The 66,548-nt window shown below is 39.8% G+C and overlaps 2 protein-coding genes and 1 long non-coding RNA gene across 12 annotated transcripts; all 3 read left to right on the plus strand.

Annotated features, from left to right (window-relative positions):
- The first annotated feature begins 1,275 nt into the window (after positions 1 to 1,275).
- Positions 1,276 to 23,802, plus strand: LOC131236389 (GBF-interacting protein 1-like). 3 transcript variants are annotated; one of them, XM_058233506.1, is made up of 7 exons: positions 1,276 to 1,537; positions 4,684 to 4,727; positions 6,077 to 6,185; positions 20,965 to 21,095; positions 22,645 to 22,688; positions 22,850 to 22,929; positions 23,692 to 23,802. In XM_058233506.1, the coding sequence occupies exons 1-7, from the start codon at positions 1,378 to 1,380 to the stop codon at positions 23,712 to 23,714; spliced, it is 591 nt and encodes a 196-aa protein (XP_058089489.1). In that variant the 5' UTR covers positions 1,276 to 1,377; the 3' UTR covers positions 23,715 to 23,802. The 3 variants fall into 3 exon arrangements, 1 of the variants encoding a protein (XP_058089489.1); XR_009166717.1 differs by lacking the exons at positions 1,276 to 1,537; positions 4,684 to 4,727; positions 6,077 to 6,185; positions 23,692 to 23,802 and adding exons at positions 15,345 to 16,373; positions 17,952 to 18,230; positions 19,488 to 19,590; positions 21,326 to 21,565 and having other exon boundaries at positions 22,591 to 22,688; positions 22,813 to 22,918; XR_009166718.1 differs by lacking the exons at positions 1,276 to 1,537; positions 4,684 to 4,727; positions 6,077 to 6,185; positions 23,692 to 23,802 and adding exons at positions 15,345 to 16,373; positions 17,952 to 18,230; positions 19,488 to 19,590; positions 21,326 to 21,565 and having other exon boundaries at positions 22,850 to 22,864.
- On the plus strand, positions 6,490 to 10,201 carry LOC131236392 (uncharacterized). 2 transcript variants are annotated; one of them, XR_009166720.1, is made up of 4 exons: positions 6,490 to 7,652; positions 8,837 to 8,934; positions 9,059 to 9,177; positions 9,932 to 10,201. It is a non-coding gene; the product is annotated as an uncharacterized LOC131236392 (long non-coding RNA). The 2 variants fall into 2 exon arrangements; XR_009166719.1 differs by lacking the exon at positions 6,490 to 7,652 and adding an exon at positions 7,659 to 8,122.
- Positions 23,803 to 37,976: 14,174 nt separating the features above from the next.
- LOC131236390 (GBF-interacting protein 1-like) lies at positions 37,977 to 60,613 on the plus strand. 7 transcript variants are annotated; one of them, XM_058233507.1, is made up of 8 exons: positions 37,977 to 38,266; positions 41,423 to 41,466; positions 42,816 to 42,924; positions 57,769 to 57,899; positions 58,130 to 58,369; positions 59,395 to 59,492; positions 59,617 to 59,733; positions 60,503 to 60,613. In XM_058233507.1, the coding sequence occupies exons 1-5, from the start codon at positions 38,107 to 38,109 to the stop codon at positions 58,256 to 58,258; spliced, it is 573 nt and encodes a 190-aa protein (XP_058089490.1). In that variant the 5' UTR covers positions 37,977 to 38,106; the 3' UTR covers positions 58,259 to 58,369; positions 59,395 to 59,492; positions 59,617 to 59,733; positions 60,503 to 60,613. The 7 variants fall into 7 exon arrangements, with proteins under 7 accessions (XP_058089490.1, XP_058089493.1, XP_058089491.1 ...); XM_058233509.1 differs by having other exon boundaries at positions 37,978 to 38,266; positions 58,136 to 58,369; XM_058233510.1 differs by lacking the exon at positions 58,130 to 58,369 and having other exon boundaries at positions 59,449 to 59,492; positions 59,654 to 59,733.
- Positions 60,614 to 66,548: the final 5,935 nt, after the last annotated feature.

Genomic DNA, 66,548 nt, shown 5'->3' on the forward strand with positions numbered 1-66,548 from the left:
ATGTTGGACTCGGTCTTGAGTTGGATCGAGTTGGGATCAAGCCTTTTCAAAACCGGATCGAGTTGAGTCGGCCCTAACTTGGTTCGACCAGCTCTAATCCTGCTGTTCCGATCCCGGGTCTGGATCCTTGGCGAGTGGTCTAGACTATGCTTGGTTCGGGTATTTAGTTATGGGCTGGGCCTAAACAAACTGCCTATGGCCCACTTAGCTTCCCAGCCTGGTCTAAGTATATACCTTCAGTCTCTCTTTCCAAAGGTCGCACGTGTCACAAACCCGTATGACTCACAAGCCCATTCATCAGGCACGCCCATCCTTGCCTACCTGGGCCTAGAATCAGGCCCATTGGCATATAATGCAGGCCACACAATAAAATAGTTTTGGAAGTTTGATTAATAACTGCCGTTCAATACACTTATGGCCCACTTAATGAGCTAATTGGCCTGATTTTCTGATGCCAGGGCCCGTACAGCGGACCATGAACGGCTGTGATCTAGCGGGAGTAAGATTGTGGTTCATCCAGTGTTTTGCACACTGGAGGAATTATATGATACCCGTGGCCAGAGTCTTTCAACTGTACACACGCGTTTTAAATTCAGACAAGTGGGGCTCTTGATTAAGTAATCCAGACCATTCGTTTGTTGTCACTGAAGTGGGTGGACGATACCTCAAAGATCTCTTCAACATAGTGATCTTAGCCGCTAGATTTTCCCCACACAGATGGACAGCTTAGAAGAAAAATAACAACGGTCCACGTTCAAGTGAAAAGGGTACTAATGTTGGTCGATAGAATCGTCCAGTTAGGATATGGTTGCGGATATTCCCCATCCAAAGTGGGAATCAACAGAAGAACGGTCCAGATTACTGAATCACAGCTCCACTTGTCATAATATATAAGTCACTCCATTGAAGGTCCATTGGATCAACGGACTAGATCACCCAACCATGGGCCACACTACAGATGCTCAACCCAGGAGATTTTTGGGATATTTTCCATCCACGGTGGGAGTCAAAGGATAGACGTTCCGGATTAGTTAACCATGGGCCCCACATGTCAGAAATTGGAAGATATCCATTGCATGCCATCCAAAAATGCAGGCCACCTATCGAATTAGTCCTCCTTTGATAGATAGCCCATCCTACTAGGGCCCAGCAGATCAACGGCCGTGATCAATGAAATGTGGGCCCCACGACACACACTCAAAGGATCCATTACACAAAAAAAAGCCCTACTCTCATTGCATTTTCATGTCTTAAAAAGACTTTTTGCTCTCTCTCTCTCCTCCTCCTTCTCTTCCCCCTTAAGAAACATCAATTCAAGCCCCTAGAAATCTCTCTCTCTTTCTCTTTTCTCTCTATCTATCAGTCTATTCTGCGAAGATGAGCGGCGGTGTTAGGGTTTCAATTCCCAACAACGTACGGAAGATGGTCCAGGACATCAAAGAGATTGCTGGAAATCACACGGACGAAGAGATTTATGCAATGCTCAAGGAATGTTCCATGGATCCCAACGAAACCGCTCAAAACCTCCTCTTACAAGGTAACTACTCTCTCTTCATTCCCTTATTCTATCTATTATTCGTTATTTATTTATTTATTTATTATTTTTATAAACAGTTTGTCTTGAATTTTTTTGGGTATTTTTCTCGTTTTTCTCCTTTTTTTCGGTATTTTTATTTGTTTTTCTGTTTGCAGATTTTTGGTGTCTGTTGGATCTTTGATTCTTGTTATTGGGTTTGATTGAGAGAGGGATTTTTTTAGGTGGGATATGATGATTTTGTTGTGCAATTTGAGCTGGGTTTTCTGCATCCGTTTGTAGTTCGATGGGTTTGGGCTTGTTTGAGTGGACCTAAATGGCAACCGGAAACCATGTCCGCAGAAATCATGAGTGGGGTTGTTTGTAGCTCTTGACTCGTGTTGGAATTGTGCCATTTCTTTTTCTGTGTCCAAATTTGAATAACCCGTGGCAGTCAAATGGTCCTTTTTTTTTGTTTCTGAAATCCTGCTGGATCGGTTAAAACTGGATTTCAGGCAGATGTCCAAAGTCATTACGTCTTTCGAAGGGCAAAATGGGCTTTTGGGTGCATGAGTCTCAATGATTTTGCTGGTCTAGCAGCTTTGATATAAGTTCGTCAATCTACACAATCATGATTGATTGGTTAAACTACTTTGGTACAGATTTGCAGCTTAATTTTCGTAGATTTGCTCCAATCTTATTTAGTTACCGTTTCTTTGCTTCTACTAGACACACACACACACACACACACACACACACTACATACATACATGTATGCACCTATATATGTTAAAGATAAGTTAGTTTGTATGCACATTCATATACATACATACATACATATGTATTTTACATACATATATAATCATCTTTACTAGTGTACACACACACACACACAAAAACATACATATGTATGTATGTGTGCATTCACAAAATCATGCATGCATCATGTGCACGTGGTTTTTTATGTGCTCATGTTGATGGATTTCCATATGTTTTTATTAAAGCATGTTCACTTCACATATATCAGAAGGAAAATGTTAGTTTAGCAACAAAAATCCAGTTGGGTTTCCCCGATCATTGTGTGTATGCACTCACCTATATATACATTATTTCTATATTTCTATAATCAGCCATGTAATAGACTATTATATAGCACTTGATTGCAATCAACCTATGTAATAGTGTATTATGTTGCCCTTGTGGGAGTGTGCTCTCCTTGCTGGTCCTTAGCATGGATGGAGGGTTATAGGATACCAAGATCAACAGTGCTTTATGGACAAAATTTCGGGAAATTAAGGAACAAAGATGTAGGACAGCTAACCACTTGCTCTAAAAGCTCTAACTGATAGAGCATTGCGAATTAATCCCTTTATCTCATAGCCTAGGCCCCACATCCATTGGTTAGGTCTTTGGCCGAACACTCATCGTGGGCCCCAAATCACATGGGTCCCACCTCACGCGAGCCACCCACCCCGAGTGTGCCCCCGCATTCCATAGGCCACCTCACTCGAGCCCGGTGTGAAAATGCCTCTGCATTAATCACCCCTGGTGATGAGTCTTGAACACGAGACCTCCCGCTCTGATACCAATTTGATGCAGGACAACTAACCATTTGCTCTAAAAGCTTGAACTGATAGAGCATGACGAATTAACCCCTTCATCTCATAGCCCAAGCCTCACATCCATGGGTTAGGTCTTCGGCCAAACCCTCCTCGTAGGCTCCAAATTATATGAGTTCCGCCCCCTCGTAGGCTCCAAATCACATGGGTTCCGCCTCACATGGGTAATAAGCTGGAGAAAGTAGACTTTGATGGTCTAGTTGTGTGCAAACAAAGACCAAGAACTGTGCCAATTAGAAGTGAACTGGGACAAGTTGAAGGCATTAAAAGGCCAAGGGGAAGGCCCAAAAGGATGTGGATGGGGGTAGTAAGAAAAGACTTGAAGGCCTATGGTCTAGTTGAGGGTCTAGCTCTGGACCCAGTGGAATGGCGGAACATGATTCATGTAGCCGACCCCAATCAATTGGGATAAGGCTTAGATGATGTATATTAGTTACTACAATGGGTTTATTTACAACAATAAAATTTATAATCCCTGCATGTTTCTTGACCTTGACCGGGTTAATATTGCTTCAGTGGTTTTCAGGATGTTGTTGACTGCAGCTATTTATGCAGCATCAAAATCTTAGTTTTTACTTGATTAGGTTCTATTTGCTGGATTGCATTCATTGGGTTGAATGCCTTTTACTGCTTCTAGAATTTGGAGATCATGAATCAGCAGTTCGATCAGTTCTCAAGCGATTTGTAACCCTCAGTGCCGTCAGCATGGTATTTCGTAAAGGTAACGGTGGATGTAATGGCCCCACCACCATTACTGTTTCGATATGGGCCATAATGGGGGGTGTAACGGCGGTTACGGCCTTTCATTTTTAGAAATAAATAGAAAACCCATATCGGCCCCGTAAGATACGGGCTGTAATGGGGTTGTTTCGGCCATTTTAGGTTTTTTTTTTTTAATGGCCTTGTAATGGCTATTAAGGTACACCTTGGCCACGAGAATTGTATATATGATTCTATTGTGTTTTGTATCGTGGATCTGATGGGAAACCAGTGGAATTTTGGCAATTATGGTAGTTAACACATGTTTTATAGGCATCAAAATGGTTGATAAAAGTGCTACTATGTACCAATATGCGGTCGGAGAAAATATCACTTTGCAATTGAATACTTTTTCCTTGCAGTTTCTAGATTTTTGATACGATGATCCTTTGTAAGGACTCTGTGGTGTAGCTCCATGTGAGTTTAACAATCCTTAAAATGAATCAGATCCAGTCAACGGAATGATGGCTAATATTCAAATGACCCAACTTTGTGCAGTTCTAAAAGTTTTGTTACTCAGTAGTCTAATTTATAAGTCCGGCTTGGGGATAGTACAGAAGAGTTACATGACAAGTGTTCTCCTTGGTAGATATATTTCCATCTTGTTCATATGGTAGAGTTCACCTCTGCTGACTCTCTTGTGCTATGGAAGTTGTCTCTATGCTGTTATGGGTTGAAGCTCTGTTTTCTTCCTTTTAATCTTGTGTTTATGCTTGTGGCTATGCACCTTCTCTATTACTCGTAAAACTGTCACAACCTCCACATTTGATTAACTGCTAAATGATTTTGCAGATCCCTTTCATGAAGTTAAAAGGAAGCGTGATAGGAGAAAAGAGGTAGATGTTTTCATTTCAATTATTTTCATTACCATTTTAAGCATCACATGCTATTCCATTTGTTGCTTGCTCATACCTTATGTTGTTGGCAAGGGTGTCGAGGATGTCTTTATCACCGGTCTGTTCTTGTTTAGTTTCTCCTGTTCTCCATTTCAGACCATTTAGTGCTTGTTAGTTTCTTGGTTCTTGCTTAGTTGTATGGTCCCTCTGCTGCTCCTGCTTCAAATCCCCACTTTGGACTTCTGCTTCTGCTCCCGCTTCTGCTTCCTACCCATCTATGCTTGTTAGTCTTGTTTACATTTTGAAAGAGATGTTTCTCCGCTCCCATGCCCAAATTTGTTGCAGCTTCGCTTCATGCTTCATGCAACTCTAGTTTCCTGTAGACTTTCTTACTCCATATTTCCTTCTTTGATTCTTTGCATCGTATGTTTAAGATAGTCACACTTGTTATATGGTTTGATGTCAAAAGGGTGGTTATTCTGCCTTTTTTTCCTTCTTCTGTCGTTCAAATGTCTCATAATGTAGGCTTTAGCTCCTCAAATCTGGTGAAAATTCATTATGTTTACAGTTTACTAGGGGTGGCAGCGAGCCAGTTCTAGGTCAGCCCAAGCCTAGTCTGTTTACCCACCCTCACTGAAATTGAGGTCAGGGCGCAGCCCATTTAATTATCTGATCCATGATTCAGGCCAGGCCTGCCTGGGCCTGAATCCCGTCTTGGGCTAGACCTCAATTCAAAAGTTGTCAAAATTGGACTGGGCCTGTCCTGTTCATTTGGTGGACATAAAAATAGGCCTGTGTTTGACCTGCAGGCCTAAAATCAGATCAAGTTGGGACCATGGGGGTCAGGTCTGTACAGGACTTGTTTCTATGGAAACTGCACCAAAATGTACGAATTTAGTCTTCCTTTAAAATAAAAAATAAAAAAAATAAAATTTCTCGGTGATTTTTATTTTCTTAGTTCTCATTTATTGGATATGTTCATTTGAATCCTTTCCTTACTTATATAAGTGTATATAAGTAAGAAAATATTTATGTTGAACATTCATCCTTTCTTCAGGACTGCCCTTGACATCTGCCAAAAGCTTGAGTTCTTTGTGTCCAAAAGCTAGAGCTTTGTATAATGCAGAAAATATTGCTGTTGCCTAGACATATTTGATGATGGCCCTTTTAAACATTTGAGCTCATTGTTTTTAAGATGGAAATACCTTGTTTAATGTTTTATTGTGTCCGTCTGTCAACACACGGCATTAAGTCCTTCAGTTGATAATGCAAAAGCAGCGTAGTAGCTTGGCTATTTTTTGACCTTTTCAGCGACTGACATTATTAACAAATATCTTCTTCTTTGGCAGAATCCTAGCAACAGGGAGCCTGTTGAGACTACTAGGTGGAGACCTGGCGTGCAGGGTCGTGGGGGTAGGGGCGCTAGAGGGAGCTATTGTTCTCGTTACATCTCCTATGGTATACATATTCCTCATTTTAATATGAAAAAACTGCATCTTTGAAACACTTGGTTATGGTTGAAGACTGCTTTAGCACTTAGATGGTCCCAAATTCATGTCATCACATTTGCTGGTCTTAAATTCCATGTATGCTAGTGATGCTATTTTTTGTTTTTGTGTTACGATTTTAAAAATGAATCGTGACCATATGCAATCTGGTGTGGAGAGAATTGTGAGCCTCATTGGAGATGTTCCTCACTTGTCTCTAGCATCTCCGCCCCACACATGGAACACTTCTAGGGAAATCAGAACCATTAAAAATCACAGCATTGAACTATATTTGCGAAGGCATTGGCAGCCTGTAAATGGATGGTAAAAAGAAGTTGACCAAAAGACTGAGTGGTTCACATTCAGTGGGCCTGGCACACATGGAAGGTATTGTGGTCTGTTCCTCAGCTGGGAGGGTGGAGATTAAGTGGGTTGCTGTTCTGATATGCCAGAGCTCTTTGGTATTTGTGGTACTGCTAATTACCATGTGTTCACCTGAATGCTTCCTATCCTGCACCTATTAGTGGCTGTGGAGCTGATTGTGGCAGAAGCCATGGCCCTAAAAGAGGTTATTCATCTTCTTCCAGATTCATTCTCAGGGTCCCTCCAGTTTAAGGAAGTACCAAGCATTTCCGCCCTTGGCTAGAAGTCCCCATTCAACGACTGAAATTGTAACCGATATAATAGTTGGATTCTTGGAGTATTGTGTTTTTTTTTTTTTGGGGCTATTGTCTCGCCCACATGATGGCACACTAGATGAGTGGTTGAATTACAGGTTCCTTGTTTATGGTGAAGATGTCGGAGACTAGCAAGCCTTGATCTCCAAGGAGACTTGTGAACTTTCTAACCTTTTCCTAATGCAGGAGCATTTTCACACCGGCTCGAGTGGGGTAGCCTATCGGATGTGGGGACACACTCGGGGTGGGTGGCCCATGTGAAGCGGAACCCATGTGAAGTGAGGCCCACGAGGAGATTCGGCCAAGGTCCTAACCCATGCGATGTGGGACCTGAGCTATGAAATAAAGGGATTGATTCGCCACTCTCTATTAGTTCGAGCTTTTAGAGCAAGTGGCTAATTGTCCTGCATCATTTCCTCATGTAGATTTCATGCTTCTCGGTTAGAGCTGAAGACATTCCTTACCTTTTATGTGATTGATGATTGCATCATGTTGCATTTGCACCATCAGGTTTGTTCATTTAGAACTTGCTACATGCTGATCAGCTGCTGGATTGATCTCTTTTTGAGGATTTTTAGCATTGTTATATTTCCAAGTTTAAGTCATCTTGTCTTAATTTCATATGATTAGATGCTGGTAGTGGGAGGATGCTAATACTGGAAAGGATAATGAAGTCAATCAAAGCACAGACAGAGACCTTACATCCACATCTTCACCAGTCTTGCAGGACACAGAAAATAATGCAACCATTACAACTTGAGGTAAACTTCATTTATAGATTTTTCTGCTGTATTGACTTTCCATTCCCCAGTATGTTGAATCCTCTTGTAAATTGATTAAAACTAGGTGATGCAAAGAAAATACAATTCAGCTACTTTTTAAGCATTTTACTTTGGATCAAGCTGATATTTGTGTTGTTCCTTTATCCATGTCTTTGTGACCTTATGAATAGTTTAGATGACAAAAAAATCAATGTGAGCCTTGGACGGAAACAGCTTTCAATGGTGAACGTCTTTAGGACCACCATTTCCTGTGGTGTTGTCCACTTGAGCTTTGGATCTGCCTCATTTTTAGACTCCTGCACTAAAATGAGCTGGCTAAAGGGATGGATGGCATGGATAAGCCACATACATCACGGTTGGCCCCACAGTTTTTTCCTTTTTCGCCCGGGTTTGGAGTTCAAAAGGCGTGCCTGTCAATGTTGTATGAGGATGCTTCTGCAATTATGGATGTAAGTAATCATAGTCTATTTACAAGTATTTACACCAGTAAAAAAGAGGCGGTCCTATCAGGCCTGATAATTGTCAGGCAGAATCTGGGCATCCTATTGAACAATTTTGCAAATGAACCTACCAGATTTACAGGAGGAGCACCTTCCTGCTTGATGAGGAGCCATCATCAGCAAGAACAGATCTTTTATCTATAAGAGGCTTATGATCATGGTGTGTCGTAAATGGTGGCAACCGTTACATGTCATGTGGTCGTAAAGATCGTAACGCCCGTTATGGATAAAATGACCCGTAACAGCTCATTACGCCCCCTTTAATGGCCTGTTATGGAGCTGACACAGATTTTTCAGATTTTTTCAATAGAAAAAAAAAAAAAGTCCATAACAGTCGTTATGGGGTCCGTAATGGCCGTTACAACCGGCATGGTAAAGGTAATGATGGTGGCTGTTATGGCCACCGTCACTATTACGGAATACCTTGCTTATGATACAAGTTATTTTTCATTAAAACATTGAATAAATTGTTTGTATGGTTCTCATACGTAGGCTGATTATGATTGAGTAACAGGTTCTCAACCCAATTTCTTGGGATCATTTTAGGTGGTGGAGAAACTCATTGAACCGTTCTAATGATTTTCTACTACATTTTTTTTTTATTCCATTGAAGAGCATGTTTTCTAATTGTCTTGCTTCTTCTCTTTATATCCTTTATCACAGTAAGGAAAAGCACAAGATGTGATCTTTTACTCATATCAAAGATATTATCAACAGTTTTGCTGCCAATCACGAAGAGGAAGAAGCAATGGGAATCTCAAGTAAGATAAATAGTCTCTGCATTTAATTTCTCTGCTTTTCTCTTTTTCTTCTCTTCATGTTTATATATTTTTGCAGTTTTTTATTCTTTATTTTCAACTTTTTATTTTATTTTGCTTAATTCAGATCATCTGGATGTTATATCGGTTTTCTTAAATATCAGTTGTGGTAGAGTTCCGGCTGAATTGATTTGGCAAAGAACGAGATTCGGGGGGAATACACGTCACTCAGCAAACTCAACACTGGTAATTCTTTTGTTGCCATTTTAATTTTGTTTTCTCTTTTCTTCTATTTGTTTAGAAAAAATAAATGTGGGAGCACAAAATATATTGATGAGGAATGATATGGTTATCTACAATGTTCATATGATGGCCCCCACCTTAGAGATTCCATTGATGTGATGGAATCTCTAAGGCGACTTGGAAACATCCAGAAAAGCAGGTTTTTCTCGCCTTCGCATGAGTAATCTGTTGAACTATAATTTGCGGAATTGAAAGGACCATACTGCATCGGACATGAGGATCGATAAATCCAAACTAAAATTCGTACCTGATTGGGATGCCATCTCTGGATTTCGAGTTGCTAGGATCTTTCACACCTTGCACTCATCAGAGAAGCACCGGGATGGGAATAGAGGCTTCAACGTGTCTAGGCTTGGTACCCAGCTATGTTTTTATATTTATTGAAATTCCTCTCTTTTAGGCTCCACACGAATTTAGGATTAGCGCACCAACCGTACACAATTTTAGATCAATCACAACTTTAGTGAGGTACACCAGTATGCCCGATCACATCATCCAACCCTTAGGAAGATCTAGACCGTTAATCAATAAGACTCACCGTACAGAATTTTTACATAATGATCATCTCTTGTCAGCAAGATTCTTTTCATGTTGACCATATAGTGATGGAGATTCTAGATGAGGTCTTCAGCAGAGTTTGTTTTCACTCTTGGCAAGTGTTTGATTGTTTATTTTTTGTTTTTTTTTCTGTTTCCAGGTGCAGCACGCGGTGGTTTCTGAGCATCCTCAACTCTACAAAGGAATGAAATTATCCACATCATCCATGGTCACCTGAGAAAGAATCAATCTCCTGACTAGAGAGGAAGTGATCTACATATAGTAAAATAAAAGACTATGTACTAAGAACATCTATTGTGCCGGTTCATATTAGGATATTTTGGATGGGTGACACCGAAGAAATCTCGCTCGATAGTAGATTGCACCCTTTGATCATTGAATTATTTTCCTATAAATAATGATTAGACTCTTCAGCTGTCTTCTTTTCTCAAGCCATTTATCAAATGATTAGGATCCTCCAATCTTGAAAATTTCCGAGGCACCAAACAGCTCTCTATCTCACCAGTTCAACTCTTTGGATCTTCTTAGTGGCCCCACATGTACGGAATCATGTGCCTAACGAGCACTATTAGGGGGAAGCCATTTGGATAGGGAATCGATTTAAAAGACCATAGATCAGATGATCCTATCCATCTAAAACATAAGACTGCAAATCAACAACGAGAATGAAAACAGAAGCTCTAGACAGTAAACATGAGTTGTGGCTATGGTCTTGTGATAAGTATGATTATCCAAATCGTCATCTGCCTATAACATGGGCCACGCCTCTCCCACAAACTACATTAAAGTACACTATTCATAATCAAAGGAAAGGAGTAACTGATCCAAGAGTAAAAATATTCTAGTATTAAAAAAAAAAAAAAAAAAAAAAAAAAGGTTCCCCAAAATCAACAGCTACAGTATCAAAGTAAAATTAGCTTTGGTTTGTGAAAGTGCATCCAAACACACTAAAAAAACTAGGATTTGCCTCAAAACACAGTTTAGGCATCAAAGACCCCTTTTGAGGGTGTGTCCAAATCAGCCCAAAGTGCATATTTGGAAACACTTCCTCAAAGGGGAGTTTCTAAAAAGGAGGGTTTTAGGCCTTCTCAATAGAGAAAAACCAATATGATTAGTTTTTGCTGACGGCAGTGTTTTAGTGCCTATATTGTTATGCTGAAGATGAGATGGAGGTTTGCAAAGTTCATCCAAATGCTTGATGATCGTTTGCATCAAACCTCAAATGCCTGTATGGAAGTTGCGTCCAAATGAAGCCCTAAGTGTATTGGAACCAAGGATCATAGCCTATCGTCACTTCCAAAACTGTTACATATCGCCGGTATCAGCCGATATAGAAATCCGATCTTATAGAAACTATTTAGAACTCGCATACCAGCATGTCATGCCAGTAATACAAATTTAACTGTCCAATTTAGTGGTGCCAGTTTAAATGTGTCATGCACAACAAGTCGTGTATCTTGTTATCTGGTTATTGGATTTGTGGGCATTTGTCTTGTTATCTGATTATTGGATTTGTGGGCATTTGTTGGACGCTTAAAGTGAAAAAAAATCCTGCAATCCTATTTCAACAAACGAGTGACCGTGAATCAAAGGCTAGGATTGTTTAACCAATCTGATTTTGCAACTGAATTTGGGACAGCAGGTTCAACAATTTGGTCAGTTTGATTTGAGTCCTTCGGGCCAAATGTATATTATGTATATGTGATATTTCCGGCTTCGAGCCTAACTCAGAAACAATGATGTGTTTTAAATGGCCTCAAATGTTGTTTTCGTGTGTGGAATAATGATTGTGTAGTATCCAAGCCATGCATCCCATGTGGCCCCAGAGAAGTTTTTAATGGTGAGGGTTCAATCACCATTGTTTCCTGTGTAGTCCGCCCTAGATAATGGCTCTGCCTAATGTTTTAGTCTCATGCCCTAAAATAAGTTGGAAAATGTATGGATAGTGTAGATAAAACACATATTATGGTGGGCCCATGGAGCCCCATCAGAGGGATGCAGAATGGGTCTTGCCCCACCTATCTTGAGCTCCGCACAGGCAGGGCTCTCAAGAGCACTCTTTTGTGATATATGGGTTATATCAATACCTACTGTCCATTTTTTAATATCATTTTAGCATATAATCCTGAAAATGAGGTAGATCAAAAGCTTAAGTGGACTACACGACAAAAAGCAGCTATTATTATGACATCCACTGTTGAAACTTTCTTAGTGCCAACTGTGATGTTTATTTGCCACCTCACCTATTCATAAGGTCATAGATGAAGGGAAAATAGAATTATCAGCTTGATCCAATGCTTCCCTAGCCCTTGAAGAAGTTTTCAACAGTGGGTGTTTAATCCCCACTACGTAGGCCACTTGAGCCATCCTCTTCTCTGGTCTTATACTATAAAATAATATTTAAAAAATTAATAATAAATAAATAAATAGCATGGATGCGGAGTAGCTGCCGACTAGTTCAGCAGGGAATCAGTCACCAAGCACTGTAGGGTTCCACCATGATGTATGTTCATCCATTTGGAGAGATTAATTTAAGGCATGAGCCAATTGATGAAGCAGATCCAAAGCTCAAGTGAACCCCACCATTGAAAACAGTGGGAACAGTGATACCCACCGCTGATACCTTTTTAGGGCCCATCGTGATGTTTAACCGAGGTCCAATCTATCTATAAGTCAAAACAGTTATAGACTAAGATAAAACAAAAATATCACAATCAATTCCGTCATGAATGCATGTATAAAGGTGGCCAGGTCTCTCACCTAATCCGCACAATCAATACAGTCATGAATGCATTTATAAAGGTGGCCCCGTCTCTCACCTAATCCGCGACCGCCCCACATTGTCGTTTTTACCCTGAAACTGGGGACATATCATGGTAATTGTTCCATGCCATTAGATTTGGCACGATCCCGTTGCTGCGAACAGGAAATTCATGTCCGTGCATGCGTACGGTACGCGGATTGCTATCTACCCCGCCGGTCTCTAGCCACGAACGCATATTTCTATGGGTGGACCCACCGTGATCTATATGCTTATCTATGCCGTTCATCTCTTTTTAATGATCATTTTAAGATTTGAGCACAAAACTGAGTTAGATCCAACGCTCAAGTGGACTACATCAGATGAGTCTTGCATTTAATACAAATTGCATTTAATGATTTGCCCGTTTAATGCAAACCAGCTTATTATTTGGTGTGGTTGGGTCTTTGATTTGCCTCATTTTTATGCACATAACTTAAAATTATCTGAGAGAAGTGATGGACGGCGTGGATATACAGATAAATCGTAATACAGCCACCCACAGAACTGCTCATTCGTGGCTAGAGACGGGCGGAGTAGGACGAAATAGGCGTACCGTGTGATCCGACAGCTTAGATGAAACATCGCTGACAGTTCACTACGTTTATTTGCCACCATTGCTTCTAAGAAAGTGATCCGACGACCCTTGGAATCATCAAATGCGTATTTATTTTTAAAAATCTAACCGGAAATAGATGGACGGCCGTGATTAATATATCACCTGCTGGACGTGGACGGTAGCATCTTCTCTTCTTAGAATGAGAAAGAAAAGCTGCCAAGCGAGTAAAAGAAAAAGAAAGAGAATAGTGGAGTTTTGAAAAAACAGATTGCATATAGTTGTGAGAAGAAGAGAGAGGCTAAGATGATTGCTGAGGCTGTTGTTTCCTCTGTCATAGAAAAACTTGGAGATCTCCTTATCCATGAAGGAGTCTTTCTCCGGGAAGTATGTGATGAGGTCGAGTGGGTTGAAAAAGAACTGACGTGGATGCAGGCTTTTTTAAAAGATGCAGAGACGAAACAAAATGATGCAAGGGTGAAGAAATGGGTAGAAGATGTTAGAGACATTGCTTACAAAGCAGAGGACGTCATCGACGAATTCACCTTTAAAATAGAACAAAAGAGAAGAGGTTTACTTGGTCCTATCAAGAAGACGTTTGCTCGGCATCAGCTACGCAGGGAGATCGAAAAGATAAAGAACGAACTCGATGAAATCTCTAAGAAAAGATCGAATTATGGCATTAAAGATATCTGTCAAGGTGGAGAAGGAAGTAGTTCCATTAGTGAAAGTTTGCGAGAGCAGAGACGAACCTCTCATCTATATGAACAAACGGAATTCGTCGGTTTTCAAGAAGATGTAAGGACCTTGGTGGCAAGGTTGACCGAGGGCGAGCAACGCCGATGCGTGATTTCTATAGTCGGAATGGGTGGTCTTGGCAAGACTACTCTTGCAAGGAAAGTTTATAATCATGACGCTGTTAAGAAGCATTTCAATTGTTGCGCATGGATATATGTATCTCAAGAATATAATGTGAAGGATCTTTTGCTGGGTATTATGAGTTGCTTTATGATTCCCACTGTAGATTATCACCTGAACGTCGATCAGTTGAGGGTGAAGCTTTTTGAGCATTTGAAGGTGAGGAGATATTTTGTAGTGGTAGATGATATCTGGAAGACGGAAGCATGGGATGCTTTAGCAGTTACTTTTCCAGACATGCAAAACGGAAGTCGAATCCTGTTTACTACTCGCAACAAAGACATAGCTACAGATGCAGATGCACGATGCCGTCCTCATGAGCTGCAACTTTTAAGAGAAGATGAGAGCTGGGAATTATTTCGTAAGAAAGTGTTCTTCGAAGAAGATTCCCATTGCCCCCAATATTTAGAGGGGTTAGGAAGACAGATCGTGGCAAAGTGCCATGGTTTGCCTCTTGCGGTTGCTGTTATTTCGGGTTTATTATCAAGGAAAGCAGGGCTTTTAAGTGAATGGGAGAAAGTACTCAAAAGCATTAGCTGGCAATTTGTTGAAGGCGATGCAAATATCTCACCAATATTAGCTCTAAGCTATGAAGATCTACCCTATCGCCTGAAGTCATGCTTTCTCTATCTTGGGGCTTTTCCTGAAGACTACGAAATCTCCGTCGAGAAGTTGATTCGGCTGTGGGTTGCAGAAGGATTTGTACATTCAAGAGGGGCTGAAACATTGGAGGAAGTCGCAGAAGATTGCGTGCAAGAGCTAATCCAAAGAAGCCTAATTCAAGTGGCGAAAAAAAATTTCATCGGCACAATTAAAAGCTGTCGCATCCATGATCTACTACGAGATCTCTCGATCTCAAAAGCCAAGGAAGAAAATTTTCTGCATGGGGACACAGACCCTCTCTCTCCATGTAAAGCACGTCGACTTTCTGTGCATCATAGTATTGGTGAGTACACTTCCTTAAAGCTATCCACTCCATGCATTCGTTCTATCTTGTGCTTCACCTTACACGAAGAAATACTTGAAAAGAATCAGCAAAAGTTTCTTTTCGAGAGCTTTCATTTACTCAGGGTTTTACATCTACACCGAATAGGGGTAAAAGAGCTTCCATATGAAATAGGTACACTTGTGAACTTGAGATACCTTGGCATTACAGGATACAATGCCCATCTTACTACACTCCCATATATCGATTGCCAATCTTTGCAATTTACAAACACTAGAGATCACATCTACTGGGATCGGCATACCTATTTGGAAGATCGGCATACCTATTTGGAAGATGCAACAATTAAGGCATGTAAGCATAGAGCATGGATTTAGCTGTGAAGGATATAATGCAGGTGGGCTGACTGGGAACAAACACAATTTTCCAAGAAACCTACAAACTCTAAGAACTATTTGTGCAGACAACTGGATAAAAGATTACTTGGGAGAGCTGGTTAATCTTAGGAAACTGGTAATAGCGAAAGTAGATTTAAGTAGGCATGGAAAGGGATTGTTTGACTCTATTCCTAAATTGGACCACCTCCAGTCTTTGAGTTTATATGGTGATAATATTCTAAATATTGCAAACCTATTTCCTGCAATTTCAAATCGGCCGCGTCTGAATAAGCTGCATTTGTATGGAAGGTTAGAGAGGCTACCGGAAACTAAAGAATTCTCACCAAATCTCACTAGGCTTACCTTGGAGGCTTCTTTGTTAGTGCAAGACCCGATGATGACACTAGAGAAACTACCAAACCTTCAGGTTCTCAACATGCAACTTTGTACATACGCGGGAAAGAAAATGGTCTGCTCTGCGCAAGGGTTTCCTCGACTTCAGTCCTTGATGGTTGATCAGTTTCATAATTTAGAGCGGTGGATGGTTGAGGAAGGAGCGATGCCGAGTCTTTTACATTTACATATTTCCCGATGCTTCCGAATGAAGATACTTCCAGAAGGATTGGAGCATGTGACTGCACTCAGGAATTTGGAGCCAAGTCTTATGCCTCGGAGTTTAATCAATGGGCTTGGTGTAGGGGGAGTGGATTGGCATATGATTCAACACATACCCGCCATCGACATTAAGCAGCCTCAATGAAAAATCCCCACACAGAGGACAGAGGTCCCAGCTAATGCAAGCTCGAGCAACATATGTTGAAGCTATTGTTTCCTGAGGAACACCTTCCACTGAAATATGCTGAAGCTGTTTCTGAAGATAAATATTGAGATGGAGAAATGTTATTTGTTGTGGAGACTGGCAATCAAAGACAGGCTTTCATTCTTTGTTGAAGACAGATTCAGAATATCTCCAAAGTAAAGCAGGTGATATTTGCTTCTTTCATTTAATTCTCTACTTTTCATTCATATACTTTCAACTATAATCCTAGTCATTTTAAACTCGAAACCGGATCCTCTTGCTTGCCACAAGCAGCACCACTGCTGCATTAAATGAAGTGTGTGATGATGTGGTCCAATTAAACTGCAGAATCCGAATCCTCTGCTTGTCAAAAACAAGAAATTGTTGTTTCTTGCAATCTGATTAGGCCACATCATCACACGCTGCATTTAATGCAATAGTGTTGACAATGACAATGTCAATGATGATGTGCACCAATCAAGATGCAGTAAAACATGAATTTTTTGTTTGTGGCAAGCAGAGGGTCCAAATTTCAAATTGCAACAAGCAAAAATTTTCTGTTTGTTGCAAGCAGAGGATCTGGATTCAAGTTTCTTTATTGTTATGCTTTTATTATTATCTTTTTTGTTTTTGGGCTTCTACAAATTAGGTCTCTTTTTCATATTTTTGGTTCATGGACTATAATATCAGCATTTTAGGACACCCGAACAGTAGCTCCACTTGTAAAACTAAAAAACCCATTGTATAATACCTCTTACATGTCACGCATGCTGACTGTTTGATGAGATGGCTCAACGAAAAATGTTTGGTGTGGATCGTATTTGAGTACCATTTTTTTTTCTCTACCAATGAGTTGGGCGCGGTTTCAATGGATCCAAGGTCGGTGGATCCCTGTGGGCCCTACTGTGATGTATGTTCCTTAAATCCACACCATCTGTCCATTTGACAGCTCATTTTAGGGCATGATACCAAAAATGATGCAGATCCAAATCTTAAGTGGACCACACCACAGAAATAGTTGTGATTGAAACCCCACCATTAAAAACTTCATGGGGCCACCAGAATGTTTATTTGCCATCCAACCTTGTGGATACAGAATACATACATCAAGATGGGCCCTACGGTAAGGGCCACAGAGTCTTCGGTGAGGCCGAGGTCTCACCTAATCCACTCCCACTGTAATGTCAGCATTTTGGGTCACCAAAACAACGGGCCTACGTGTACAACTGAGAACTGAAGTAGTAATCTGTAATCCTTCAGACAGAGAATTGCATAATAACTGTTGCATGTCATGCATGCCAACCATTGCATAATACTTGTTGTATGTCATGCATGCCAACCATTGCATAATACTTGTTGTATGTCATGCATGCCAACTGTTTGATAAATTACCTGGAAAAAGAACATTTTGTATGGATCTCACTTGTGGGCCCATTATTTCTCTACGGATGAATCGGCCCACATGGTTGTGTGGTTGGAAGACCATACCATGATGCCTCATTGAATAAAAGTAGCAGTGGTCTGACCACTGAAACTTTTTCTTTTATCATTTTGTGTTTTTACATAATATATATTTAATAAACTTCAACCATTTTTTGCTTTTAGCCCTGTTTGGTTCAGATCATCAAGATATGATGCTTTTAGCCCTGTTTGGTTCAGATCATCAAGATATGCAATCATGTGTGCTTGGCTCATGCATAGTTGTTTGAGTTAAGAAATGGACCACAACCACTACTAAAGCCTTATATCCAATGCTTACACAGATGCGTTGAGATTGGAAAGTCTCAAGCTTGTGCAACCCAACTCCCCAACAACCCAACACACGCCTGGATGGAAGAGATGTGCAAGATCCAAGCTGTCCATCAGGTGGGTCCCTACTTGTTGATGCCACAGCTCAAAAATCAGGCGAGTCCACTCCTTGGAGGGTCACCAAAAGCAAGGGACCCACTCCCTACGAATTCTGTGCAGCAAGACCCATTTAGGAGTTTCTGTTCTAAGCACATCATGTCTTCACAAGCTCGGAAGATGCTTCTATCAAACAGGTGATACTATGTCTCTGTTGTATCTCAAATAAATTTAATTCAGTTCTTTAGCCTCCCATTTGATAGGAATTGAAAGAACTATACACTTTCTTGTGGAGAATTTTACTCTAAGAAAAGCTCTTAGATTTTATTCTTTTCAATTTTATCCTATTATAAGAAGTGAGTGGACAACAAGGACATGAATCCTACATAAATGGGCCAAGATTTTTGTAATATTTGATAAAGTAGTTTTAATAAGCCCATTGAAATATATACTTTGGTAAAAAAATGATGAAACCCCGAGACTTGGGTAGGCTACAAGCAAGAGACCCACCAATGTTTTTTAATGTCGATTTACATAGCCAATGTTTGGACTGTTAGGATCCTTCTATTAATGTAATTTTAGTGATGCAGTTGATAATTTGATTGTTTTGAGGTGTCATTAGAGTGCCACATGCACAATGGATTAGTAGCCTAGTCTGTTTACCCACCCTCACTGAAATTGAGGCCACGGCCCGCCCATTTAATCATCTGATCCATGATTCAGGCCAAACCCACCCGGCCCTGGCCATCAACAAATGGGCCTGAATCCCATCTTGGGCTAGACCGCAATTCAAAAAGTCGTCAAACTTGGACTGGGCCTGTCCCGTTCATTTGGTGCACTTAAATATAGATCTGTGTTTTACCCGCAAGCTTAAAAGAGACCAAGTTTGGACTGTGGGACCAGGTCTGTACAGGACCAGTCTCCATGGGAACTATGCCAAAATGTATGAATTTAGCCCTTTTTTTTCTTTGCTCTTGGTGATTTTTATTGGATATGTTCATTAGAATCCTTTTCTTATTTATGCAAGTGTATACAAGCTCACTTCCTTAGGCTGTCCTATTTAAAGTTGGAAACATGGCTGTCCCATTCTATTTCTGTTGAACAGTCATCCTTTCTTCAGGACTGCGCTTGACGCCCGCCAAAAGCTAGAGTTCTCTGTGTCCAAAAGCTAGAGTTCTGTGTAATGCACAACATATTTCTGTTGCATGCATTGTCATCTCTTAGACATATTTGATGATGGCCCTTTTTTACCTATGAGTTTGTTGTTTGTAAGATTGAAATACCTTGTTTAATGTTTTATTGTCTCAGTCTATCGACATTCGGCATTGAGTCCTTAAGTTGATAAATGCATAAGCATCGTAGTAGCTTGGCATTTTTTCTTTTCATTTTTTGCCTTTCCAGTGTCTGAAATTGTTAACAAGTATCTTCTCATTCTTCTTCTTCTTTTCTTGCAGAATCTTAGCAATAGGGAGCCTGCTGAGACTACTTGGTGGAGATCACCTGCAACGCAGGGTTGTGGCGTTTGAGGGAGCTATTCTTCTCATTACATCTCCTATGGTATACATGTTCCCCATCTTAATATGAAAAAAAAAAAACTGCATTTATTTGAAACACTTGGTTACCGTTGAAGCCTGCTTTAGCACTTGGATGGTCTCAAATTCATGGCATTGCATTTGCTTCTCTCAAATTCCATGTATGATAGTGATGTTAATTTTTGGTTTTTGTGTTACCATTTCACATTTGAACCATGACCATATGCAGTCTGAGGTGTGGGGAGGCTCGTGAGGTTCCTTGGAGATCTTGCTCACTTGTCTCTAGCATCTCTGCTGCACACATGGAACATTTCAAGGGAAATCAGAACAGTTAATCTGATGGCCCACCACATGAAGGGCCTATGGCTAAAAATCACAGCATTGAACTATATTTGCCAAGGCATTGGCAGCCTGTTAATGGATGGTAAAAAGAAGTTGAGCAAAAGACTGAGTGGTTCACATTCAGTGGGCCTGGCACACATGGAAGGTATTGTGGTCTGTTCCTCAGCTGGGAGGGTGGAGATTAAGTGGGTTGCTGTTCTGATATGCCAGAGCTCTTTGGTATTTGTGGTGCTGCTAATTACGATGTGTTCACGTGAATGCTTCCTATCCTGCACCTATTAGTGGCTGTGGAGCTGATTGTGGCAGAAGCCATGGCCCTAAGAGAGGGGATTCATCGTTTTCCAGATTCATTCGCAGGGTCCCTCCGGTTTAAGGCAGTTCCAAGCATTTCCGCCCTTGGCTAGAAGTCCCCATTCAACGACTGAAATCGTAACCGATATAATAGGGATTCTTGTAGTGTTGTGTTTTTTTTGGGCTATTGTCTCGCCTACATGATGGCGCAGTAGATGAGTGGTTGAATTACATGTTCCTTGTTTATGGTGGAGATGTTAGAGACTAGCAAGCCTTGTCTCCAAGGAGACTTGTGAGCTTTCTAACCTTTTCCTAATGCAGGGAAATTTTCACACCGGGCTCAAGTGGGGTAGCCTGTGGGATGCGAGGACACACTCGGGGTAGGTGGCCCGTGTGAAGCGGAACCCATGTGAAGTGGGGCCCATGAGGAGGTTTGGCCAAGGTCCTAACCCATGCGATGTGGGGCCTGAGCTATTGGATAAAGGGATTGATTCGCCACTCTCTATCAGTTCGAGCTTTTAGAGCAAGTGGCTAATTGTCCTCCATCATTTCCTCATGTAGATTTCATGCTTCTCGGTTAGAGCTGAAGACATTCCTTACCTTTTATGTGATTGATGATTGCATCATGTTGCATTTGCACCATCAGGTTTGTTCATTTAGAACTTGCTCCATGCTGATCAGTTACTGGAATGATATCTTTTGGAGGATTTTTAGCATTGTTATATTTCCAAGTTTAAGTCATCTTGTCTTAATTTCATATGATTAGATGCTGGTAGTGGGAGGAATGCTAATACTGGAAAGGATAATGAGGTCAATCAAAGCACAGGCAGAGACCTTACATCCACTTCTTCATCGTCTTGCAGGACACAGAAAATAATGCAACCATTACAACATGAGGTAAACTTCATTTATAGATTTTTCTGCTGTATTGACTTTCCATTCCCCGGTATATTGAATCCTCTTGTAAATTGATTAAAACTAGGTGATGCAAAGAAAATGCAATTCAGCTACTTTTTAAGCATTTTAATTTGGATCAAGCTGATATTTGTGTTGTTCCTTTATCCATGTCTTTGTGACCTTATGAATAGTTTAGATGACAAAAAAATCAATGTGAGCCTAATGGACAGAAACAGTTTTCAACGGTGAACGTCTTTAGGACCACCATTTCCCGTGGTGCTGTCCACTTGAGCTTTGGATCTGCCTCATTTTTAGACTCCTGCACTAAAATGAGCTGGCTAAAGGTTTGGATGGCATAGATAAGCCACATACATCACAATGGGCCCCACAGTTTTTTCCTTTCTGCCCAAGTTTGGAGTTCAAAAGGCGTGCCATCAATGTTGTATGAGGATGCTTCTGCAATTATGGATGTAAGTAATCATAATCTATTTACAAGTATTTACACCAGTAAATGAAAAATCAAACACCACCTAAAGAAAGCATGGAATCCCCATCAAATAGGAAGATGCTTTAACAATGGCTTCCAGGACTACTTTGGAATGTAATATTGTAAATCTGCTGCCTAGTGATGAAGCACATGAATTTCTTGAAAACTCTGGAGAGTCGAATGCTGTGTTAGCTCTGTCTGTTCACGGGGAATTGTTCAGAAACCAATGCTAATTGTCGATCCTTCATATACTCCTGATCCTGAATTAAAAAGAAAAAAAAAAAAGGCGGTCCTATCAGGCCTGATAATTCTCAGGCAGAATCTGGGCATCCTATTGAACAATTTTGCTAATGAACCTACCAGATTTACAGGAGCACCTTCCTGCTTGATGAGGAGCCATCATCTGCAAGAAAAGATCTTTTATCTATAAGAAGCTTATGATCATGGTGTGTCGTAAATGGTGGCAACCGTTACATGTTATGGATCGTAAATATCGTAACGGCCATTATGGATAAAATAACATGTAAAGGCCGTTACAGCCCCCGTAACAGCCCATTATGCCCCTGTAATGGCCTGTTATGGAGCCGACACAGATTTTTCAGATTTTTTTCAATAGGAAAAAAAAAAAAGTGTCCAAGACCGTAATGGCCATTATAAAATTTTATAAAAAAAAAAAAAAAAGTGTCTGGGGACCATAATGGCCATTATAACCCATATCATAAAGGTAATGATGGTGGCTGTTACGGCCACTTTTACTGTTACGGAATACCTTGCTTATGATGCAAGTTATTTTTCATTAAAACATTGAATCAATTGTTTGTATGGTTCTCATACGTGGGCTGGTTACGATCGAGTAACAGGTTCTCAACCCAATTTCTTGGGATCATTTTTAGAAGGTGGAGAAACTCAATGAACTGTCCTAATGATTTTCTACTACATTTTTTTAATTCCATTGAAGAGCGTGTTTTCTAATTGTCTTGCTTCTTCTCTTTTAATCCTTTATCACAGTAAGGAAAAGCACAAGATGTGATCTTTTACTCATATCAAAGATATTATCAACAGTTTTGCTGCCAATCACGAAGAGGAAGAAGTAATGGGAATCTGAAGTAAGATAAATAATCTCTGCATTTAATTTCTCTGCTTTTCCCTTTTTCTTCTCTTCATGTTTATATATTTTTGCAGTTTTTTATTCTTTATTTTCAACTTTTTATTTTATTTTGTTTAATTCAGATCATCTGGATGTTATATCGGTTTTCTTAAATATCAGTCGTGGTAGAGTTCCAGCTGAATTGATTCGGCAAAGAACGAGATTTGGGGAATACACGTCACTCAGCAAACTCGACACTGGTAATTCTTTTGTTGCCATTTTAAATATATAAAAAAAAAAATCTCTTTTCTTCTATTTGTTTAGAAAAAATAAATGTGGGAGCACAAAATATATTGACGAAGAATGATATGGTTATCTACAGTGTTCATATCATGGCCCCCACCTTAGAGATTCCATTGATGTGATGGAATCTCTAAGGCGACTTGGAAACATCCAGAAAAGCAGGTTTTTCTCACCTTGGCATGAGTAATCTGTTGAACTATAATTTGCGGAATTGAAAGGGCCGTAGTGCATCGGACATAAGGATCGATAAATCCAAACTAAATTCCGTACCTGATTGGGATGCCATCTCTGGATTTCGAGTTGCTAGGATCTTTCACGCCTTGCACTCTTCAAAGAAGCACCAAGATGGGAATAGAGGCTTCAACGTGTTTAAGCTTGGTACCCAGCCATGTTTTTATATTTACTGAAATTCCTCTCTTTTAGGCTCCACACGAATTTAGGAATAGCGCACCAACCGTACACAATTTTAGATCAATCACAACTTTAGTGAGGTACACCAGTATGCCTGATCACATCATCCAACCCTTAGGGAGATCTAGACCGTTAGTCAATAAGACTCACCTCATAGAATTTTTACATAATGATCATCTCTTGTCAGCAAGATTCTTTTCATGTTGACCATATAGTGATGGAGATTCAAGATGAGGTCTTCAGTAGAGTTTGTTTTCACTCTTGCCAAGTGTTTGATTTTTTATTTTTTTATTTTTTTCCGTTTCCAGGTGCAGCACACGGTGGTTTCTGAGCATCCCCAACTCTACAAAGGAAATTATCCACATCATCCATGGTCACCTGAGAAAGAATCAATCTCTTGACCAGAGAGGAAGTGATCTTACTAAGAACACCTATTGTGCCTGTTCATGTTAGGATGTTTTGATTGGGTGACACCCAAGAAATCTTGCTCGATAGGAGATTTCACCCTTTGATCATTGGGTTATTTTCTTATAAATAATGATTAGACTCTTCAGCTGTCTTCTTTTCTTGGGCCATTAATCAAATGATTAGGATCCTCCAATCTTGAAAATTTCTGAGGCACCAAACAGCTCTCTATCTCATCAGTTCAACTCTTTGGATCTTCTTAGAGGAACGCAGAGAAATGACTCCACCATAATCTGGTTTTAATAGCTCTATGGTATCATATCCCATTACAATGCTACGGTGTTCGACTGATGAATGGGGCTCATTAGAATCATTTGTCTTTGGACAAAATAGATAAATGGTCTGGATTATTAACTCATATGACCCACTTTCAGAAGAAAAAATCTGCTTGCACTTGATACGGTTCAATCGAATGTCATCATTCACCAAAAAAAGAAAACAATAGAGCTTTTAGTCATGATCCCACCCCCTGTGGGAGAATATACTATGAAAGTATATTTGCTGCTCTGGAGATTGAAATGCTTGACTTTATGCTCTCATACAATGTCAAACAACCACTTGCTTTAAAAAGCTCAAAGATGGTGTATCAATGTATATCAAGGGACTTAATAAAACCCTCTTTTGCATAAGTTTATCCAAACAAGCCCTAACTCTACATGGTATTTATATAATTGATAGGGTCATGATTAGATTTGGGCACGGAACGAGCTGAACCGAATCAAAACTCAAACCGAGTCAAGTTCGAGTCACCCAGTAACTGACTCGACTCATCCCGAAATCCAACTCAATACTTATTCGACTTGATCCGAAACTCGACTCGTACATATTAAAAAAATAATATATAAAAAAATCCATATTTAACATTTAATATCTGAGATGCTATGTAGCTGATGGAGAAGCTGCAATATTGGCTGGTGCATTTAGGTTTTGAGCTGTGATTTCAACCCACGGATACCCACCACACCAACTCGACTCCATGCTGACTTGACCCGACTCGGTACTTGTGACCGGGTCAGACTCGGTCCGGATTAGTAGTCTAGACTCAGACTCGGATTGCATCAGGCATGCCGGACTCAGTACCAAGTCAGGTTGAGTTTAGATCAGGTCTATTTGAAAATTGGGTTGCCGTGTCAGTCCTAACTCAGTCCAACTGGACTTGATGCCCAGCTCTAATCATGATTCCTTGTCATGTGAGTGGAACAATTTTTGAGGTCCAGGTGGACCATACATGTTTCAATGTACACCGTGGTGTTGGGTCACCATCCAATCCACATCCGTGTGAGAAGTGGATTGGATGGTGACCACATGTGTGGGGCCCACCATGATGTGTGTGTTTTATCCACATTGTCCATCAGTTGTGCCAGCTCATATTAAGACATGAGCTTAAAAAAATGAAGCAAATCAAAAGCTCAAGTGGGCTACACGACAGAAGAGTGGTGATTGAGCACTTCTTGGAGGCCACAAAAAAGTTTTGGGTGAAGGTGATATTCGTGCTTTTAATATATATATATATATATATATATTTAAAGACTTGTATCTGTCCTTATCCAGGTTTGTGGGACCTTGTTAACAGGGTGAATGGCAAATAAACATTAGAAAGGCTTCGAATGTGGGTGTCATTATCTCCACTGTTTCCTGTGGTGGGTCTACTTGAGTTTGGTATCTATTTCATTTTTTGGCCCATACCCCCTAAAATGAGCTAGCAAAATAGATGGACAGTGTGGATATAAAAACACATACACCATGATGGCCCCACAATGCCCAACATGGTCGTCTAGCTGGGTAGTGTTGGGGTCACCACCCAATCTACTTCCATGTTAGAATGAATCGATCTTTTACATGTGACTGTTCACCTGAGTTGCTCATTTGTGTTATTCCTCTCAATGAGTAGCCCTTGCTTAATCACAACCCATTTAAATATTAAATATTGATTGTCATGGCAAATTCGCATGAATTCAAAATTTATGAAAATAATGACTCTGCCAAAGGGGAACTCCAGGGTGGTGCTTTTGGAGGAGAGCAATTATCAAAATGCTCTATTATTTTCTTTAAAAAGTGGTGAAGTCGAGAATTGTAGGGCCCACATTTAATTAAATGTCACCTAACCTATTCAACAACTGCACCCATCACGACGATCAAACAAACAAAAAATCTAACAGATCCAATCATAAAGTGGGCCACACCATATATAAAAATAATAAAACACCACCCAAAAACATTCTAAGTCTGGAGAGGTTTGGATGTCATATGCATACCACATGAAATCTTACATATCTTGATTTAGCACATTTTAAAGGAAAGGGGAAACCTCCATGGTGTGTTAATGTCACCAACTTTTGTGGGCCCCACCATGATGTATGTGTTATATCCACACTGTCCATCCATTTTGCAAGATAATTTTAGGGCATTAGGTTAAAAATAAGGCAAATTGAAACCTCAAGTAGACCACACCACAAAAATGTGGTAGGAACGATGACACCCATGGTTCAAACCTGACTAGGGCTCACCATGATGTTACTTTGCCATCTAATATAAGGTCACACAAATCTAGATGAAGGGAAAATAAAAATATTAGCTTGATCCAAAATTTTTGTGCCCGCAACAAATTTTCAACAATAGGTGTTTAATCCCCATTGCTTTTTGTGGCGCGGTCCACTTGAGCTTTGGATTTGTCTCGGTTTTGAGCAAATGACTTAAAATGATCTCATAAAATGGATGGATGATTTGGATATAACATATACATCATGGTTTAGCGGCATAAACCCATCACATGGTCGGCTTCCATTTTAAAGGTAAAAATAAAATTAAAGAGGGCATTTTGGTAATTGCTCTTCTCAAAAACACCACCTGGTCATTTTGATTCCTGATTAATTTTGCAATAGAAATCCCTGTCAAATACTATTTTAAAAGTTGTTTGGGAATGTTTATCACGTGTGGTCTTGAGTAGTGCCTCTCACACGTGCGTCAATATAAAATGAAACATCTCAAGCTTCAACTAATGATTATTGATAATTAAAGCATTGCATGATTGCTGATAATTAAAGCATTTCATTTGGTCAATCCAAAGCACTACCTAGCCAATCACATCATTACTCTATCATCTAACCTTGTTTGGCCCAAACATCGCAATCAAAAGACAAATTACATGATACACGGCCCATGTTTTGCATTGTGTGCCTGCATTTTGAATTTTGAGAAGTGGGCCCCACGAAAAGAGTGGTAGATTAAGATCGGTATAGTTAACCTCAATTGGTTAGAATAAGTATCAGATGAGATCCACATACCTGAAGAATGAATTGCATGATACACGGCCCACATCTTTGCATCGTATGAATTAGATTTTGAATTTTGAGAAATTGGGTGCATTTAAGTAATGGTACAGTAAGATTTATATAGTTGACCTCAATCAGTTAAAATAAAGCCCGGATAAAATTCACAATCAAAAGAGCCGGTGGATGGAACATCCACCTTGTTCATTAGAAATACTTCCTGGTGTTAAGCATGAATGGCAAAAATAATGAAAATCCATAACTCAAAAAGCTGGGTTGGATTGTCCACCAATCCCTTTAGGGCCTGTTTGGACACTGGTATTAAGTTTTATTAAATGAGATTGCATTACCAATCCCACTTTGAAATTGGGAATGGCATGTTTGGAAAGAATGTGAGATAGGATTAAAATTAACTTGGTAGACTTTGGAAAATAAGCCTTGTATTTGAAAGTGTGAAATGGGATTACTAATCCCACGGATGATGGATTTTCGCTTCATCCAGTTCAATCCAAATGCAATTTGAAAGTACATCATAGAATTTATTTTTTACTGCATGCATTCCAAACATAGTATTAGAAAACTTGGGATAAAGCTAATCAAGAGATAATACCTTACACATGCATTTATTGTAACTTTTACAATTTCATCCACCTTAATACAGCTACTGCAGCTAGCCAACGGGCCCTTATGTTATTGGGGTTTTTAGCTATTATGGAGTAGCTTTTTGTCAGTTTGTTATTATTATTATTATATTATTATTATTTTGTTTTGTTTTGTTTTTCCTTTGCTAGATTTCAATAAATTGCTCATCTTTTAAATTTTTTAAAAAAAAAATCCACTCTTTAAGTAGGGAACACTATCGACAGTTAAAGATAGTCCTAACCATTAAAAATGGACTTGAGTTTTCTAGGGTTTCATCTATGCAAATCATAAGGTTTTAGGATTATGATCATCCATAATCCATATGCATGGCCCAATTCATGCTAGTATACTCTCCAGCTATATACTGATTACTCTCAGGCCACGTGGAATACAAGCATTTTAAGATAACTTGCAAATTGACATGTGGTGTCCAAAGTGATGTTTTAATGACATCCAATCCGTCCATCATGTGCACAGCTTAATGCACTCATTCACTTCAAAAAATCTCGTCCATCCAAGACTCAGGTGGCTATCAAAGTGAGCAGTTGGCATGAGGACCCACCAATTAAAAACCTTCCAAATTGTATGTGGGCCCCCATAGTGTCCTGTATATGCCATCTAATCCATTCAAAAGATACATTTGATGAAGATGAAAAGACATCCAAAACATAAGACCATTCCAAGACATAGGTAGATCAAAACATATGATTTAGAAAATTTAGGGAAGAGTTTACATCGTACAATTCACCTGAGTGTTAGATCAGCACCCACGATGGACGGATAGGATGCCATTAAAACATCAAGCTGGTTCTACATATCAATTTGCAGGTTGAGCTCATCTAGAAATGTTTGTATTGTATCCGACTTTAAAATGGAAGACAGCCTCGGAGCTAATATAAGATTTTTTATTTTTTAAAAAATCCCAAAATGGAACACAGCTCGACTATAGAGAGATGGATCATTCCCATGTTGAATAGAGCAACGGAGGGCAAATCTATGACCAGGAACTCTCTACGTGCGTGTGTAAATACATGGGCTGGGTCAGGTGAAAGGAGTCCAAGACCCAACCATTTAGTAACTGTTTGTACTTTCACCACAGACTCAAGGTCGAAATCAAAGGGATTGTTTGGGAGCTTGTATCTGTAATGTATTGGATTACAAATCACAAATCAAAGTGATTTAATTTGTTGGGTTTGGCAGCAGCTTGAACACAGAATGCACTAAAAAAAAAAAAAATTAAATAAAAAAGTATTTACAGTATTTGACTTTGATTATTAAATCAACTTTAATATCTCAAATTGATGTATGTACTTACGTGATATTTGACAAATTAATTATAATAAGCCTTTTGAAATGTATGCTTCCATGAAAAATATATAAAGCTTTGAGCCTCAAGTGTGCCACGAGCATAAGATTGCAAGCAAGCAAATATTTTTTAATCATTAATTTACATAGGTAATGTTTGGACTGTTCAAATCATTCTATTGATGTGATGTTAGTGATGCAGGTACTACTTTCATTATTTTTTGTGTGTCATCAATATTTCATGTGTACAATGGATTAATAGCTTATAGTGGTACCTTATGTCACACGTGTAACTATTTTACCTCAAAAAAGGAGTTAATGAATGCATTTCTTTTATAATCATGACAAAAGAGAGATTTCAAAACACATCTGAATTTTATATTTCGAATGCCTTCAATTCCAACCGCCTACCTCCAATTCCATCCTGCCAAATAACTTTCAGATCCTGAAGGCAGTTAAGTCTATATTGCTAAGGCCCGTTTGGATAGGATCAAATAAGTAGCTTTTTAAACTTATCTTAGTTAATGAGTTATTTTTCTTAAAAAAGTTAATTCAGTTATTAAACTCAAATAAGGAGTTCTTTTTAATTAACTTATTATTATAAACTATTATTTTTATTGCTTTTCAACTTCCAAAAGTAATTTTATGTCTCCCATTTTCATTGGTAACGGAGCATTTTAGAAAATTCTTCAAGGAAATGTGCTCTCTGTGGCCATGATCTAAGTTCATGAGATTGAAAAATCATTCAATGAATGGATAGATGATCAAATAGGCCCCACATGATAATGGCCCATTTTGATGTGACCCTACATGATCGACGATCCACATCAAATGCCCGCCCCAATGATAAATGACCCAGATCCAAGGTGAGCCCCGTGTGATGGGCAACCCACACTAAGGGTAGGGCCCACATGATGGGCAACCCACATCAAAAGTGGGGTCCACGTGATGGGCAACTAATAATGGTGGGCCCCACCTGATGGATGATCCACATCAAGGTGGGCCCTACATGATGGATAGTCCACATCAATGGTCGGCCTAATGATAAGTGGCCCATATCCAATGTAGGTCCCGCATGATGGACGGCCCACTTCGGAGGTGGGCCCACATGATGGATGGTTCATATCAAAGGTAGGCTCCACATGATGGACGTGAATATTGAAGATGGACTCTACATGATGGATAATAACATTGATAGGCCCCACATGATGGATGACTAACATCAAAGGTGGGCCCTATCTAATGAGTTGTGCACATTAAAGGTCAACCACTAATAATGAATGGCACACAACCTAGGTGGGCCCTGCATGATGGATTGTCCACATCAAAGGTGGGGCCCACAAAATGAATGATATACATGAAAGCTTGGCCCCACATGATTGACGGTGGATGTGAGGTGGACAAAACAAGCTTTCAGGATTATGACTTATAATGTTGGAAACTAAATATGTTTTTCTACCTTTTAGACTACATACTTATCTGTTGATTAAATATAAACTAAGATGAATTATTTATGTCATAAGTAGCTGATCAAAAGTAACTTACCATCCAAACACCCCTAAATGACCCTTAACTCATTTGTTTAATATGATGGGTTTAGTTATAGGAAGATCCAAGCCCAATCCATGGGATTCATGAGTTGGGTCCATGTATGGACCGCCAAAGAGTGAAGATTCGGATATAAATTCGTCAGTGATCATTTCTCATTTATCTATAGAATGGGAAAAAGTGAAGGGAAAAAAAAAACCAATAAACCTGTTTGGATGAAGGATCAATCCAAAAATTAAACCGGCTTAGAATACGAATGGCCTCTGTAACCTAGAGGTAAGTGCTTCCTCTCCCATTTGTTTCATGTTTTGTGGCCCACTTGAGTGTTGGACCAGGCTGACTTTTGAGAGTGATATAAGGCTAATCTTATAATGTATGGGTTAGATAGCCTTCACACATCATATGGGCCCTACATCTGCTTGACAGCCGGTTGCCACTCTAGCACACTCTTAAATAAATGAGTTAGCTTATTTTGGCTTGGACCAATCCTAAACTTAAAAAACTAACGCCGGGGTGAAATATAGACCAGATGGTTAAATGGATCGCTTTCTCTCTTAACCCATCCATCCATTTACTAAAGGCGGGAATATGCTTAAAGGTACTTAGTAGACATCAATGCCTATCGTGATTTATATCTTTTTTATTATTTTAGTGCCTGATCCCAAAATTGAAGTATATCTAAAGCTCAAGTAGACCATGCCAAAGGAAACACTGTAAATTGAGCACCCATCATTAAAAAAATGCTTAGGCCACAGAAGTTTTGTATGAGGCTGATATTTGTTTTTCATTCATCCATGTCTGTGTGACCTTATTAATAAGTTAGATGAAAAATAAACATCAAAGCGGATCATATATAAACAAAGGTTTTAATGGTATACATCACTATTCCTACTATTTTTGTGGTGTGGTCCTCTTGAGCTTTGTATACTGATTTGGTAGACGAATGCACCGCATGGATGAAGAGAGATAAATCCATGCTGGCGCCCATAGAGTATACTCACTATGCAATCCACTTTGAAAAAACCGTGGCTCATGGGAAACGGATCGGCTACTCCCCCTGCCACCAGCCAATGGTTGGTGGTTTGTGCTCTGTGGGCCCCACCATAATGTATGTGTTTCATCCATACCGTCCATTTATTTTTCTAGATCATTTTATGTTATGAGACCAAAAACAAGATATTTTTCAATCTCAATTGGACCACATCACAGGAAACAGTGTTGAATGAACATCGACCATAAAAAACTTTTTGAGAGCCATAAAAGTTTTGGACTAAGCTGATCTTTGTTTTTTCCCTTTATCTGGGTCTGTATGACCTAATCAACAGCTTGGATGTCAAATAAACAGTACAGTGGGCCTTAGGAGTATTTTAATGGTGAATATCCCATTAGTATTGTTTTCCTGTGGTGTGGTACACCTGAGATTTATATCCCTCTAATTTTTGGGATGCTCTAAAATGATCCGTAAAAATGGATGAACGGAGTGGATGAAACACATACATCATGGTGGGGCCCACACAGAACCGACCACCAGCCACTGGGCTGGTGTCAGGGGGAGTAGCCAATCCGTTTCCTGGCTCATGTGGAATCGGATTGCGTACTGAGTTACTCAGTACGCTCTTATCGTACTGAGTAAACTCAGTTGGGCCCACTACGAATGCGTGTGGTTTATCCACGCTGTCCATTTGTTTTTCCATATCATTTTATGGGTTCAACCGAAAATTGATACATATACAAAGCTCAAGTGGACCATACCACTGGAAAAAGTGGAAGTATTGATTTCAACCGTTGATAACTTTCTAAGGCCCCTAGTTATGTTTATTTGTCATCCAACCTTTTCATAAGATAAGAAAGACATGGATGAAGGGAAAATAGAAATATCAGCTTGATCTAAAACTTTCGTTGTCCCCAAGAAATTTTCAATGATAGATGTTCAATTCAAACTGTTTCCCATGGTGTGGTCCATTTGAGGTTTTTATATACTCCATTTTTTGCATAAAGCCTTAAAATTATGTGTTACAAGAAATGGACGGAGTGGATATAATGTATGAATGACACTGGGGCCCACGGAGTTTACTCAGTACACTTACTGTACTGAGTTACTCAGTACACGATCCGCTTCCGGCTCATGTGGGCCCTGCAGACTTCTGCCTTGAAAGTAAGTCCGTACATGATCATCTCTTGCGGCATTTGATCCTCTCCGCACAAGATAACGCTGAGTGCAGTTGCCACTCTATCTTCTCAAGAAATGGAAAAATGTTAGATCCAAGCCGCGTATCAGGTAGGCCCACCTTGGAGGCATCCTTGGAGTAAAAAAGGCCACTCTTCTAGTTTGGTGGACCGAACAAATACGGTTGAATGTAAACTGTGGGTCATTTCTTATTACCGTCCATTCTCTTTGTAAACAGCTGACCCAACAAGTGAAGGGACAGGCGTGCTTAGGCAGGGAATGTAAATGGAGGGATCACCTGATAAACGGCTGGGATCAATACACCAGCTTGTTGCGGTGGTGCACTCACAAGCACATTTTGCAACGGGCTCTATGTACAAAGATAGCATTCTCTTCGTGTATCTTTCCTTCAGTTTTTCCATGTCGTTTTAAGACATCATCCGAAAAAATGAAACAGATGCAACTGTCAGGTGAACTGTACCATACGAAACAGTGTTGATTGAACATTAATGAGCCACGAAAGTTGTGGACCAAGCTGATATTTATTTTTTCTTTTCATCCAAACTTATGTGACAGATTGGATAGTAAATAAACACCACGAAAACATTAAAGTGCGCCTTAAAAGTTTTTAATGACAGTACAACTGATTAATTACTATTGTTCTTATGGTATGGTCCATTAGATAATTGGATCTACTTCATTTTTGGGATGATGCCCTAAAATGATGCGGAGAAATGGATGAACATTGTGGATACATGATACATGCCCATGATACATAAATCAAGGTGGGCCCCACGGTAACCCATGTTAAGGGTCACACCATCTTGATATAGCTGGACATGAACTGAGTCAGCTCGGTTACTTACTTGGCTCAGATAAACTCAACTCAGCTTCACTTGAAAGTTAGGGTCAAGCCAAATCAAGATGTTTAATTGAGTTTAAATTTGTTTTGAGCTGAGTTCAACTTGACTCAACTCGAAGCTAGGCCTGCCCCACATTTTTTATTTTTTTTAAAAAAAGCCACCTCTTTTTAGCTAATCGGATAAACCCAGCTGAGATGGCGTACGTGACTTAAGAACTAAGTTTAGCTAAATTTAAGTCGAGTAAAGCTGCTACATAAATGAATCAAGCTCAGCACAACTCAGACTCGAATCAGCTCGTCCAGCTTTAGCCTTAGGTGAGACCGGGGTCTCGACTAATCTAATCTCACTGAAATGGATGGGAAGTACGAAATGCATTGCTCGAAAACAGAAGAAAATGACAAGATCATTGGTTCATATTCAATGGGCCAAAACTGCATCAACTGGACGATTTTGATTTTCTAATAGCCATGTCTTTTTATTTTATTTTCCTTTTTCTTTTACCAGCAGTACCTGTCCACATGGTACCGAACCAGATCAACGGATCAGATTAGCGAGTGGCACACGTATGGCTGGCTTTACTACTCACGGTGTAAGGTAACTCCTTTAGATCTCGAGACTACTCACGGTGCGCGGTAAGTAGTAGGTGGGAAGGGATTGGCTACTCCCGCTGCCACCAGCCAAGCCCACTATGATGTTTGTGTTTCATCCATGCCGTCCATATAATTTTCCATATCATTTTATAATGTGAGTAGAAAAATTAGATATGTTACAATCTCAAGTGGACCACATTATACGAAACACTGTTAAATGAGCATAGGCCATTAAAAACCTTTTGGGGGCTATAAAAGTTTTTGATCAAGCTGATTTATGTTTTTTCCTTCATCTGGTCATGTATAACCTAATAAATATATTGGATGTCAAATAAACAGTACGGTTGGCCTTAAGAGGATTTTAATGGTGGATATCCAATCACTATTGTTTTCCTATGGTGTGGTCCATATGAGATTTATATCCCTCTAATTTTTAGAATCAATTTCTAAAATGATCTGTAAAAATGGATGAACGGAATGGATGAAATACATACATTATGATGGGGCCCACAGAGCACTGACCATCAGCCATCGGGCTGGTGGCAGGGGAAGTAGCCAATCCGTTTCCGTAGCAGGTCCTCTGTGCATGGAGCACAGCTCGAAAATGGCACTGATCAGATGATCCTAGCCATCCACCGCGTGGCTATCGAATGGACAGATAAAATAAAATGACTAGTGGCCTGTATTTGAAGAGAGAAATCAGGTGGTTAATTTCTTGAAATCACTGTGAATTTTGGGTTATGCTCCATCTGCATGGTGGCCCACAATATGCACGGTCCAGATTGCATTAGATGTATGCCACGTCTAATTAAACCGTGGCTAGCTACTCTTAACAATCTAAACCATGTGCGCGGTTTCAGTCAGGTCGAGAACTGAACGAGTTCCGTCCATCTGTTTTTCCATATTATTTCAAGGGCATGGGCTTAAAAATAAGTATATCTAAATATCTGCTGGACCACACCACAGGAAACAGTAGTGATTGGCCATTAAAAAATTTTTGTGGGCCACAAAATGTTCAGATCGAGCCCAATATCTGTGTTTTCCCTTCATCCTTGTTTTTGTGAACTCATGAGCACGTTGGATGGCAAATAAACATTGCTTTGTACCTTAAGAAGTTTTTAACGGTGGGATTTCAATGATCAGTTTTTCCCTGTGGCGTGGTCCACTTGAAATTTGGATCTCATTCATTTTTGTGCCCATGCACTAAAATTAGCTGAAAAAACGGATAGACAGTGTGGATATACAAGTTACAATACATACATCTAGGTAGGCCCCATAGAAAAGATATGTCGGAACTCTACCTGACTGAATCTGTACCTTCCCGACACAACGGGTTCCGTAGTATACAGTACACCTCAGGTACGGTGGAAAAGACTCGCACCGGCAATGCATGCAATATCCAAGCATCTCATCAGGTATGGCCCACTATATAGATGATCTGGCCAGAAGATGGGCCCGATCTACTCATCAGATGGGCAATATATTGCAAAATCAACGGGAGATGAAGGAAATAAACTTGCGATAGATGTGTGCGGCCCACAAAAATAGTGGGCCTGAATTTTATAGTAAACATGCCTGTGTCACGTGTTCACAGGAACGGTCTGGTGAGCCTGTCTGGTCTTTGGGCGAGGTGTTTCACGGGTCGGGTTAGGCCTAAAAGTTCAGGACCTATTATGGACGGCTCAAATAAAGCTCATTGATTCATTAGATGGGCTCCTGCTGGAGTATAGGTCTGTGAGCGAGATCCGCTTGTTATATTGATTTGATCATATCAACCGTCCAATTTCACATGGAGACCAAAACCGATGGATAGTGCTTGGATTGTTAGATCATTTGATCCCTGTGGATTTTGGGCCATGGTTATCCATAATGGGCCCACAAGGTGAACGATTGATATTGAAGCATGCACGCAAACCGTGCAGGTTGTGGGAGAGAATGAGGCCCAGCCCAGCTGGACCTAGAGGTGGGCATGATCGGACTTGATCCAACCAACTCGACTCGTTTGACTCGTTCAAATCCAACTCGACTCGAACCGAGTCGGCTTCGCCCAATTCAAACTCAAACCGAGTCGAGTTCAAGTTACCCAATAACTCGACCCAAAACTCGATTCGGTTAGACTCGATTATATCCGAAACCCGACTCGACCTGACTCTCTAACCCTACCCGCCACACCCTACCTCGACCTGAACCTAAACTCTCTCTCTCCCTCCCTCCCTCATTCTCCTCCTCTTCCAGGCCCGGTAACCACCCACTACCATCACCCTCCTCCTCCTCCTCCTCTCTTTCCTCTTTCCTCCCTCCCTTCTTCCTCTTCCAAGCCCAGCAACCACCCATCACCATCACCTTCATCCTCCTACTCCACCCTCCTCTTCACTCCCTCTCACCCTCATCTCTCAATCTGACTTGGTGCCAACTCGATCTGACTCGGTACTTTTGACCGAATTAGACTCGGTCCGGATTAGTCCAGCTCGGACTGAACTCGGATCGAGTGAGGCATGTTGGACTCGGTCTTGAGTTGGATCGAGTTGGGATCAAGCCTTTTCAAAACCGGATCGAGTTGAGTCGGCCCTAACTTGGTTCGACCAGCTCTAATCCTGCGGTTCTCAACCTGGGTTCGGATCCTTGGAGAGTGGTCTGGAATGTGCTTGGTTCAGGTATTTAGTTATGGGTTGGGCCTAAACAAACTGCCTCTGGCCAACTTAGCTACCGAGCCTGTTCTAAGTATATAACTTCAGCTTCTCTTTTTCCAAGGTCACAAGTGTCAGACACGTATGACTCATAGGCCCGTTCATCAGGCACGCCCATCCTTGCCTACCTGGGCCTAGAATCAGGCCCATTGGCATATAATGCAGGCCACACAATAAAAACAGTTATGGAAGTTTGATTAATAACTGCCGTTCAATACACTTATGGCCCACTTAATGAGCTAATTGCCCTGATTTTCTTAGGCCAGGGCTCGTACAGCCGACTTTGAACGGCTGTGATCTAGCGGGAGTAGGATTGTGGTTCATCGAGTTTTTTATACACTGGAGGAATTATATGATACCCGTGGCCAGAATCTTTCAACTGTACACACGCGTTTTAAATTCAGATAAGTGGGGCTCTTGATTAAGTAATCCAGACCATTCGTTTGTTGTCACTGAAGTGGGTGGACGATACCTCAAAGATCTCTTCAACATAGTGATCTTAACCGCTAGATTTTCCCCACACAGATGGACAGCTTAGAAGAGAAATAACAACGGTCCACGTTCAAGTGAAAAGGGTACTAATGTTGGTCAATAGAATCGTCCAGTTAGGATATGGTTGCGGATATTCCCCATCCAAAGTGGGAATCAACAGAAGAACGGTCCAGATTACTGAATCACAGCTCCACTTGTCATAATATATAAGTCACTCCATTGAAGGTCCATTGGATCAACGGACTAGATCACCCAACCATGGGCCACACTACAGATGCTCAACCCAGGAGATTTTTGGGACATTTTCCATCCACGGTGGGAGTCAAAGGATAGACGTTCCGGATTAGTTAACCATGGGCCCCACATGTCAGAAATTGGAAGATATCCATTGCATGCCATCTAAAAATGCAGGCCACCTATCGAATTAGTCCTCCTTTGATAGATAGCCCATCCTACTAGGGCCCAGCAGATCAACGGCCGTGATCAATGAAATGTGGGCCCCACGACACACACTCAAAGGATCCATTACACAAAAAAAAGCCCTACTCTCATTGCATTTTCATGTCTTAAAAAGACTTTTTGCTCTCTCTCTTTCTCCTCCTCCTTCTCTTCCCCCTTAAGAAACATCAATTCAAGTCCCTAGAAATCTCTCTCTTTTTCTCTTTTCTCTCTATCTATCAGTCTATTCTGCGAAGATGAGCGGCGGTGTTAGGGTTTCAATTCCCAACAACGTACGGAAGATGGTCCAGGACATCAAAGAGATTGCTGGAAATCACACAGACGAAGAGATTTATGCAATGCTCAAGGAATGTTCCATGGATCCCAACGAAACCGCTCAAAAGCTCCTCTTACAAGGTAACTACTCTCTCTTCATTCCCTTATTCTATCTATTATTCGTTATTTATTTATTTATTTATTATTTTTATAAACAGTTTGTCTTGAATTTTTTTGGGTATTTTTCTCGTTTTCTCCTTTTTTTCGGTATTTTTATTTGTTTTTCTGTTTGTAGATTTTTGGTGTCTGTTGGATCTTTGATTCTTGTTATTGGGTTTGATTGAGAGAGGGATTTTTTTAGGTGGGATATGATGATTTTGTTGTGCAATTTGAGCTGGGTTTTCTGCATCCGTTTGTAGTTCGATGGGTTTGGGCTTGTTTGAGTGGACCTAAATGGCAACCGGAAACCATGTCCGCAGAAATCATGAGTGGGGTTGTTTGTAGCTCTTGACTCGTGTTGGAATTGGGCCATTTCTTTTTCTGTGTCCAAATTTGAATAACCCGTGGCAGTCAAATGGTCCTTTTTTTTTTTTGTTTCTGAAATCCTGCTGGATCGGTTAAAACTGGATTTCAGGCAGATGTCCAAAGTCATTACGTCTTTCGAAGGGAAAAATGGGCTTTTGGGTGCATGAGTCTCAATGATTTTGCTGGTCTAGCAGCTTTGATATAAGTTCGTCAATCTACACAATCATGATTGATTGGTTAAACTACTTTGGTACAGATTTGCAGCTTAATTTTCGTAGATTTGCTCCAATCTTATTTAGTTACCGTTTCTTTGCTTCTACTAGACACACACACACACACACACACACACACACACACACTACATACATACATGTATGCACCTATATATGTTAAAGATAAGTTAGTTTGTATGCACATTCATATACATACATACATACATATGTATTTTACATACATATATAATCATCTTTACTAGTGTACACACACACACACACAAAAACATACATATGTATGTATGTGTGCATTCACAAAATCATGCATGCATCATGTGCACGTGGTTTTTTATGTGCTCATGTTGATGGATTTCCATATGTTTTTATTAAAGCATGTTCACTTCACATATATCAGAAGGAAAATGTTAGTTTAGCAACAAAAATCCAGTTGGGTTTCCCCGATCATTGTGTGTATGCACTCACCTATATATACATTATTTCTATATTTCTATAATCAGCCATGTAATAGACTATTATATAGCACTTGATTGCAATCAACCTATGTAATAGTGTATTATGTTGCCCTTGTGGGAGTGTGCTCTCCTTGCTGGTCCTTAGCATGGATGGAGGGTTATAGGATACCAAGATCAACAGTGCTTTATGGACAAAATTTCGGGAAATTAAGGAACAAAGATGTAGGACAGCTAACCACTTGCTCTAAAAGCTCTAACTGATAGAGCATTGCGAATTAATCCCTTTATCTCATAGCCTAGGCCCCACATCCATTGGTTAGGTCTTTGGCCGAACACTCATCGTGGGCCCCAAATCACATGGGTCCCACCTCACGCGAGCCACCCACCCCGAGTGTGCCCCCGCATTCCATAGGCCACCTCACTCGAGCCCGGTGTGAAAATGCCTCTGCATTAATCACCCCTGGTGATGAGTCTTGAACACGAGACCTCCCGCTCTGATACCAATTTGATGCAGGACAACTAACCATTTGCTCTAAAAGCTTGAACTGATAGAGCATGACGAATTAACCCCTTCATTTCATAGCCCAAGCCTCACATCCATGGGTTAGGTCTTCGGCCAAACCCTCCTCGTAGGCTCCAAATTATATGAGTTCCGCCCCCTCGTAGGCTCCAAATCACATGGGTTCCGCCTCACATGGGGTAATAAGCTGGAGAAAGTAGACTTTGATGGTCTAGTTGTGTGCAAACAAAGACCAAGAACTGTGCCAATTAGAAGTGAACTGGGACAAGTTGAAGGCATTAAAAGGCCAAGGGGAAGGCCCAAAAGGATGTGGATGGGGGTAGTAAGAAAAGACTTGAAGGCCTATGGTCTAGTTGAGGGTCTAGCTCTGGACCCAGTGGAATGGCGGAACATGATTCATGTAGCCGACCCCAATCAATTGGGATAAGGCTTAGATGATGTATATTAGTTACTACAATGGGTTTATTTACAACAATAAAATTTATAATCCCTGCATGTTTCTTGACCTTGACCGGGTTAATATTGCTTCAGTGGTTTTCAGGATGTTGTTGACTGCAGCTATTTATGCAGCATCAAAATCTTAGTTTTTACTTGATTAGGTTCTATTTGCTGGATTGCATTCATTGGGTTGAATGCCTTTTACTGCTTCTAGAATTCGGAGATCATGAATCAGCAGTTCGATCAGTTCTCAAGCGATTTGTAACCCTCAGTGCCGTCAGCATGGTATTTCGTAAAGGTAACGGTGGATGTAATGGCCCCACCACCGTTACTGTTTCGATATGGGCCATAATGGGGGGTGTAACGGCGGTTACGGCCTTTCATTTTTAGAAATAAATAGAAAACCCATATCGGCCCCGTAAGATACGGGCCGTAATGGGGTTGTTACGGCCATTTTAGGTTTTTTTTTTTTTAATGGCCTTGTAATGGCTATTAAGGTACACCTTGGCCACGAGAATTGTATATATGATTCTATTGTGTTTTGTATCGTGGATCTGATGGGAAACCAGTGGAATTTTGGCAATTATGGTAGTTAACACATGTTTTATAGGCATCAAAATGGTTGATAAAAGTGCTACTATGTACCAATATGCGGTCGGAGAAAATATCACTTTGCAATTGAGTACTTTTTCCTTGCAGTTTCTAGATTTTTGATACGATGATCCTTTGTAAGGACTCTGTGGTGTAGCTCCATGTGAGTTTAACAATCCTTAAAATGAATCAGATCCAGTCAACGGAATGATGGCTAATATTCAAATGACCCAACTTTGTGCAGTTCTAAAAGTTTTGTTACTCAGTAGTCTAATTTATAAGTCCGGCTTGGGGATAGTACAGAAGAGTTACATGACAAGTGTTCTCCTTGGTAGATATATTTCCATCTTGTTCATATGGTAGAGTTCACCTCTGCTGACTCTCTTGTGCTATGGAAGTTGTCTCTATGCTGTTATGGGTTGAAGCTCTGTTTTCTTCCTTTTAATCTTGTGTTTATGCTTGTGGCTATGCACCTTCTCTATTACTCGTAAAACTGTCACAACCTCCACATTTGATCAACTGCTAAATGATTTTGCAGATCCCTTTCATGAAGTTAAAAGGAAGCGTGATAGGAGAAAAGAGGTAGATGTTTTCATTTCAATTATTTTCATTACCATTTTAAGCATCACATGCTATTCCATTTGTTGCTTGCTCATACCTTATGTTGTTGGCAAGGGTGTCGAGGATGTCTTTATCACCGGTCTGTTCTTGTTTAGTTTCTCCTGTTCTCCATTTCAGACCATTTAGTGCTTGTTAGTTTCTTGGTTCTTGCTTAGTTGTATGGTCCCTCTGCTGTTCCTGCTTCAAATCCCCACTTTGGACTTCTGCTTCTGCTCCCGCTTCTGCTTCCTACCCATCTATGCTTGTTAGTCTTGTTTACATTTTGAAAGAGATGTTTCTCCGCTCCCATGCCCAAATTTGTTGCAGCTTCGCTTCATGCTTCATGCAACTCTAGTTTCCTGTAGACTTTCTTACTCCATATTTCCTTCTTTGATTCTTTGCATCGTATGTTTAAGATAGTCACACTTGTTATATGGTTTGATGTCAAAAGGGTGGTTATTCTGCCTTTTTTTCCTTCTTCTGTCGTTCAAATGTCTCATAATGTAGGCTTTAGCTCCTCAAATCTGGTGAAAATTCATTATGTTTACAGTTTACTAGGGGTGGCAGCGAGCCAGTTCTAGGTCAGCCCAAGCCTAGTCTGTTTACCCACCCTCACTGAAATTGAGGTCAGGGCGCAGCCCATTTAATTATCTGATCCATGATTCAGGCCAGGCCTGCCTGGGCCTGAATCCCGTCTTGGGCTAGACCTCAATTCAAAAGTTGTCAAAATTGGACTGGGCCTGTCCTGTTCATTTGGTGGACATAAAAATAGGCCTGTGTTTGACCTGCAGGCCTAAAATCAGATCAAGTTGGGACCATGGGGGTCAGGTCTGTACAGGACTTGTTTCTATGGAAACTGCACCAAAATGTACGAATTTAGTCTTCCTTTAAAATAAAAAATAAAAAAAATAAAATTTCTCGGTGATTTTTATTTTCTTAGTTCTCATTTATTGGATATGTTCATTTGAATCCTTTCCTTACTTATATAAGTGTATATAAGTAAGAAAATATTTATGTTGAACATTCATCCTTTCTTCAGGACTGCCCTTGACATCTGCCAAAAGCTTGAGTTCTTTGTGTCCAAAAGCTAGAGCTTTGTATAATGCAGAAAATATTGCTGTTGCCTAGACATATTTGATGATGGCCCTTTTAAACATTTGAGCTCATTGTTTTTAAGATGGAAATACCTTGTTTAATGTTTTATTGTGTCCGTCTGTCAACACACGGCATTGAGTCCTTCAGTTGATAATGCAAAAGCAGCGTAGTAGCTTGGCTATTTTTTGACCTTTTCAGCGACTGACATTATTAACAAATATCTTCTTCTTTGGCAGAATCCTAGCAACAGGGAGCCTGTTGAGACTACTAGGTGGAGACCTGGCGTGCAGGGTCGTGGGGGTAGGGGCGCTAGAGGGAGCTATTGTTCTCGTTACATCTCCTATGGTATACATATTCCTCATTTTAATATGAAAAAACTGCATCTTTGAAACACTTGGTTATGGTTGAAGCCTGCTTTAGCACTTAGATGGTCCCAAATTCATGTCATCACATTTGCTGGTCTTAAATTCCATGTATGCTAGTGATGCTATTTTTTGTTTTTGTGTTACGATTTTAAAAATGAATCGTGACCATATGCAATCTGGTGTGGAGAGAATTGTGAGCCTCATTGGAGATGTTCCTCACTTGTCTCTAGCATCTCCGCCCCAAACATGGAACACTTCTAGGGAAATCAGAACCATTAAAAATCACAGCATTGAACTATATTTGCGAAGGCATTGGCAGCCTGTAAATGGATGGTAAAAAGAAGTTGACCAAAAGACTGAGTGGTTCACATTCAGTGGGCCTGGCACACATGGAAGGTATTGTGGTCTGTTCCTCAGCTGGGAGGGTGGAGATTAAGTGGGTTACTGTTCTGATATGCCAGAGCTCTTTGGTATTTGTGTTACTGCTAATTACCATGTTTTCACCTGAATGCTTCCTATCCTGCACCTATTAGTGGCTGTGGAGCTGATTTTGGCAGAAGCCATGGCCCTAAAATAGGTTATTCATCTTCTTCCAGACTCATTCTCAGGGTCCCTCCGGTTTAAGGCAGTTCCAAGCATTTTCGCCCTTGGCTAGAAGTCCCCATTCAATGACTGAAATTGTAACCGATATAATAGTTGGATTCTTGGAGTATTGTGTTTTTTTTTTTTTTTTTTTTGGGCTATTATCTCGCCCACATGATGGCGCACTAGATGAGTGGTTGAATTATATGTTCCTGATTTATGGTGAAGATGTTGGAGACTAGCAAGCCTTGATCTCCAAGGAGACTCGTGAGCTTTCTAACCTTTTTCTAATGCAGGGGCATTTTCACACCGGGCTCGAGTGGGGTAGCCTGTGGGATGTGGGGACACACTCGGGGTGAGTGGCCTGTGTGAAGCGGAACCCATGTGAAATGGGGCCCACGAGGAGGTTCGGCCAAGGTCCTAACCCGCCCATGCGATGTGAGTCCTGAGCTATGAGATAAAGGGATTGATTCGCCACTCTCTATCAGTTCGAGCTTTTAGAGCAAGTGGCTAATTGTCCTGCATCATTTCCTCATGTAAATTTCATGCTACTCGGTTAGAGCTGAGGACCTTCCTTACCTTTTATGTGATTGATGATTACATCATGTTGCATTTGCACGATCAGGTTTGTTCATTTAGAACTTGCTCCGTGCTGATCAGCTACTGGAATGATCTCTTTTTGAGGATTTTTGGCATTGTTATATTTCCAAGTTTAAGTCATCTTGTCTTAATTTCATATGATTAGATGCTGGTAGTGGGAGGAATGCTAATACTAGAAAGGATAATGAAGTCAATCAAAGCACAGATAGATACCTTACATCCACTTCTTCACCAGTCTTGCAGGCCACAGAAAATAATGCAACCATTACAACATGAGGTAAACTTCATTTATAGATTTTTCTTCTGTATTGACTTTCCATTCCCCAGTATGTTGAATCCTCTTGTAAATTGATTAAAACTAGGTGATGCAAAGAAAATACAATTCAGCTACTTTTTAAGCATTTTACTTTTGATCAAGCTGATATTTGTGTTGTTCCTTTATCCATGTCTTTGTGACCTTATGAATAGTTTAGATGACAAAAAAATCAACGTGAGCCTAATGGACAGAAACAGCTTTCAACGGTGAACGTCTTTAGGACCACCATTTCCCGTGGTGTTGTCCACTTGAGCTTTGGATCTGCCTCATTTTTGGACTCCTGCACTAAAATGAGCTGGCTAAAGGGATGGATGGCATAGATAAGCCACACACATCATGGTGGGTTGCACGGTTTTTTCCTTTTTCGCCCGGGTTTGGAGTTCAAAAGGCGTGCCTGTCAATGTTGTATGAGGATGCTTCTGCAATTATGGATGCAAGTAATCATAGTCTATTTACAAGTATTTACACCAGTAAAAAAGAGGCGGTCCTATCAGGCCTGATAATTGTCAGGCAGAATCTGGGCATCCTATTGAACAATTTTGCAAATGAACCTACCAGATTTACAGGAGGAGCACCTTCCTGCTTGATGAGGAGCCATCATCAGCAAGAAAAGATCTTTTATCTATAAGAAGCTTATGATCATGGTGTGTCGTAAATGGTGGCAACCGTTACATGTAATGGGGTCGTAAAGATCATAACGGCCATTATGGATAAAATGACCCGTAACGGCCCATTACGCCCCCTGTAATGGCCTGTTATAGAACTGACACATACTTTTCGGATTTTTTCAATAGAAAAAAAAAAAAAAGTCCGTAACAGTCGTTATGGAGGCCGTAATGGCCGTTACAACCCATATCGTAAAGGTAATGATGGTGGCTGTTACGGCCACCGTTACTGTTACGGAATACCTTGCTTATGATACAAGTTATTTTTCATTAAAACATTGAATCAATTGTTTGTATGGTTCTCATACATGGGCTGGTTACGATCGAGTAACAGGTTCTCAACTCAATTTCTTGAGATCATTTTTAGAAGGTGGAGAAACTCAATGAACTGTTCTAATGATTTTCTGCTACATTTTTTTTTTTTGAAGAGCATGTTTTCTAATTGTCTTGCTTCTTCTCTTTTTATCCTTTATCACAGTAAGGAAAGGCACAAGATGTGATCTTTTACTCATATCAAAGATATTATCAACAGTTTTGCTGCCAATCACGAAGAGGAAGAAGCAATGGGAATCTCAAGTGAGATAAATAGTCTCTGCATTTAATTTCTCTGCTTGTCTCTTTTTCTTTTCTTCATGTTTATATACTTTTGCAGTTTTTTATTCTTTATTTTCAACTTTTTATTTTATTTTGTTTAATTCAGATCATCTGGATGTTATATTGGTTTTCTTAAATATCAGTTGTGGTAGAGTTCTGGCTGAATTGATTTGGCAAAGAACGAGATTCGGGGAATACGCGTCACTCAGCAAACTCGACACTGGTAATTCTTTTGTTGCCATTTTAATTTTTTTTTCTCTTTTCTTCTATTTGTTTAGAAAAAATAAATGTGGGAGCACAAAATATATTGATGAGGAATGATATGGTTATCTACAATGTTCATATGATGGCCCCCACCTTAGAGATTCCATTGATGTCATGGAATCTCTAAGGTAACTTGGAAACATCCAGAAAAGCAGATTTTTCTCGCCTTCGCATGAGTAATCTGTTGAACTATAATTTGCGGAATTGAAAGGACCATACTGCATCGGACATGAGGATCGATGAATCCAAACTAAAATTCGTACCTGATTGGGATGCCATCTCTGGATTTCGAGTTGCTAGGATCTTTCATGCCTTGCACTCTTTAGAGAAGCACCGAGATCGGAATAGAGGCTTCAACGTGTCTAGGCTTGGTACCCAGCTATGTTTTTATGTTTACTGAAATTCCTCTCTTTTAGGCTCCACACGAATTTAGGATTAGCGCACCAACTGTAAACAATTTTAGATCAATCACAACTTTAGTGAGGTACACCAGTATGCCCGATCACATCATCCAACCCTTAGGGAGATCTAGACCGTTAATCAATAAGACTCACCTTATAGAATTTTTACATAATGATCATCTCTTGTCAGCAAGATTCTTTTCATGTTGACCATATAGTGATGGAGATTCTAGATGAGGTCTTCAGCAGAGTTTGTTTTCACTCTTGGCAAGTGTTTGATTGTTTATTTTTTGTTTTTTTTTCTGTTTCCAGGTGCAGCACGCAGTGGTTTCTGAGCATCCTCAACTCTACAAAGGAATGAAATTATCCACATCATCCATGGTCACCTGAGAAAGAATCAATCTCCTGACTAGAGAGGAAGTGATCTACATATAGTAAAATAAAAGGCTATGCACTGAAAACATCTATTGTGCCGGTTCATGTTAGGATGTTTTGAATGGGTGATACCCAAGAAATATCGATATTAGATTGCACCCTTTGATCATTGAGTTATTTTCTTATAAATAATGATTACTCTTCAGCTGTCTTCTCTTCTCAAGCCATTTATCAAATGATTAGGATCCTCCAATCTTGAAAATTTCTGAGGCACCAAACAGCTCTCTATCTCACCAGTTCAACTCTTTGGATCTTCTTAGTGGCCCCACATGTACGGAATCATGTGCCTAACGAGCATTATTAGTGGGAAGCCATTTGGATAGGCAATCGATTTAAAAGATCATAGATCAGATGATCCTAGCCATCTAAAACGTGAGACTGCAAATCAACAACGAGAATGAAAACAGAAGCTCTAGACAGTAAAACAGAAGCTCTAGACAGTAAACATTTATGGCTATGGTCTTGTGATAAGTATGATTATCCAAACGTCATCCACCTATAACATGGGCCACGCCTCTCCCACGAACAACATTAAAGTACACTATTCATAATCAAAGAAAAGGAGTTATTGATCCAAGAGAAAATATTCTAGTACTTTTAAAAAAAAAAAGGATTAAAAAAAAAAAAAAGGTTCCCTAAACTCAACAGCTACAGTATCAAAGTAAAATTAGCTTTGGTTTGTGAAAGTGCATCCAAACACACTAAAAAAACTAGGATTTGCCTCAAAACACAGTTTAGGCATCAAAGACCCCTTTTGAGGGTGTGTCCAAATCAGCCCAAAGTGCATATTTGGAAACACTTCCTCAAAGGGGAGTTTCTAAAAAGGAGGGTTTTAGGCCTTCTCAATAGAGAAAAACCAATATGATTAGTTTTTGCTGACGGCAGTGTTTTAGTGCCTATATTGTTATGCTGAAGATGAGATGGAGGTTTGCAAAGTTCATCCAAATGCTTGATGATCGTTTGCATCAAACCTCAAATGCCTGTATGGAAGTTGCGTCCAAATGAAGCCCTAAGTGTATTGGAACCAAGGATCATAGCCTATCGTCACTTCCAAAACTGTTACATATCGCCGGTATCAGCCGATATAGAAATCCGATCTTATAGAAACTATTTAGAACTCGCATACCAGCATGTCATGCCAGTAATACAAATTTAACTGTCCAATTTAGTGGTGCCAGTTTAAATGTGTCATGCACAACAAGTCGTGTATCTTGTTATCTGATTATTGGATTTGTGGGCATTTGTCTTGTTATCTGATTATTGGATTTGTGGGCATTTGTTGGACGCTTAAAGTGAAAAAAAATCCTACAATCCTATTTCAACAAACGAGTGACCGTGAATCAAAGGCTAGGATTGTTTAACCAATCTGATTTTGCAACTGAATTTGGGACAGCAGGTTCAACAATTTGGTCAGTTTGATTTGAGTCCTTCGGGCCAAATGTATATTATGTATATGTGATATTTCCGGCTTCGAGCCTAACTCAGAAACAATGATGTGTTTTAAATGGCCTCAAATGTTGTTTTCGTGTGTGGAATAATGATTGTGTAGTATCCAAGCCATGCATCCCATGTGGCCCCAGAGAAGTTTTTAATGGTGAGGGATCAATCACCATTGTTTCCTGTGTAGTCCGCCCTAGATAATGGCTCTGCCTAATGTTTTAGTCTCATGCCCCAAAATGAGTTGAAAATGTATGGATAGTGTAGATAAAACACATATTATGGTGGGCCCATGGAGCCCCATCAGAGGGATGCAGAATGGGTCTTGCCCCACCTATCTTGAGCTCCGCACAGGGAGCACTCTTTTGTGATATATGGGTTATATCAATACCTACTGTCCATTTTTTAATATCATTTTAGCATATAATCCTGAAAATGAGGTAGATCAAAAGCTTAAGTGGACCACACCAAAAAGCAGCTGTTATTATGACATCCACAGTTGAAATTTTCTTAGGGCCCACTGTGATGTTTATTTGCCACCTCAAATATTCATGAGGTCATATATACATGGATGAAGGTAAAATACAAATATCAGCATGATCCAATGCTTCCTTAGCCCTTGAAGAAGTTTTCAACAGTGAGTGTTTAATCCCCACTACGTGGGCCACTTGAGCCATCCTCTTCTGTGGTCTTATACCATAAAATGATATTTAAAAAAATAATAATAAATAAATAAATAGCATGGATGCGGAGTAGCTGCCGACTAGTTCAGCAGGAATCAGTCACCAAGCACTGTAGGGTTCCACCATGATGCATATGTTGTATCCACACCATTCATCCATTTGGAGAGATGAATTTAGGGCATGAGCCAATTAATGAAGCAGATCCAAAGCTCAAGTGAACCCCACCATTGAAAACAGTGGGAACAGCGATACCCACCGCTGATACCTTTTTAGGGCCCACCATGATGTTTAATCGAGGTCCAATCTATCTATTAGTCAAAACAGTTATAGACTAAGGTAAAACAAAAATATCACAATCAATACCGTCATGAATGCATTTATAAAGGTCGCCCCGTCTCTCACCTAATCCGCACAATCAATACAGTCATGAATGCATTTATAAAGGTGGCCCCGTCTCTCACCAAATCCACGACCGCCCCACATTGTCGTTTTTACCCGGAAACTGGGGACATATCATGGTAATTGTTCCATGCCATTAGATTTGGCACAATCCCGTTGCTGCGAACAGGAAATTCATGTCCGTGCATGCGTACGGTACGCGGATTACTATCTACCCCGCTGGTCTCTAGCCACGAACGCATATTTCTATGGGTAGACCCACCGCGATCTATCTGCTTATCTATGCCGTTCATCTCTTTTTAATGATCATTTTAAGATTTGAGCACAAAACTGAGTTAGATCCAACGCTCGAGTGGACTACATCAGATGAGTCTTGCATTTAATACAAATTGCATTTAATGATTTGCCCGTTTAATGCAAACCAGCTTATTATTTGGTGTGGTGCACTTGGGTTTTTGATTTGCCTCATTTTTATGCACATAACTTAAAATTATCTGAGAGAAGTGATGGACGGCGTGGATATACAGATAAATCGTAATACAGCCACCCACAGAACTGCTCATTCGTGGCTAGAGACGGGCGGAGTAGGACGAAATAGGCGTACCGTGTGATCCGACAGCTTAGATGAAACATCGCTGACAGTTCACTACGTTTATTTGCCACCATTGCTTCTAAGAAAGTGATCCGACGACCCTTGGAATCATCAAATGCGTATTTATTTTTAAAAATCTAACCGGAAATAGATGGACGGCCGTGGTTAATATATCACCTGCTGGACGTGGACGGTAGCATCTTCTCTTCTTAGAACGAGAAAGAAAAGCTGCCAAGCGAGTAAAAGAAAAAGAAAGAGAATAGTGGAGTTTTGAAAAAACAGATTGCATTTGGTTGTGAGAAGAAGAGAGAGGCTAAGATGATTGCTGAGGCTGTTGTTTCCTCTGTCATAGAAAAACTTGGAGATATCCTTATCCATGAAGGAGTCTTTCTCCGGGAAGTATGTGATGAGGTCGAGTGGGTTCAAAAAGAACTGACGTGGATGCAGGCTTTTTTAAAAGATGCAGAGACGAAACAAAATGATGCAAGGGTGAAGAAATGGGTAGAAGATGTTAGAGACATTGCTTACAAAGCAGAGGACGTCATCGACGAATTCACCTTTAAAATAGAACAAAAGAGAAGAGGTTTACTTGGTCCTATCAAGAAGACGTTTGCTCGGCATCAGCTACGCAGGGAGATCGAAAAGATAAAGAACGAACTCGATGAAATCTCTAAGAAAAGATCGAATTATGGCATTAAAGATATCTGTCAAGGTGGAGAAGGAAGTAGTTCCATTAGTGAAAGTTTGCGAGAGCAGAGACGAACCTCTCATCTATATGAACAAACGGAATTCGTCGGTTTTCAAGAAGATGTAAGGACCTTGGTGGCAAGGTTGACCGAGGGCGAGCAACGCCGATGCGTGATTTCTATAGTCGGAATGGGTGGTCTTGGCAAGACTACTCTTGCAAGGAAAGTTTATAATCATGACGCTGTTAAGAAGCATTTCAATTGTTGCGCATGGATATATGTATCTCAAGAATATAATGTGAAGGATCTTTTGCTGGGTATTATGAGTTGCTTTATGATTCCCACTGTAGATTATCACCTGAACGTCGATCAGTTGAGGGTGAAGCTTTTTGAGCATTTGAAGGTGAGGAGATATTTTGTAGTGGTAGATGATATCTGGAAGACGGAAGCATGGGATGCTTTAGCAGTTACTTTTCCAGACATGCAAAACGGAAGTCGAATCCTGTTTACTACTCGCAACAAAGACATAGCTACAGATGCAGATGCACGATGCCGTCCTCATGAGCTGCAACTTTTAAGAGAAGATGAGAGCTGGGAATTATTTCGTAGGAAAGTGTTCTTTGAAGAAGATTCCCATTGCCCCCAATATTTAGAGGGTTTGGGAAGACAGATCGTGGCAAAGTGCCATGGTTTGCCTCTTGCGGTTGCTGTTATTTCGGGTTTATTATCAAGGAAAGCAGGGCTTTTAAGTGAATGGGAGAAAGTACTCAAAAGCATTAGCTGGCAATTTGTTGAAGGCGATGCAAATATCTCACCAATATTAGCTCTAAGCTATGAAGATCTACCCTATCGCCTGAAGTCATGCTTTCTCTATCTTGGGGCTTTTCCTGAAGACTACGAAATCTCCGTCGAGAAGTTGATTCGGCTGTGGGTTGCAGAAGGATTTGTACATTCAAGAGGGGCTGAAACATTGGAGGAAGTCGCAGAAGATTGCGTGCAAGAGCTAATCCAAAGAAGCCTAATTCAAGTGGCGAAAAAAAATTTCATCGGCACAATTAAAAGCTGTCGCATCCATGATCTACTACGAGATCTCTCGATCTCAAAAGCCAAGGAAGAAAATTTTCTGCATGGGGACACAGACCCTCTCTCTCCATGTAAAGCACGTCGACTTTCTGTGCATCATAGTATTGGTGAGTACACTTCCTTAAAGCTATCCACTCCATGCATTCGTTCTATCTTGTGCTTCACCTTACACGAAGAAATACTTGAAAAGAATCAGCAAAAGTTTCTTTTCGAGAGCTTTCATTTACTCAGGGTTTTACATCTACACCGAATAGGGGTAAAAGAGCTTCCATATGAAATAGGTACACTTGTGAACTTGAGATACCTTGGCATTACAGGATACAATGCCCATCTTACGTCACTCCCATCATCGATTGCCAATCTTTGCAATTTACAAACACTAGAGATCACATCTACTGGGATCGGCATACCTATTTGGAAGATCGGCATACCTATTTGGAAGATGCAACAATTAAGGCATGTAAGCATAGAGCATGGATTTAGCTGTGAAGGATATAATGCAGGTGGGCTGACTGGGAACAAACACAATTTTCCAAGAAACCTACAAACTCTAAGAACTATTTGTGCAGACAACTGGATAAAAGATTACTTGGGAGAGCTGGTTAATCTTAGGAAACTGGTAATAGCGAAAGTAGATTTAAGTAGGCATGGAAAGGGATTGTTTGACTCTGTTCCTAAATTGGACCACCTCAGGTCTTTGAGTTTATATGGTGATAATATTCTAAATATTGCAAACCTATTTCCTGCAATTTCAAATCGGCCGCGTCTGGATAAGCTGTGTTTATGTGGAAGGTTAAAGAGGCTACCGGAAACTAAAGAATTCTCACCAAATCTCACTAGGCTCACCTTGTATACCTCTGAGTTAGTGCAAGACCCGATGATAACACTAGAGAAACTAACAAACCTTCGGATTCTCGAAATGAAATCTCGTGCATACAAGGGAAAGGAAATGGTATGCTCTGCGCAAGGGTTTCCTCGACTTCAGTCCTTGAAGGTTGGTAACTTTAATAATTTAGAGCGGTGGATAGTTGAGGAAGGAGCGATGCCGAGTCTTTTACATTTACATATTTTACAATGCCTACAAATGAAGATGCTTCCGGAAGGACTGGAGCATGTGACTGCACTCAGGAATTTGGAGCTAAGGTCTATGCCTCAGAGTTTAGTCAATGGGCTTGGTGTAGGGGGAGTGGATTGGCATAAGATTCAACACATACCCTCCATCGACATTTATTAAGCATCCTTAATGAAAAATCCCCACACAGAGAAGGACAGAGGTCCCAGCTAATGCAAGCTCGAGCAACATATGTTGAAGCTATTGTTTCCTGAGGAACACCTTCCACTGAAATATGCTGAAGCTGTTTCTGAAGATAAATATTGAGATGGAGAAATGTTATTTGTTGTGGAGACTGGCAATCAAAGACAGGCTTTCATTCTTTGTTGAAGACAGATTCAGGATATCTCCAAAGTAAAGCAGGTGACATTTACTTCTTTCATTTAATTCTCTACTTTTCATTCATATACTTTCAACTATAATCTTAGTCATTTAAAACTCGAATTCGGATCCTCTGCTTGCCACAAGCAGCGCCACTGCTGCATTAAATGAAGTGTGTGATGATGTAGTCCAATTAAATTGCATAATCCGAATCCTCTGCTTGTCAAAAACAAGAAATTATTGTTCGTTGCAATCTGATTAGGCCACATCATCACACGCTGCATTTAATGCAATAGTGTTGACAATGACAATGTCAATGATGATGTGCACCAATCAAGATGCAGTAAAACATGAATTTTTTGTTTGTGGCAAGCAGAGGGTCCAAATTTCAAATTGCAACAAGCAAAAATTTTCTGTTTGTTGCAAGCAGAGGATCTGGATTCAAGTTTCTTTATTGTTATGCTTTTATTATTATCTTTTTTGTTTTTGGGCTTCTACAAATTAGGTCTCTTTTTCATATTTTTGGTTCATGGACTATAATATCAGCATTTTAGGACACCCGAACAGTAGCTCCACTTGTAAAACTAAAAAACCCATTGTATAATACCTCTTACATGTCACGCATGCTGACTGTTTGATGAGATGGCTCAACGAAAAATGTTTGGTGTGGATCGTATTTGAGTACCATTTTTTTTTCTCTACCAATGAGTTGGGCGCGGTTTCAATGGATCCAAGGTCGGTGGATCCCTGTGGGCCCTACTGTGATGTATGTTCCTTAAATCCACACCATCTGTCCATTTGACAGCTCATTTTAGGGCATGATACCAAAAATGATGCAGATCCAAATCTTAAGTGGACCACACCACAGAAATAGTTGTGATTGAAACCCCACCATTAAAAACTTCATGGGGCCACCAGAATGTTTATTTGCCATCCAACCTTGTGGATACAGAATACATACATCAAGATGGGCCCTACGGTAAGGGCCACAGAGTCTTCGGTGAGGCCGAGGTCTCACCTAATCCACTCCCACTGTAATGTCAGCATTTTGGGTCACCAAAACAACGGGCCTACGTGTACAACTGAGAACTGAAGTAGTAATCTGTAATCCTTCAGACAGAGAATTGCATAATAACTGTTGCATGTCATGCATGCCAACCATTGCATAATACTTGTTGTATGTCATGCATGCCAACCATTGCATAATACTTGTTGTATGTCATGCATGCCAACTGTTTGATAAATTACCTGGAAAAAGAACATTTTGTATGGATCTCACTTGTGGGCCCATTATTTCTCTACGGATGAATCGGCCCACATGGTTGTGTGGTTGGAAGACCATACCATGATGCCTCATTGAATAAAAGTAGCAGTGGTCTGACCACTGAAACTTTTTCTTTTATCATTTTGTGTTTTTACATAATATATATTTAATAAACTTCAACCATTTTTTGCTTTTAGCCCTGTTTGGTTCAGATCATCAAGATATGATGCTTTTAGCCCTGTTTGGTTCAGATCATCAAGATATGCAATCATGTGTGCTTGGCTCATGCATAGTTGTTTGAGTTAAGAAATGGACCACAACCACTACTAAAGCCTTATATCCAATGCTTACACAGATGCGTTGAGATTGGAAAGTCTCAAGCTTGTGCAACCCAACTCCCCAACAACCCAACACACGCCTGGATGGAAGAGATGTGCAAGATCCAAGCTGTCCATCAGGTGGGTCCCTACTTGTTGATGCCACAGCTCAAAAATCAGGCGAGTCCACTCCTTGGAGGGTCACCAAAAGCAAGGGACCCACTCCCTACGAATTCTGTGCAGCAAGACCCATTTAGGAGTTTCTGTTCTAAGCACATCATGTCTTCACAAGCTCGGAAGATGCTTCTATCAAACAGGTGATACTATGTCTCTGTTGTATCTCAAATAAATTTAATTCAGTTCTTTAGCCTCCCATTTGATAGGAATTGAAAGAACTATACACTTTCTTGTGGAGAATTTTACTCTAAGAAAAGCTCTTAGATTTTATTCTTTTCAATTTTATCCTATTATAAGAAGTGAGTGGACAACAAGGACATGAATCCTACATAAATGGGCCAAGATTTTTGTAATATTTGATAAAGTAGTTTTAATAAGCCCATTGAAATATATACTTTGGTAAAAAATGATGAAACCTCGAGCCTTGGGTAGGCTACAAGCAAGAGAGCCACCAATGTTTTTTAGTGTTGAATTACATGGCCAATGTTTGGACTGTTAGGATCCTTCTATTAATGCAATTTTAGTGATGCAGTTGATAATTTGATTGTTTTGAGGTGTCATTAGACTGCCACGTGCACAATGGATTAGTAGCCTAGTCTGTTTACCCAACCTCACTGAAATTGAGGCCACGGCCCGCCCATTTAATCATCTGATCCATGATTCAGGCCAGACCTACCTGGGCCTGGCTATCAACAATTGGGCCTGAATACCATCTTGGGCTAGACCTTAATTCAAAAAGTTGTCAAACTTGGACTGGGCCTGTCCCGTTCATTTGGTGCACTTAAATATAGGCCTATGTTTTACCTGCAAGCTTAAAAGAGAGCAAGTTTGGACTGCGGGACCAGGTCTGTACAGGACCTGTCTCCATGGGAACTACGCCAAAATGTATGAATTTAGCCTTCTGTTTTTTTCTTTTTCCTTTTTTTTTTTTTTTCTCTAGGTGATTTTTATTGGATATGTTCATTAGAATCCTTTTCTTATTTATGTAAGTGTATACAAGCTCACTTCCTTAGGTTGTCCAATTTAAAGTTGGAAACATGGCCGTTACATTCTATTTCTGTTGAACAGTCATCCTTTCTTCAGGACTGCGCTTGACGCCTGCGAAAAGCTAGAGTTCTGTGTGTCCAAAAGCTAGAGTTCTGTGTAATGCACAACATATTTCTGTTGCATGCATTGTCATCTCTTAGACATATTTTATGATGGCCCTTTTTTACCTATGAGTTTGTTGTTTGTAAGATTGAAATACCTTGTTTAATGTTTTATTGTCTCAGTCTATCGACATTCGGCATTGAGTCCTTAAGTCGATAAATGCATAAGCATCGTAGTAGCTTGGCTTCTTTTTTTTTCTTCTTTTTCTTTTTTGCCTTTTCAGTCTCTGAAATTATTAACAAGTATCTTCTCATTCTTCTTCTTCTTTTCTTGCAGAATCTTCGCAATAGGGAGCCTGCTGAGACTACTAGGTGGAGATCACCTGCAACGCAGGGTTGTGGCGTTTGAGGGAGCTATTCTTATCATGACATCTCCTATGGTATACATGTTCCCCATCTTAATATGAAAAAAAACTGCATTTATTTGAAACACTTGGTTACTGTTGAAGCCTGCTTTAGCACTTGGATGGTCTCAAATTCATGGCATTGCATTTGCTTCTCTCAAATTCCATGTATGATAGTGATGTTAATTTTTTGTTTTTGTGTTACCATTTTACATTTGAACCATGACCATATGCAATCTGAGGTGTGGGGAGGCTCATGAGGTTCCTTGGAGATCTTGCTCACTTGTCTCTAGCATCTCTGCTGCACACATGGAACACATGGAGGGAAATCAGAACAGTTAATATGATGGCCTGCCACATGAAGGGCCTACGGCTAAAAATCACAGCATTGAACTATATTTGCCATGGCATTGGCAGCCTGTAAATGGATGTAAAAAGAAGTTGAGCAAAAGACTGAGTGGTTCACATTCAGTGGGCCTGGCACATATGGAAGGTAGTGTTGTCTGTTCCTCAGCTGGGAGGGTGGAGATTAAGTGGGTTGCTGTTCTGATATGCCAGAGCTATTTGGTATTTGTGGTACTGCTAATTACCATGTGTTCACCTGAATGCTTCCTATCCTGCACCTATTAGTGGCTGTGGAGCTGATTGTGGCAGAAGCCATGGCCCTAAGAGAGGGGATTCATCGTTTTCCAGATTCATTCGCAGGGTCCCTCCGGTTTAAGGCAGTTCCAAGCATTTCCGCCCTTGGCTAGAAGTCCCCATTCAACGACTGAAATCGTAACCGATATAATAGGGATTCTTGTAGTGTTGTGTTTTTTTTGGGCTATTGTCTCGCCTACATGATGGCGCAGTAGATGAGTGGTTGAATTACATGTTCCTTATTTATGGTGGAGATGTTAGAGACTAGCAAGCCTTGTCTCCAAGGAGACTTGTGAGCTTTCTAACCTTTTCCTAATGCAGGGAAATTTTCACACCGGGCTCAAGTGGGGTAGCCTGTGGGATGCGAGGACACACTTGGGGTAGGTGGCCCGTGTGAAGCGGAACCCATGTGAAGTGGGGCCCATGAGGAGGTTTGGCCAAGGTCCTAACCCATGCGATGTGGGGCCTGAGCTATTGGATAAAGGGATTGATTCGCCACTCTCTATCAGTTCGAGCTTTTAGAGCAAGTGGCTAATTGTCCTCCATCATTTCCTCATGTAGATTTCATGCTTCTCGGTTAGAGCTGAAGACATTCCTTACCTTTTATGTGATTGATGATTGCATCATGTTGCATTTGCACCATCAGGTTTGTTCATTTAGAACTTGCTCCATGCTGATCAGTTACTAGAATGATATCTTTTGGAGGATTTTTAGCATTGTTATATTTCCAAGTTTAAGTCATCTTGTCTTAATTTCATATGATTAGATGCTGGTAGTGGGAGGAATGCTAATACTGGAAAGGATAATGAGGTCAATCAAAGCACAGGCAGAGACCTTACATCCACTTCTTCATCGTCTTGCAGGACACAGAAAATAATGCAACCATTACAACATGAGGTAAACTTCATTTATAGATTTTTCTGCTGTATTGACTTTCCATTCCCCGGTATATTGAATCCTCTTGTAAATTGATTAAAACTAGGTGATGCAAAGAAAATGCAATTCAGCTACTTTTTAAGCATTTTAATTTGGATCAAGCTGATATTTGTGTTGTTCCTTTATCCATGTCTTTGTGACCTTATGAATAGTTTAGATGACAAAAAAATCAATGTGAGCCTAATGGACAGAAACAGTTTTCAACGGTGAACGTCTTTAGGACCACCATTTCCCGTGGTGCTGTCCACTTGAGCTTTGGATCTGCCTCATTTTTAGACTCCTGCACTAAAATGAGCTGGCTAAAGGTTTGGATGGCATAGATAAGCCACATACATCACAATGGGCCCCACAGTTTTTTCCTTTCTGCCCAAGTTTGGAGTTCAAAAGGCGTGCCATCAATGTTGTATGAGGATGCTTCTGCAATTATGGATGTAAGTAATCATAATCTATTTACAAGTATTTACACCAGTAAATGAAAAATCAAACACCACCTAAAGAAAGCATGGAATCCCCATCAAATAGGAAGATGCTTTAACAATGGCTTCCAGGACTACTTTGGAATGTAATATTGTAAATCTGCTGCCTAGTGATGAAGCACATGAATTTCTTGAAAACTCTGGAGAGTCGAATGCTGTGTTAGCTCTGTCTGTTCACAGGGAATTGTTCAGAAACCAATGCTAATTGTCGATCCTTCATATACTCCTGATCCTGAATTAAAAAGAAAAAAAAAAAAGGCGGTCCTATCAGGCCTGATAATTCTCAGGCAGAATCTGGGCATCCTATTGAACAATTTTGCTAATGAACCTACCAGATTTACAGGAGCACCTTCCTGCTTGATGAGGAGCCATCATCTGCAAGAAAAGATCTTTTATCTATAAGAAGCTTATGATCATGGTGTGTCGTAAATGGTGGCAACCGTTACATGTTATGGATCGTAAATATCGTAACGGCCATTATGGATAAAATAACATGTAAAGGCCGTTACAGCCCCCGTAACAGCCCATTATGCCCCTGTAATGGCCTGTTATGGAGCCGACACAGATTTTTCAGATTTTTTTCAATAGGAAAAAAAAAAAAGTGTCCAAGACCGTAATGGCCATTATAAAATTTTATAAAAAAAAAAAAAAAAGTGTCTGGGGACCATAATGGCCATTATAACCCATATCATAAAGGTAATGATGGTGGCTGTTACGGCCACTTTTACTGTTACGGAATACCTTGCTTATGATGCAAGTTATTTTTCATTAAAACATTGAATCAATTGTTTGTATGGTTCTCATACGTGGGCTGGTTACGATCGAGTAACAGGTTCTCAACCCAATTTCTTGGGATCATTTTTAGAAGGTGGAGAAACTCAATGAACTGTCCTAATGATTTTCTACTACATTTTTTTAATTCCATTGAAGAGCGTGTTTTCTAATTGTCTTGCTTCTTCTCTTTTAATCCTTTATCACAGTAAGGAAAAGCACAAGATGTGATCTTTTACTCATATCAAAGATATTATCAACAGTTTTGCTGCCAATCACGAAGAGGAAGAAGTAATGGGAATCTGAAGTAAGATAAATAATCTCTGCATTTAATTTCTCTGCTTTTCCCTTTTTCTTCTCTTCATGTTTATATATTTTTGCAGTTTTTTATTCTTTATTTTCAACTTTTTATTTTATTTTGTTTAATTCAGATCATCTGGATGTTATATCGGTTTTCTTAAATATCAGTCGTGGTAGAGTTCCAGCTGAATTGATTTGGCAAAGAACGAGATTTGGGGAATAGACGTCACTCAGCAAACTCGACACTGGTAATTCTTTTGTTGCCATTTTAAATATATAAAAAAAAAAAAAAAAAATCTCTTTTCTTCTATTTGTTTAGAAAAAATAAATGTGGGAGCACAAAATATATTGACGAAGAATGATATGGTTATCTACAGTGTTCATATAATGGCCCCCACCTTAGAGATTCCATTGATGTGATGGAATCTCTAAGGCAACTTGGAAACATCCAGAAAAGCAGGTTTTTCTCACCCTGGCATGAGTAATCTGTTGAACTATAATTTGCGGAATTGAAAGGGCCGTAGTGCATCGGACATAAGGATCGATAAATCCAAACTAAATTCCGTACCTGATTGGGATGCCATCTCTGGATTTCGAGTTGCTAGGATCTTTCACGCCTTGCACTCTTCAAAGAAGCACCAAGATGGGAATAGAGGCTTCAACGTGTTTAAGCTTGGTACCCAGCCATGTGTTTATATTTACTGAAATTCCTCTCTTTTAGGCTCCACACGAATTTAGGATTAGCGCACCAACCGTACACAATTTTAGATCAATCACAACTTTAGTGAGGTACACCAGTATGCCTGATCACATCATCCAACCCTTAGGGAGATCTAGACCGTTAGTCAATAAGACTCACCTCATAGAATTTTTACATAATGATCATCTCTTGTCAGCAAGATTCTTTTCATGTTGACCATATAGTGATGGAGATTCAAGATGAGGTCTTCAGTAGAGTTTGTTTTCACTCTTGCCAAGTGTTTGATTTTTTATTTTTTTATTTTTTTCCGTTTCCAGGTGCAGCACACGGTGGTTTCTGAGCATCCCCAACTCTACAAAGGAAATTATCCACATCATCCATGGTCACCTGAGAAAGAATCAATCTCTTGACCAGAGAGGAAGTGATCTTACTAAGAACACCTATTGTGCCTGTTCATGTTAGGATGTTTTGATTGGGTGACACCCAAGAAATCTTGCTCGATAGGAGATTTCACCCTTTGATCATTGGGTTATTTTCTTATAAATAATGATTAGACTCTTCAGCTGTCTTCTTTTCTTGGGCCATTAATCAAATGATTAGGATCCTCCAATCTTGAAAATTTCTGAGGCACCAAACAGCTCTCTATCTCATCAGTTCAACTCTTTGGATCTTCTTAGAGGAACGCAGAGAAATGACTCCACCATAATCTGGTTTTAATAGCTCTATGGTATCATATCCCATTACAATGCTACGGTGTTCGACTGATGAATGGGGCTCATTAGAATCATTTGTCTTTGGACAAAATAGATAAATGGTCTGGATTATTAACTCATATGACCCACTTTCAGAAGAAAAAATCTGCTTGCACTTGATACGGTTCAATCGAATGTCATCATTCACCAAAAAAAGAAAACAATAGAGCTTTTAGTCATGATCCCACCCCCTGTGGGAGAATATACTATGAAAGTATATTTGCTGCTCTGGAGATTGAAATGCTTGACTTTATGCTCTCATACAATGTCAAACAACCACTTGCTTTAAAAAGCTCAAAGATGGTGTATCAATGTATATCAAGGGACTTAATAAAACCCTCTTTTGCATAAGTTTATCCAAACAAGCCCTAACTCTACATGGTATTTATATAATTGATAGGGTCATGATTAGATTTGGGCACGGAACGAGCTGAACCGAATCAAAACTCAAACCGAGTCAAGTTCGAGTCACCCAGTAACTGACTCGACTCATCCCGAAATCCAACTCAATACTTATTCGACTTGATCCGAAACTCGACTCGTACATATTAAAAAAATAATATATAAAAAAATCCATATTTAACATTTAATATCTGAGATGCTATGTAGCTGATGGAGAAGCTGCAATATTGGCTGGTGCATTTAGGTTTTGAGCTGTGATTTCAACCCACGGATACCCACCACACCAACTCGACTCCATGCTGACTTGACCCGACTCGGTACTTGTGACCGGGTCAGACTCGGTCCGGATTAGTAGTCTAGACTCAGACTCGGATTGCATCAGGCATGCCGGACTCAGTACCAAGTCAGGTTGAGTTTAGATCAGGTCTATTTGAAAATTGGGTTGCCGTGTCAGTCCTAACTCAGTCCAACTGGACTTGATGCCCAGCTCTAATCATGATTCCTTGTCATGTGAGTGGAACAATTTTTTGAGGTCCGGGTGAATCATACATGTTTCAATGTACACCGTGGTGTTGGGTCACCATCCAATCCACATCCGTGTGAGAAGTGGATTGGATGGTGACCACATGTGTGGGGCCCACCATGATGTGTGTGTTTTATCCACATTGTCCATCAGTTGTGCCAGCTCATATTAAGACATGAGCTTAAAAAAATGAAGCAAATCAAAAGCTCAAGTGGGCTACACGACAGAAGAGTGGTGATTGAGCACTTCTTGGAGGCCACAAAAAAGTTTTGGGTGAAGGTGATATTCGTGCTTTTAATATATATATATATATATATTTAAAGACTTGTATCTGTCCTTATCCAGGTTTGTGGGACCTTGTTAACAGGGTGAATGGCAAATAAACATTAGAAAGGCTTCGAATGTGGGTGTCATTATCTCCACTGTTTCCTGTGGTGGGTCTACTTGAGTTTGGTATCTATTTCATTTTTTGGCCCATACCCCCTAAAATGAGCTAGCAAAATAGATGGACAGTATGGATATAAAAACACATACACCATGATGGCCCCACAATGCCCAACATGGTCGTCTAGCTGGGTAGTGTTGGGGTCACCACCCAATCTACTTCCATGTTAGAATGAATCGATCTTTTACATGTGACTGTTCACCTGAGTTGCTCATTTGTGTTATTCCTCTCAATGAGTAGCCCTTGCTTAATCACAACCCATTTAAATATTAAATATTGATTGTCATGGCAAATTCGCATGAATTCAAAATTGATGAAAATAATGACTCTGCCAAAGGGGAACTCCAGGGTGGTGCTTTTGGAGGAGAGCAATTATCAAAATGCTCTATTATTTTCTTTAAAAAGTGGTGAAGTCGAGAATTGTAGGGCCCACATTTAATTAAATGTCACCTAACCTATCCAACAACTGCACCCATCACGACGATCAAACAAACAAAAAATCTAACAGATCCAATCATAAAGTGGGCCACACCATATATAAAAATAATAAAACACCACCCAAAAACATTCTAAGTCTGGAGAGGTTTGGATGTCATATGCATACCACATGAAATCTTACATATCTTGATTTAGCACATTTTAAAGGAAAGGGGAAACCTCCATGGTGTGTTAATGTCACCAACTTTTGTGGGCCCCACCATGATGTATTTGTTATATCCACACTGTCCATCCATTTTACAAGATAATTTTAAGGCATTAGGCTAAAAATAAGGCAAATCCAAACCTCAGGTAGACCACACCACAAAAATGTGGTAGGGACAATGACACCCATGGTTCAAACCTTCCTAGGGCCCACCATGATGTTTCTTTGCCATCCAACATAAGGTCACACAAATCTAGATGAAGGGAAAATAAAAATATTAGCTTGATCCAAAATTTTTGTAGCCCCAACAAATTTTCAACAGTAGGTGTTTAATCCCCATTGCTTTCTGTGGCGCGGCCCACTTGAGCTTTGGATTTGCCTCAGTTTTGAGCGAATGACTTAAAATGATCTCATAAAATGGATGGATGATTTGGATATAACATATACATCATGGTGGGGCCCACATAAGTTAGCGGAGTAAACCCATCACATGGTCGGCTTCCATTTTAAAGGTAAAAATAAAATTAAAGAGGGCATTTTGGTAATTGCTCTTCTCAAAAACACCACCTGGTCATTTTGATTCCTGAATAATTTTTCAATAGAAATCCCTGTCAAATACTATTTTAAAAGTTGTATGGGAATGTTTATCACGTGTGGTCTTGAGTAGTACCTCTCACACGTGTGTCAATATAAAACGAAACATCTCAAGCTTCAACTAATGATTATTGATAATTAAAGCATTGCATGATTGCTGATAATTAAAGCATTTCATTTGGTCAATCCAAAGCACTACCTAGCCAATCACATCATTACTCTATCATCTAACCTTGTTTGGCCCAAACATCGCAATCAAAAGACAAATTACATGATACACGGCCCATGTTTTGCATTGTGTGCCTGCATTTTGAATTTTGAGAAGTGGGCCCCACGAAAAGAGTGGTAGATTAAGATCGGTATAGTTAACCTCAATTGGTTAGAATAAGTATCTGATGAGATCCACGTACCTGAAGAATGAATTACATGATACACGACCCATATCTTTGCATTGTATGAATTAGATTTTGAATTTTTGAGAAGTTGGCTGCATTTAAGGAATGGTATAGTAAGATTCATGTAATTGACCTCAATCAGTTAAAATAAAGCTCGGATCAAATTCGCAATCAAAAGAGCCGGTCGATGGAACATCCACCTTATTCATTAGAAATACTACCTGGTGTTAAGCATGGATGGCAAAAATGATGAAAATCCATAACTCAAAAAGTTGGGATGGAATGTCCGCCAATCCTTTTAGGGCCGGTTTAGACACTAGTATTAAGTTGTATTAAATGGGATTGCATTACTAATCCCACTTTGAAATTGGGAATAGCATGTTTGGAAAGAGTGTGAGATAGGATTAAAATTAACTTAGTAGCTAAGCTTTGGAAAATGAGCCTTGCGTTGAAAAGTGTGAGATGGGATTACTAATCCCACGTATGATGGATTTTCGCTTCATCCAGTTCAATCCAAATGCAATTTGAAAGTACACCATAGGATTTATTTTTCACTGCATGCATTCCAAACATAATATTAGAAAACATAGGATAAAGCCAATCAAGAGACAATACCTTATACATGCACTTATTGTAACTTTTGCAATTTCATCCACCTTAATACCACCTAATGCAGCTAGCCAACGGGCCCTTATGTTATTGGGGTTTTTAGCTATTATGAAGTAGCTTTTTGTCAGTTTGTTATTATTATTATTATGTTATTATTATTTTGTTTTGTTTTGTTTTTCCTTTGCTAGATTTCAATAAATTGCTCATCTTTTAAATAAATAAATAAAAAATCCACCCTTTAAGTAGGGAACACTATCGACAGTTAAAGATAGTCCTAACCATTAAAAATGGACTTGAGTTTTCTAAGGTTTCATCTATGCAAATCATAAGGTTTTAGGATTATGATCATCCATAATCCATATGCATGCACCAATTCATGCTAGTATACTCTCAACTATATACTGATTACTCTCGGGCCTTGTTGAATACAAGCATTTTCAGATAACTTACAAATTGGCGTGTGGGGTCCAAAGTGATGTTTTAATGACATCCAATCCATCCATCATGTGCACAGCTTAATGCTCTCACTCACTTCAAAAAATCTCGTCCATCCAAGACTCATTGGCTATTAAAGTGAGCAGTTGGCATGAGAACCCACGAATTAAAAACCTTCAAAATTGTATGTGGGCCCCAGAGGTCCTGTATATGCCATTTAATCCATTCAAAAGATGCATTTGATGAAGATGATCAAAAGACACCCAAAACATAAGGCCATTCCAAAACACAGGTGGATCACAACACAAGATTTAGAAAATTTAGGGAAGATTTTACATGGTACAATCCACCTGAGTATTGGATTAGTGCCCATGATGGACGGATTGGATGCCATTAAAACATCAAGCTGATTTCTACATATCAATTTACAGGTTGAGCTCATCTAGAAATGTTTGTATTGTATCCGGCTTTAAAATGGAAGACAGCATGGGAGCTGATAATATAAGATTTTTTTTTTTTTAATTTTTAAAATTTTTTTAAAAAAAAATCCCGAAATGGAACATAGCTTACCATAGAGAGATAGGTCATTCCCCATGTTGAATAGAGCAACTGAGGGCAAATCTACGATCAGGGTCACTCTCTACAGGCGTGTGTAAATGGGCTGCGTCAGGTGAAAGGAGTCCAAGACCCAATCATTTAGTAACTGTTTGTACTTTCACCGCAGGTTCAAGGTCGAAATCAAAGGGATTGTTTGGGAGCTTGTATCTGTAACGTATTGGATTCCAAATCACAAATCAAAGTGATTTTATTTGTTGGGTTTGGCATTAGCTTGTACACAGAATGCACTAAATAATAATAATAATTTAAAAATAAAAATAAAAAACTGTATTTATAGTATTTGATTTTGATTATTAAATCAACTTTAATATCTCAAATTGATGCACATTTGCGATATTTGATAAATTAATTATAATAAGTCTTTTGAAGTGTATCCTCTAATAAAAAATAAATAAAAAATGATAAAGCTTTGAGCCTCAAGTGTGCCACATGCATAAGATTGGAAGCAAGCAAATATTTTTTAATCATTAATTTACATAGGTAATGTTCGGACTGTACAGATTATTCTATTGATGTGATGTTAGTCATGCAGCTAATACTTTGGTTAGAGTGTAATCAATATTTCACGTGTACAATGGATTAATAGCCTACGGTGGTACTTTATGTTACACATGCAACTATTTTACCTCAAAAAAGGAGTTAATAACTGCATTTCTTTTGTATTCATGGCAAAAGAGAGATTTCAAAATACATTGGACTTTTATATTTCAAATACATTCAGTTCCAACAACCTCCAAATCCATTCTGCCAAATAACTTTTGGATTATAAATGCAATTAAATCTATATTGCTAAGGCCCGTTTGGATAGGAGCAAATAAGTAGCTTTTTAAACTTACCTTGCTTAATAAGTTATTTTTCTTTAAAAAAATTAATTCAGTTATTGAACTTAAATAAGTGTTTTTTTTTAAAAGTAACTTATTATTATAAATTATTATTTTTATTGCTTT

This window comes from Magnolia sinica, unplaced genomic scaffold (genome assembly GCF_029962835.1).
Source record: "Magnolia sinica isolate HGM2019 unplaced genomic scaffold, MsV1 ctg61, whole genome shotgun sequence".
Taxonomy (NCBI): Eukaryota; Viridiplantae; Streptophyta; class Magnoliopsida; order Magnoliales; family Magnoliaceae; genus Magnolia; species Magnolia sinica.

Excerpts from the sequence above, each read along its gene's own strand:
- LOC131236389 (XM_058233506.1), top strand. The coding sequence starts at position 1,378 with ATGAGCGGCGGTGTTAGGGTTTCAATTCCCAACAACGTACGGAAGATG. Across the intron at positions 1,538-4,683 it reads TCAAAACCTCCTCTTACAAG|ATCCCTTTCATGAAGTTAAA; the intron begins GTAACTACTCTC and ends ATGATTTTGCAG. Across the intron at positions 22,689-22,849 it reads AGAAGTAATGGGAATCTGAA|TCGTGGTAGAGTTCCAGCTG; the intron begins GTAAGATAAATA and ends CTTAAATATCAG.
- LOC131236390 (XM_058233507.1), top strand. The coding sequence starts at position 38,107 with ATGAGCGGCGGTGTTAGGGTTTCAATTCCCAACAACGTACGGAAGATG. Across the intron at positions 38,267-41,422 it reads TCAAAAGCTCCTCTTACAAG|ATCCCTTTCATGAAGTTAAA; the intron begins GTAACTACTCTC and ends ATGATTTTGCAG. Across the intron at positions 57,900-58,129 it reads TGCAACCATTACAACATGAG|AAACAGTTTTCAACGGTGAA; the intron begins GTAAACTTCATT and ends CCTAATGGACAG.